The following is a 72,089-nucleotide window of genomic DNA, read 5'->3' as shown; positions in this document are numbered from 1 at the left end:
GCAAAGCCAAAGGCTGCCTTAGTGCCTTGCCTTTCCTATGTAAATAAATGGAGTCTCGGCATTAGGAACTGGAAAAAGAGGAAGCAGTGTTTTCTGGGAATAGCATAGAACTCTGGGAAATGTAGTTTGGGAAGGGAGGAGCCCTATACCAGAGAATTCAAAAGGCCTTGCTCTAAATTACATTTCCCAGAATTCAATGCACTGCTCAACATCAGAGAGATTTGCCCCTCTGTAGACATCCAGAGTTCAAATAGTGTATGTTTTTTGTTCCTAATTGTTTCTATCATAAAAACATGGTGAAAATGTATTAAACTACAAAAAACTTTGCATGAGGGAAGAATGTGTTATAGCACATTTTGCTGTAGTCTCCAGTCCACCAATTTAACATGGTTATCCACCCAGTTAACAAATTTTCTGGGCCCCTCTGGCCCTATCCCCCTTCCATACATTCCAGTATCAGGCTTGAGATCTCAGGTCTTTTCTAAGAGTGCCTCCATACCTCTAAGCTGAAGGGAGATAGTTCTCAAAATAGCTTCCATTTACTCCATCTGGGCTTTGAGAGAGCGGACATGGGGAGGAGTTTCATTATGCCCACAGACAGTAGCTTTTTCTTCCTTCCTCTGGATGGTAACTCTTTCCCCGGAGAGTACTGGGTTCAGCCTAACGCTGCTCCAAGTTCACCTTCCAGCATCAACAGGCCACCTGCAGCTTCCTCTGCTAAGCACACAGCCCCCTGTGGAAAGGTCTCCTCAAAGGTAATATTGCCCAGCTCATGGGGTTCTTCCTCCAACATTATTCCGTCAATTTCTTCCCATTGGGTCCCCAGGAAGAGTTTTTCTTTGAGCAATGGAACTTTATGTCCTGCCCTGCAGTTCTCTAGAAATGATATCGGCTCACAGCAGATCGGAAAGCTAAATTTCCTTTTATTTCTCAATGCATACAGTGCTTTTGCAAAGTTCCATCTGATAGTTTCTCCCCTCACACCTCCTCATATCTCTCATTCTGGCCCTCCATTTCACTGTGCTTGCCCCATTTCCATGGAGACACTCAGTCTGGTCAACTCTCCCTTGTTTCAAGTGCGCTAATGCCCAAGACCTGACCCACTTTCATGGTTCCCCAAAACACCAGGAAAGGAGGTCATGACAGGCATCTAATAGTAAAACTTGGTGACATTCTAGTTCAGACTTCAAAGCTCTGTATTTTCACTCATGTTCATGTGTGTTTTAGGTGAAACTTTTCTACTGAATCCATGAATAAATTCACAGATTTTTCCAATGAAATGAAATTATCACCCATCTGTAATTGCCATATAGCAAATCCTCACTCGCTGCTGCATGGGGGTTCTAACAAGATTTACATGGCACATTGAAATTCTAAACACATTTAGTAACAAAGAAGTCCAATTCTACCCAGATAGCAGTGGCTTCCATACCAGTGGGATGCTAAATCCATTCTTGTTTTAATATTATTTTCAAGGAGCTATTTGAGATTCTGAATCTTATTTTGTGGATAGAGTTGGTCATCTTGAGAGCCACCTACAATGTCATATAATTAAGTTTGAAATTGCATTATATGGTCAGTGTAGACTTGTATAATGTAGTTCAGTGCAGTTAAACAGCATTATATGAGTCTGTATTAACCGTATAATGCAGTTTAAAACTGCATTGCATAACAGTGTTGATAGGGACTTGATTGGCTCATTGAAAATTTGGAGTAAAGCAAAAAATGAATTCATCACCTCACTGACATGTAAAATACCAGCCACCACTGGACAGAGGGATTTTTGAGAGAATATGGATGGAATCATTTTATTGCTTGTTTTTCTTAAATCTATGCAGTGCTCGTGATATTGTGTGTCCTTAGACAAATCTATTATGGGATTATCTTGTTAAGATTTGTTTAGAAAGTGTTTGCCATTGCTGTCCTTGAAGACTAAGAGAGTGTGACTTGCTCAAGGTCATGACTGAGCAGGAATTTGACCCAAAGGTTCCAGAGTTCTAGTCTAACCACTACAGCACTCCGGCTGGCTGTAGATATCTATCTAGTATTTACACATTAGAACTCTGTTTGTGAATTATTTCTTTCCTGTATATGGTATGGGCTACACAAAGACTGTAAGAATTTAACTAGTCATACACAAAGCCCTCTACAAATACAAGTTCATTTCCATTTCCTTTATCTGGCAAGACAGATGCACTGGCAGCACAACTTTTTAGGGAAAAAAACATCTGAAATATGCATTCCACAACATCTGGTTAGATTTCACTTAACTGCATATTTGAACACCCTCTCTAAATAAGGGCAGAGTTGCCCTTGCACTGACCTTTTAAGGAAAGAAACAGAAGAGCCATATGCAGACAAAATACTTTCACAGATCAGTAGCCACATGTTCAAGAGAATTACAGCAATGTGGTTGCATTCTGTGTCCATTGTGAATAATCTGCATGCTTTCCTAGACTGTAAACTGTATAGGAAGAAAAGTCAAAAATCAAAATTAATTTATTTTCTTGATTGTTCAACCTTCATAGTTTCATTGACAATACCATAAACTTTTCAATTCTCATACATTCTCTCAAAATTTCCTTTGCTATTCCTCTCTGTTACATAAACTAAGCTTCAGATGAAGGGAAATATGCTGACCCATTGCTGGTATGGAAGTCATATTCCCAATCCAGTCAGCTTCTGTACTTGGATTGAAGAGAGGTATCATCTTTTCAGTCAGCAAAACACCCAGCCCTGTATTTGCAAAATGGGACAGTATGCTAGAACATATGATATTATGACAAAAAATACAAGGGATTCCAACTCAGCATTATACATACATAACTATTTTGCTGCATTCCGTTTCAATGATATTTATTTATTTCTTCACCAACATGAAGGTTTTCATCTATGATGAGAATGTGTCCACTATGATTGGCTGAGACATCTGGGATGCCAAAAATGTGAAGTTAACAACACCTGCCAAAGTTGGGCATCAATTCCCGTTGGCAACCGACAGGAAGAATTAAATTGACTGCCACACTTTGTCAGCCTCCTCTACAGTTAACATTGACTTCAGTTCTAAAGATATAAAGCCCTTGTGAATAAATGGAAATCCTACGGCTTATCTTTAAATCATTTTGCTATAAACTAACAGGAAAAAAACAGTACCTGTTTTACTGTAATATGAACAGGTGCTCATCAGCTGCTCTTATAAAACCAGATTTTACACAGTACGTATTGGGAATACTTCTGAATAGATCTAGATGCCCAGATTTGCATAACGATGCCCCTGTTGGTACAAAATCCAAGCCAGCAAATGCCAGAGCTTCAGCTTAAACCATTTAGAAAAGCACTCAAGCTTGAGATTTTCTGTATGTTTTCAAGCAATGGCTGATAGAAATACATTTTAAAGTGGATACACTGACTTTGCAGAGCAGGGGAGGAGGGAGCAAGGAAGGCAAGCCAAAGGAACAATTAGGAGATATATATATATATATATATATATATATCTGATTCATTTTTGTTTTTGAGCACCTCTCTCAAAAACGGGTGCTTTTCCGAATGAGCTTTTCATCCAATGTTCAAAAAATTTGAATATTTTAGGCCCATCGGCAGCAAAGTGCTAGGGCCTACTGCTGAGCGCCAAGTGGCAAGTGCCTGCCACACCCAGCTATAGACCCTGGCAGGACCTACAGCTGAGCATGCCGAATGCCAAATAAGAGCACTTGGTGCTCAGCACTTGGCACTCAGATGTAGGCCCTGCCTGGCCTTGCCAGTGCCTACAGCTGAGAACTGAAAATCAGCCAATCCAACAGTTACCTTTCCCACTTACCTTTCATTTCACCAATTTTTCTGAACTGCAGAAGGGTGTACCATTTCCTGTCATTCAAATGAATGGTACAAACTGCAAATATAAAATAAACAAATGAGACAAATACTGGGCCTATAACTAGTAAGTAGTAGATTATTCATTTCTGCATGGCAGGGAGCCAGTCTGGTCTCTTCCAACTCTATTTTAATCTGAAATCTGGGGTACAGGGCAGGAAATCAAACTTTGAATCTTCTGAATGGATAGCATATATTTTACCACTGAGATATCTTTAGAGTCCCCTTAGGAAAATGGGTGGAAGCTCATTCTGGCAGATTCTGTAGGCTTAATGAACCTTAAAATATCTTAACAGTAGTTTTTTTAAAAAAGAAAAACAAATGTGAAGTTTCAGTCTTATGACTCAGGCTTGCCTTCTTTGTTACCCATGCCGCCACCGCCCCCCGCCCCCCAAAAATATTGAATCAATACAGGAAATAATAAACAAAAGTATATATCCTTGGGAAAGGGCATGGACATCCTGAACTATATTAGTACAGAGCAGGTTTGAATATTCTACTACCCTCCAGACCTTGTTGGATTGTAACTTCTACCAGCCTTAGCCAATAGAGGCAATGGACAAGCATAGTCGTTGAAGAGAAGGCTGAGGAGTGATACCAATGTAGCCTGAATCTGATAGCGAAAGTCTTCACAATACATGGAGACTCCTAGTAAGTATCTGGCATTTTTAGTACTTAACCCAATTTTACTGTGCACTAAGGAAAATCAAGAAATACTCCAGAGTTTGCTGGAAACTTCAGAGTATCCTCTGAATTTGTGGTCATCTAGACAGGTGAATCAAGTATTTTTGCCTGATTCTTTATCCGCATATACACACATCACTTTTGCTTCAAGATTTTGCTTCAAGATTTTGATTGAACTTTTAAGGAGATTTGTGAATGTAATAACAGTTCAGCAGTGAAACCAATTTTAAAAACAGGCAGATGCTGATTTGATGGCTTCAATAAGAGACAGGACAAGTACCTGCTAGGGGCAATCTAGCTGAACCTTCTGCATTTACTAGGGAGTCAGACTCAGTGGCCTATGGACTATATCATTCTGTAATCCTGTGCTCTGAGTTGTAATTCAACAACATGACCCAACAAGAGTGAGAGCTCTTGAAAAATAAATTGCAAAAATTACAATCACAAATGATACCATGAAAAAAGGAAACTTCTGGGAGGAAGTAAAACAGAAAAATAGTATGTAAAAAGAAAGGAAGGAAGGATGAATCATCAAGAAAGACAACAGATGTGTAGCCCAAGCTTCCAGGAACAGTATACAGAGAAGCTAAATCCCAGAATGAGCTGAAATAGACAAGCAAGGAGTATTGGAAGTATTTTTTTCTCCAAACACATTTGAGGCAAAAGAATGACCAAGGAGACAGTATAGCTACTGTCCAGTAAGGGTGGTAAAATTGTAATAGACCACAATGAAACATCAGAAGTACTACTCAATACTCATTTTAGTTCAGTTCCCCCCACCCCTTGTCCACAAAAAAAGAAGAAGGGAACTGTGTTCTTTTATGAAGTAGCAGAGGCCTTGGCAAGAGTTTGAGGTTTCAAATCAGGATTTATAGGGAGTTGGTTAGGAATCACCTATCTAACCTAAATGAGTTCAAATCTGCAGATGAACTACATCTTCTGAGTACTGAAGGAACTTGCAGATGTACATACTCTCTGAACTACTTGACATCATTCTTTTTAGAAATCTTGGCAAACAGCTGGTGTCAAAAGGACTGGAGAAGGGCAAATATTCTTCCTCTCTTCAAAAAGAAGATCCAGGAACCTACAGATCAGTCAGTCTGTCCTCAATACCTGGAGAAATATTTGAATGGACTATTCAGGAATATGTCTGCAAGTATCTTGATGACAATGCAGAGATCAGCAGAAGCCAGCATGGATCTATCAAAAACAAATCCAGCCAAGTCAGTTTTATAAATATCAGGTTACTCAGTAGATAGGAATGCTATGGATATCAGTCGTCTGGATTTACGAAAACTATTTCATAAGGTTTCCTGCAATATTTTGGTTACCAAACTGCTTAAATACAAAATAGATTGGAACACTAGTCATAATTAGTTAGACAACTTTGCTCGAAGAAGCATCATCAATTGCTATTCTTCAGACTGAAAAGAAATCTCTATTGGAGTACCTCAGGTTTCTATTCTACAGTCATTGCTCATCAACACAGCAGAGAAATGAGAATCCTCATTGGAATGGGTGGCTCCCACATTGCCATGTTTGTTTTCTTGCCAGGGGATCTGTAAGATTATTCTTGAAGCAAATGTACACTGGTTGCCCTGTTGAAAGGCAAGGTACCACAGTTTGAAGATCATGGATCTACATTTCAATTTTTCAGGGAAGAATAAAAGTTTTTGAAATAGTGGAGCAGACTCTCTTAGAAGAGATTTCTAGGGATGTTTCTAGAGAAGAGACAACTGCCCAAAACAAGTGGCTGACGCTTAGAAGAACATGGCACAGAGAAGCAGGACTATCAAGAATCACATTGAAAGTTTGGAACTGCACAATTGATTCTAAGGTACTTAATCAGTGTTGATAAAAGAACATGGACAACAGCCTTACTCTTCAGAAGGCATGTAGGTTACATTGGAGGGTAATGGACTGAAGTGCTCCTATCAGTTCTGAAACAAAAAGAAATCTGGTCATACTATGTGATTCCTTGTGAAATGAACAGCGAGAGTGGTAATGTACACTGTTGATACTGTGCCTTCAGTATCCCAATTTTAAGAAACCCCCTATGTACCATAAACTCTACCTTGAGCAATTTGACCATATGATGTCACCCTGGATTTCCTTAAGCTTTTCTGAAATCAGCTTTCTTGAAATCCAGAGCGCATGACTATGTTTGCCTTCTCTTTTCCATTGTAGGATTAATGGAAAGGAGCTCCTGTGTATTCGGTTTTATATTTTATTTTTAGTGTGTTTTATTAGGATTTTTGTATTTTATGATGTTTTACTTTATTTTTATTTTCTTATTTTTATTTCTCACTATTTTGATTATTAAGTTATAGTTATGTTATTTTGTATTCTCTAATGTGTCTTGACCTGATGTAAACTATTTGTATGGTTTAACTTTCGGCATTGAATGTTTGCCATATTTGTTGGAAACTGTCCTGAGTCCCTTTGGGGAGATAGGGGGGTTTATAAATAAAGTTTATTATTAATGTAAAAAAAGAAAGGGGAAGGCCAAGGAGACATGAGCACTCCCATCTACGTCTCCTACTATTTTCACCCCACTGGCCACTTCAATTCAGTTAGGATCAAATTCAACATATCTCATTCTCATACTGCTTCTAATAGCTTTAGCACAATGAAAATGCCTACAAGAAATGTAGGACATTTATTGGACTTTACAATCTTGGCAGAATGTGACCTACAACAAATATCATAGTGATTGAAGTCTACCATTAATATGTTTCAAGAAAGGAAAAAAGAGGACCCAAACAATTTCCATCCAGTCATCCTGACATCAATACCCAGAAACATTCCAGACATGATAATTAAGGAGCAGTCTGCAATCACTTAGAAAGAAAGGCTGTGATTTCTAAAAGTCACAATGGATTTCTAAAAAACAAGCCATGCCAGAATAATCTTATCTTTTTTCTCTCGATAGAGTTACAAGCTTGATAGATGCAGGGAATGCTGTGAATGTAGCATATCTTGATTTCAGTAAGGCCTTTGACAAAGTCCCCCATGAACTTCTTGCAAGCAAACTAGTCTAATGTGGGCTGGGCAATACTACCATTACGTGAATCTGTAATTGATTAAGTTACCAAACCCAAAGGGTTTGGTAACTTCATCCTGGAAAGAAGTGACTAGTAGCAGGGTTAAGTCCTGGGCCCTGTACTGTTCAACATCTTTATTAATGACTTGGATGAAGGTTTAGAGGGTGTACTTATCAGATTTGTAGATGACCCCAAATTAGGAGGAATAGCTAATACTCCAGAGGACAGGATCAGAATTCAAAATGACCTTAACGGTTTAGAGAACTGGGCCAAAACTAATGAAATGAATTTCAACAAGGACAAATGTAAGATACTACACTTAGGCAGAAAAAATGAAATGCAAAGATCCAGGATCGGTGATGTCTGGCTCAACAACACTCCATGTGAGAAAGATCTTGGAGTCTTCATGGACTACAAGTTGAACATGAGCCAACAGTGTGATGCAGCAGCTAAAAAAGTCAATGGGATTTTGGGCTCCATCAAAAGGAATATCGTGTCTAGATCAGGCATAATTAAACTGCAGCCCTCCAGCTGTTTGGGTCTCCAACTCCCAGAATTCCTGACCATTGAACAAGTTGGCTAGGGGTCCAAAGAATCAACATCAGAATCAAATATAATTAAACCTCAAATCATTTTAAGGAGCTGCAGTCCTTCCAGATTTTTTAACCTTGCTGTGGCTGTTTTAAACCAGAAATTGACTTCAAACCATTTCTGGTTTTTCTTTTTGTTTTTTAATTTAAGACATTTTGACTGTTCCAAGAACTGTCCACAGAGCCAATTGCAATTGTCCACTACTGGAAGAATCCACCTCCTGGCAAATTGACATATACATACAAGTAGCAGTTTACAATAGAAAGACCCATTGAATCCTTATCAATAGAAACAGCTTCCACAAGATTGTCTACTTGAAACCTTTATACCTAACCTCTCCTCCTCCTTCTATCAAGAATCTCCAAGTGGTGATGGAGGAAACCACAGGGAGTTTAAATCACAATAAGAAAACAAAGTAGAACTAAGTTCCTGTGGGTTTTTTCGGGCTATATAAAGTAGAACTAGTTAAAAGAGCAAGATTTCCTGTTGTGTGTCCATATGCATGTTTAAATCTATCCATCTGTTAGCAATGTGCAAATGATTTCAACTTATTTCTTTCAAATGATTTATACGGTAGCGTTCACTCTTCTTGGTTATTTTGTTTCCTTCCCCTGCCATCTTCAAGCATGATTGGTTGAAGGCCAGACTATTTCCACTCCCGAAAGCTAGATTTCATTCCCGAAGGAGTTAAATAATATATTTCTGAAACATTCCAAGGGCAAAATTGAAGTCTTCAATATGTGTGTCTGATTTTCTGACTGTAATACTTATTTGTTTACTCTGATAGGAATAAGCTTCCATCTATTGCAAAACAAACGGGGAGGCAGGGAAAGAGAGAGAAAGGAGAAGAAAGATTTAGAACCCTCAGAGGGAAGTACACAGCTTTCATTGGCATTTGAGTGAAATATTAAATTTAAAGTAGATTTAACGGAACATGCTGTAAAGATTGTCAGTGCTCAGAGGAGGACCAAAGTGGGGAAAAGGACAATGAAGTAGTGGGGGGGGGGGGAGGAAAGGCAGATCTTTGGGGCCAAATTATATAACTACTTGAGTTACAGATTGGCTGCATATGGAAGATGGCAAGCCAGAAATGTGGAACAAAATTATATTGGCATTGTTGTGTTGTCTAAGGAATGCTACAAGCCCATTCGTATTGTTGTACTGCCAGCAGCGAGGCCCTGTCAGGGTAAGATTTTACTTAATCAACAGGCATTGATTTTTGTTTCCCCTGTCTATAGCCAAAGTGTGTAGAGGAGAAGTTTCCTTTGTCATACTCCCATTCAGGGATATTTAAAATGGTAATGCTAAATGAGAATAGACTGATTTAACCCTTTTGAAAACACGGGAAAGGAGAGTAACAGGGTCTATATTGAGTTTTCATATCTGAACGTCCATTGGGACCTCATCACATTGCAGCATTTTAGCATTTCAAGTTCCTTTCAGGATGCTGGGAGGACGGAGCTGAGAAAGTGTAAAGTCACCCAGTGAGTTCTGAGCATCTTCAAAGATTCTTCAAAGCTCAGAATTTATTTTGTGTGGGAAAATATGTGTGGATTTTTTTATATATAGGAAGAAAAACATTTTCTGAACAGGAAAGTTATTTTCTGCAAAGAAATGTCATCTGTACAATGGAGAAAATAGTTTAATTTTCTTTTCACTGCAAGCCCATCAGATGACATACTTCCAGCATGTTGGCAGCATGCTAGGAAACTGCCCAGAGAACACAGGAGAACTCCTGTGTTCTCATAGGAAATAGCAGGGCATGCACAGGGGGAAGCCAGGCACCAACAAGGGGGAGATGTGGGTGATATGGGGCATGGGGCAACAGTTTTCTCCACTGGCTGTCAGATTTTTCACACTGCCTGGCAACCCCGCTCCCCCCCCCCCCCCCGCTATTGCCCACAAATTGGACTTCAATGTGATGAGGTTCTTGGTCTGAGTGGCATTGATTCTATTTTCTAGTTCGGCTTTCTCCAAACAATCATGCTGCGGATCACTGCTTCTTAAACTGTGAATCCTGATCCCATTTACTCAATCTTGCAGTCTCCAATAATTGACAATAGAAAAGGGTTTTGAATGTTACCTAGTGGGTGTTTTACACTTTTACACCAATCTATTGTGAAGTGTTTACAGTGGAGTCTGCAGAAAATGCTTCAGTTGTACTTCATAAAAAGGAAATAAAAGCCTGTTTAGCAAACTTTGTAAATGCTGGTTTGTTATCAGTAAATGCTTGATTTGTATACCTATCTTATATGCTCAGGGTCACATTTACATTTTTCAGGCTGAAAGGGGTCGCAAGTGGAAAAGTTTAAGAAGCCCTGGTGTAGATAGTGTGCAGAATAACTACCCCCATCACCTGTTGTCTAAGGATGATGGAAAATATAGGTGAACACCTCTGCAGGGTGCGAGTAGGGAATGATTGCTCTATCAGATTTTTTTTGTTTAAAAAAATCCATATATTCCACGATCTAAAGTAGGCCTGCACACATTGGGAGTTTTTTGGGGGGTTTTTTGGTCGTGTCAGGAGCATCCTGTTGTGAGAGAATTGGCAGTCTGCAAGGACATTGCCCAAGGGATGCCCGGATGATTTTTGATGTTTTCTTCATCCTTGTGGAAGGCTTCTCTCATGTCCCTGCACGAGGAGCTGGAGCTGATAGAGGGAGCTCATCCGCCTCTCCCTGGATTCGAACTTGTGAACTGTCGGTATTCAGTCCTGCCAGCACAGGGCTTTAAACCACTGCGCCACCGGGAGCTCCTTTTATTGGGAGTAATAAGGGGCCAAAAATAGATAAGCTAAGCCTTGGAGTCACAAATAGGTTTTTAGCCTCTCACTTTCCAAGTAAGATGTAATTAATGATTAATTAGGATTGTTGTTGCTGTTGTTGTTTGCCTTCAAGTCATTTAAGACTTAGGGCACCCCTAATACAGAGTATTCTTGTCAAAATTTAGTCAAAGGGGATTTGCTTTTGTCTTCCCATGACACTGAGAGAGTGTGACTTGTGACTAATGTCACCCAGTGGGTTCAGAGCATATTCAAAGATGCTTCAAAGCTCACAATTTATTTTGTGTGGGAAAATATGTGTGGATATTTTTTATTTAGGAAGAAAAATATTTTCTGAACAGGAACCTTATTTTCTGCAAAGAAATGTCATCTGTACAATTGAGAAAATAGGTTGATTTTTTTGTTCACAGCTGTATTAGCTAATCTTTAACCTCTTTGGTTTATTACCCTATACTTGGCCAAGTTATTCAGACTCAAACTTTCAAGACAAACTTGTAGTCCTTATTCCCCATCCTAGCATTTTTGCATCTTGAACAGATTCACCGCCCTACTGACATGGGAAACCCCCACCACAATGGTTAAGTACCACATATAATCATGTATAATCATGTATAAATTGACCTCATAGAAAGGTTGAGGGCAGATTTTGGGACATTTTGATATGTCCCATGCATAAATTGAAGGCAATTCAGCTGAGACAGGAATGTGCCACCTCAGGGACTCAACTGCCCTGATCTCTACTGCCATTTTCCTACCCAAGCATTCAGATGTGATGCCACAGCAAAGAAGGTAGAGTGGGTCAGTGCTTCTTTTGCGTTCTCCTGAGACAGTCTAAGCTTTTGCCTTTCACCATTCTACTTACGAACTCTTCACATGGGGCTTTTTTTACATCCTAGGATGCTTCCCTGCCAGTCCAGCAATGGATGAGCATTCTGCCCTTCATACAACATCACTTGACTTCCAACAGTGGCCCTGTCCATAGTGAAAGCGCCATATGACATTTCCTTTGTAACACGGGAGGCTTCTGCACGTCTTCCATGACACTTCCCACATGTGATGGGGGAAGCATCACCACTAAATTGTCTAGACTTATGCACAAATATATAGAGTAGATTATTGCTATAGATTGTAGATGATTACCAAAAGAAACAAATGAAAACAAGTTGGAAACAATTTAAAAGAGTAGATGGGGTAGACAAGTACATAATGTCAACACTTTCACTCCTACACAGTGAATTGTTAAAAGCCTGTCCTGAATAAATTTGCCTAGGCAAGCAAAAAGAAACAAAATTCATAGAGACCACAGGTGCCTCTGTTGTTCTTGGGTGTGTGATGTAGGTTTTTTGAGATCAGCTGTGAAGCTGGGGGGGGGGGGGGTGAAACTTTTATTTGAGATATAGAGTGTGGAGACCAGAGGCCAGAGTATAGTGAGCAAACAGTACAAAACTGTTGGTCACAGGAACATTACTTGCTTAAGCATACATAATATGCCAATTTTATTTTGGTTCTGTTTCTCGTAATACCATTCTTGTCCTGTCTCAGTTAAATATCAGGTTACCGATCATTTATTTTCACACATGGAAATTTGTCTGTATTCTGATACAATGTTTCCTCATGGATTGAAGTGAATTTGTGTCCTTTTATCAAATAGGCATCTTTTAAATCATGGGCATCTTTTTACTATTAGAGAGAGAAAAATTACAACCCACTGCTGACAGAGAGTTTGAAAAAGGGAATTTGTCAGAGCATATCTAAATTGTTCGCTAATACTGAACACTCCAGTGAGTCATCAGGGAAGAAGAGATTGCATTTAAAACAAAATATATCTTCTTTGCTGGGGTCTCATTGGATGTCTCCATCCAATATGACATTCTAGACATGCTCTGATGAACTCTTCTAATAGTTACTTGATTAACTGTGTATTTGTTACCTATATTTTCTGAACTGCACTCTGTGAAATTAACTCTGATTTATTTATCTTTTAAAATTGTAGGTGAATGAGAATGGCAAGAAAAGTAAAGGTAAAAAAATGCTATCTTGTAGGCACCATATCCTAATGAAATAAATGATTCCCCTCTCAAATGGCCTTTATTCCACCAGATGAAACACAGACCTTTTGTAGGAATGTTTGCTCATACTGACACTGAGCATGTACCCTGGCAAACCTTATCTACAGCACTGGGCTAAAATTATAAGGAAAACTGCATTTTAATCAAGCCTACAAATAAACTTATGCTACTACTGGAGCAAAACACTTAACAGACATTCCCCTTAAAAACCAGTTTCCTAAATGACAGTTACAGATAAAGAAAGCAGCTCACTTATTTATTCATTTAAATATTTTGGTTTGACATATCAGGATGCCAAATTGATTTTAAAAAAGCAATGCAAACAATTGGGATTAAAATCAATGCATAATTTAAACAAGATTAAAACATGCCAAACAGCAAATTAAAACAGCTTTAAAAGAATAAAAAGAATTTTAGAACTATGTTTGAAATTCAGCTGGGCAGTTATGAATGCATAACCACCATAATTATGCACCTATGCAGTAACTCCTGGCCTGACCACTCCGCACTTTCCACTTACCAGATGGCAGTCACTGCAATGAAGGGGATCTGTTCCCCAGTTGATCAGGAAAGGTTGATTGAAGATCTCACCCATCTCCTACAAGTGATCTCTTTATGCCAGAGATGGTTCACACAAGTAGAGATGGGAACATAAGTCAGTTACTTTCCAATAAGCTAATGGGGAACAGACCTCTGACTTACATATGATTCATAGTTAGGAACAGGGATGAGAACAGGAAGTGAGAAAAAATCTATTTTGGAGAGGGAAATTCACTCATGGAAGAGAAGGTGTTTCCACTGAAGCTTTCTCACCAATCCTTGCTTCCACAACACACCAATATTTTCAAAATCCAATTGTCACAGGGACAGAAAGTGAGATAAAATCTTCTGAACAGAGGCACAGTCACCAAAATAAATTTTACTGGGTGTTAGCCCTGCCCTGTGCTATCCGAAAAGCTCTCTCTCGCTCTCTCTCTCTCTCTCTCTGTGTGTGTGTGTGTGTGTGTGTGTGTGTATTGCTGTAGTTACACTTAAAAATGTACCTGCTCTGACTTACATACAAATTCAACTTAAGAACAAAACCTTCTCCGTAATCCAGGGATTACATATAAATAAATCTGATAGTAGTAGCTGCTGCTGCATGGTAAAAGGGAACCGGGGGGCTTCCACAATCCCTACAGTCAATGCACATTCTTAAAAGCAAATTGGGTCCACAAGGGCACTGGGGGAAAAAACAATGTTGGTATCAGTCAGACTTCCATTTGGAGAACATTCTATTAATAAGGCACCACAGCTGAGAAGGCTCTGTTCAGTGTTTCCCCAATGATATTGCCCCATAGATGGCCCTTCCAGAAGTCCTGAATCTTTGGGCATGTGTAGGAGAAATGACCCTTCAAATGCCAATATGCCGGAAAGTTTAGGGTCTTTAATGCCCTCACCAGTACCTTGAATTCAAACTAGAAGTGCAAATCTATAAGACTAGTAATACATTTTGTCTTCATGGAACCACAGTCAGTAATATTGGTGGCATTTTACACTTGTCATAGTTCAGTCATCTTCAGTAGAAACCACACATAGATCACATTACATACAGTAATCCACAGAGGTGGGAATTTCTCATTGCATAGACTACTGGTACTAACTAAGGTATCCCTTCCTAGCAGAGACCAAGGCTGATGTGGCAGTTAGGGCTGGCACCAGCATTGTCAGCAACAGTATCCACTTGAGCATCCAGTGAAAAAGATGAATCTATAAAAGAATTTTATCCTCCCAAATCATATATCTGTTCTTTAGACAGGTTGTTTACCAGTTTCCCAAAATTGTGAACCATCAAACCATGGAGCCTCTATCTTACCAGAATTCAGCTTTAGTTTATTGTTCCTCATCAGGCACTAGAATTGTGTATGGAACTCCTGTTTCATCAGCTCTTTTGTTCCTTTCATTACCTTTGGAAGCACGTAATAGGCACACGTACAAAAATCAGCTAGACGAGGAAGCAATTAGGAGCCATTTACCAGCTCCCCTCTGCTTTCGTAATCATGTGGTGCTCCTAGCTCAACTCAGCTCCAGATCATTGGCTCTTTCTTCCCTGGGCCTCCTTGAAATGCCTCTGCATGACTTCTGTTTAGGGTCTTTAATGCCCTCACCAGTACCTTGAATTCAGATGAGAAGTACAGGTCTATAAGACTAGACCTGCATTTGTTGAGAGAAAGCAGGCACACCTGTTTCTCCTCTAGAGTAGGAACAGCTTTAAGAAGAATTAAACTGGGTCTCTTCTACAAACAAAAGGTAAAAGATCTAGAAAGAGGGGTATCTTAACTCTGATGCTTTTAGTCCACTTCTTAATGAAGGATATAAGGACAAAGGATCCCAGAAAGAGGGGTATCCTAACTGATGCTTGTAATGCAACAATCCCAGAAAGAGGAGTATCTTAAATTCTCCCTGGCCTGGCCTCTTCCTCCATCATCAAGCTGCTGCAAAAACTTATGATTGGCTATTGTATATATAGGAAAGTGAAATAGTGGGTCTGGGCAGTGGGCACTGGGCTGTGTGGTGTGGTGCATTCTTGACATTTGGCAGAAAGGAAGGATACCCTGCCCTTTCTGTTGCTGCTCCTGGAGAAGTTAAAGGGAGGAGCTGGGGGGGGGGGGGCGGGCATGGTGGCCAATGGGTTGAAAATTTTCATGTTTTCGTACACAGAATGTAAACGTCCATTCAGAAACATATCAGCTTTCAGGAGTCACACAAAAACAGGAACAGGAGGCTTCCGGTTCAAACAAGCAGAGACGAATAGCAATTCTACACAAATGCACAACTATACTAGACACCATGGCTACATAACCCAAACCAATTGCAAAATGTTCAATTTCGTCAGCAGAACAAAATTCCTCAGTTGCTTCATATAGATGTCTGTTGGCTTGTAAAGAGCTTTAGATATTAAACAACAAGGGAAATTAAATGGAACCCTTTAATACCCTCATATCATAGAATCATAGAATAAGAGTTGGATGAGACCACATGGGCCATCTAGTCCAACCCCCTGCCATGCAGGAAAACCACAAAGTATCACTGACAGATGTCCATCCAGCCCCTGTTTAAAAGTTTCAAAGGAAGGAGTTTCCACTACACTCTGATGCTGAGAGTTCCACTGTTAAACAGTTCATACGGTCAGAAAGTTCTTCCTAATGTTCAGGTGGTATCGCCTTTTCTGTAACTTGAACCCATTGCTCTTAGTCCTAGTTTCAAGGGCAGCAGTAAACAAGCCTGCTCCCTCTTCCTTATAACACCTTTTTCACATTATTTATATATGACTATCATGTCTTCTCTCAACCTTGTCATATTGCAAAACAATTCTTTATGTTATCAAAGTGTAAACCAAAAATCTGATAGAATCTCCTTCTCAGCAAACCTGCCAAAATCTCTGGCTATAAAGATGAAATACGTATGTCTCATTTTTACCATATTCCCATGACCTCCCTATGATTATGGCCATAATTATTTGCTTTACATTTTCATTTGAGATTCCTTGGGGACATAGCTATGGCCTTAGACTTATTGTTATAATATTTTGCTTTACATTTCTATATTCCAAAGTGCCTGTGACTCCTACACAAAATGTGGCTCCTACATAAAAAGTGGGATGTAAATGTTTCTAGTGATTAATTAATTCACAATAATGTAGTAACTTTTTTGTTAATGTTACCAACCAGTAGCTTAATGAAAGCATGTCTTGTGCTAAATCCAATTTTAGACTGAAAAAACATGCATTTACTAGTGAGTCCTGGCTGTACTTCACATGGAAGTGTAGGAGGCTGGAGACCTGGCCCCATATGCCTAGCTGGAAGAAATAGCATGTTCTCCTGGCAAAAGACCAAAACCAGGACAAAGTTGAATTGAATGCCAACAAACCACCAAAACAAAAAAAATGCCCTGATAAAATTCAAGGGAAACAGAAAGCTAAAAGCCCTTGAAAGGGCTTCGGAAAACTCAGGTGGCCTAGGATGTGACTGCCATTTTTGTTTAGCACAAAATTGTTTAAACCAATATTAGAAAGATTCAAATGATTATCCTCCAGTTTCCAGGCTATTCAGACTGCACTAAAGGTACTACTCACAGACATTTCACCACCTATTTTATTTTGCCTTTTTTTGCTAGTGCTATCAGTATTTCAGATCAGATTGGCCTTTGCCGGCAACAGATGGTTTTGATCACTGGCCTGTAAATGGTAGCATTCCTCCCTAAGAGAAATATTTTAAAAATGCAACTTTTACCAAGCGTGGTTTATTTTACAGTGTTGTTATTGTATTTTAACCACACTGTGAGCTCATTTAGTGGAAAACTAGACCATCAATAAACAATTGATACTTCTTTAGGCTCTCATAAATCTTTTCAGCTCTGTTGTGTTTATGTAGGAATGTTTGGTCAGTTCATTGCTTCATATTGAGCATACCAACCTACTACACTGGCAGGGAGCAATTTTCCAGAAGACCTTCTCAGCCCAACTTGGGATCTCTGACAATGTCAGCCATTTAACTCATGAGTGCCATCACTGAACTACATGCATTTTCCAAGTGTTTTACTTTTATGCTTGGAGAAAAGTTTTTAGCATTAACACCAATTAGCTAGAAAAGTGACAGGGTGTCTTTCTCTAATCATCTTCAAAAAAAGAAGCTGCACCTGCTAGGAATGCTGTTACTGGATTTCCTGCACTGAGCAGGATTTCACCTCAATGGGCAGGGAGTAGGGGTGAAAAATCAATCCCACATATCATCTCCAACTCATTATGAATTGGGCTGTTTGGTATGAAACTCTAAGGTAGTGAAACTGGAAGGTAGAAAACACAACTTATAGCCAACAAGACATGATATACAGAATACTTTTGTTCCTATAAAATGGAAATATATGCAGCAAAGAAAGCCATCTTCTTTCAATGTATTGCATTGTACCCTACCTAAGCCATGAGGCTAAAAATAAATTTTATTATTTATTATTATCTGCAGATTTGTATCCAGCTGAAGTATTCAAGGTGGTGACAGGTCTAATTTAGGCATCTTCCCAAATCTAATCCTGGTGTCTTTGACAGTTTGCTGTAATGTTATAATGATCATTTCACAGATAAAATCTCTTGGATATGATCCAATTTAGATGTCATCAGTATAGCAAACGCTGGCAATGAATGTCCAAGGTTACATGCAATCAGTTTCAGTCTGGGAGAACAGCTGATGTGGACATGTTGCTAGAGCGCATGAAGAAAGCAACTTGTAATTTCAATTCCTATGATTCTGAAATGGCCACCCAGGGATTAAATCTGAATTGCAATATATTATTAATCCATTTCTCAGGGAGGGAAAGTCTCCATCCATTTTAAAAGAAGAAGTGGTGTGACTACTTCTTTAACCCCGCCCCCGCCAGGACCTTAACAACCATATACCTGTATTTGTTTATTATTTATTTACTAAATTTATATCCCCTAAGGGAACTCAAGGTAGCTTACAGCAGAGGCAAAATTCAATGCCTTAAACAATTCAACAATTAAATAACATTTAGTTAAAAATCTAAACGAGGTTAAAAGCAATTAAAATATAAACAATACCACTTACAGCTATAAAATCACATTATCCAAATCTTCCCTCCCTGGGCCTGGTGATTGAGATAGCAGGTACCTTCCAACTCAAGTCTTAGATGATATACAATTTTTAGACTCATTACAAACCAGCTTCAGAGCAAAATATAGAATTCAGACCACTATGGTCACATTAGTGGGTGATATTTTATTGATCATTGAGAGGAAAGGTAGGTCCCTGCTGGTGCTTTGGGATCTTTGAACTGAATTTAAAAACATCAACCATGGTATTCTTCTGGAACACCTGAGGGTTTTAGGAACTAGAAGTCCTCATTTATCTCTTAGGTAGGTCCCAGATGTTGGCACTAAAAAATGAGGCAGTTATATGTTACCATACTATCTCTCCAAAGCAACAAGATACCAGTAGGAGCAATTATCCAATAGATTGAACAGGGTATTTCAGTATATTGGTGACACTAAAGTATATTCCTCCAGTAACAGCATCAGCTAAGGATAGTCAGCTTGGGGGTGCTCCTGGATCCATCCCTTCAAATAGCCAAGATAAATGTGACAGTCAGGAGTTCTTATTATTGCTACTCTTAATGGGTTATCATGCCCCTTCCAATTCTATGATTAGACAAGCTCTGCACTCTTCACTTTAAACATAACATTAAGGTCATATTTGCCCATCCAAAGCTGTTTCCTTCTCTTCAGGTGACAGCCCTCAAGTTAGGAAACAGAGTAAGTCAGGCCCGTAGCCAGGATTTTGATTCGGGAGGGGCTGAGTTTGATTCGAGGGGTGGGGGCAAAGTCTGAGTGAAAGAGGGTCTATCCTAGCAAACCTTTTGTATAATTACCCCAATACTCCCATGCATATGGGATATATTGAGCATGGTGATCAGATCATTATATGAATAAACATAACAGTTTAAATAATGTACCAGTAAGGCCTTCTCGCAGACCACCATGAGAATTTGGGCGGGGGGGCTGAAGCCTCTTAAGCCCCCACCCCCCACCCCCGCCCCCTGCTACATGCCTGGAGTAAGTATAGGTGTTGAAGCAAAGCAAAGGGCAGACCCATAGATTACAAAAAGTAATTTTTCAAAAGACTCAAGATAGAGGTCCCACAGATTCGAGCAGACTATTCAGTATACAGGCAGACTCCAGAAGGTTCCCTAAGTAACAACACATGTCTCCAAAGCCTTTTTATGCATAACTTGTCTCCCTGCCTCATCTGGACAACTTTATATCAAAAGTTGAGAAAACCCATATGTGTGTGTGTACCTGAGTGTGTTAGTCTGAAGTTCCTTTAACTGGTCAGGAGCAGGATTTTTATCATCTGTCTTTTTCTGTTGAAAAACAGCTAGTATTGAACATGTGCTTCTCTGTTGTGTTTCTGCAGTTATATATTTTTCCCATTCACTTAATAAAGAATAATCGGCTTGTCCTTAACCTAACGTCTTTTCCTTATTGGAGTAGCTATAAGTTAATTGTCTATTTTAATACTTTTAACCCAAAAGGTCCTGCAGAGAGTTAGCACCTGGGAGAAGGTGATTTCCCCAAACCAGTAGCCCAGCCATTGTTCTTATTGGGAGCGGTTCAGAATTTAGAATTATTACCTAAAGCTCTAAATAGCTTTGATTCAGCATACTGAAAGGGCCACCTCTTCCCATATCAGTTAGTCCTCACCCTAATATTTAAATGTGAGACTCTTTTTTGCATCCCATCATGAATAAATACTAGGGCAATCAGTAGGCATGAGTGGGTTTTTTATGTGCCATGACTTAGTTGAATAAGTCTTTCTCAAGAAATTTAATGTGGCACATTCTCCCTTCTTTTTAGTTTCTGCTGTCAGGTGAAGAATTATTTGTTAACACTGAGTATTTATCAGTCTTGACACTTAAATCTGACTTTGATGTTCTCAGATTGCTAATCAATGTTTGTGGGTTCTTTGAATGTCATGGCTTACTACTACTTTGGGAACTGGAAAGCAGACTATAGATTATTCTAATAAATAAATATTCTTCTAGACATATGCCATGGATTCCTTCCAAAGGCATCTGCTCAGTATCACCAGCTTCCCTCCTCATTGGTTCAGAGATGATTAGTAAAAGAATGGAGATTGGAGAAGTGTCCATTTGCTATTTCATCATTTATCCATAAGCTTTCACTCCCTTTATTTTGCAAAGTGTAGCATCTTGAATTTGATTGTAAATAAGCATGTGTCCATAGCAGATTATTTTCTGAACTTTATGTGTCTGGGGAATAGTGAAATTACTGTGTTCAACTTTTCAATATTTAATGTTCATCTGTGAGATGTGTTATATTAAGTATCTTTGAATGTATATATGATAGATGTCATAGTTCCATAAAACCTGGACATCCTTTATAACTAAAGAAAATTGTAAAGAAAATCCTACAAACAGAATATATGCTCATGATGTCAGATCTTAAAAACCTATCTTCAGTTTGCATGGACATGAAGAAGAATTTAATGCTTTGAGGGTGATACCTTGCAATTAATTGTAGAGAATTAAAGCTGGTATCAATTGGGGAAAAGTTCTCATACTTTCATAGAGAATAACATATGCAGCCATGAAATAAGAAACCCTTTCATACAGTAATACTGAATGCAGGGTCTCAAACACAGCAGCATCAAACACAAAACATGCATCAAACTATTAAATCACATAAAATTTAAAGATTATAGTCTATATGAATAACATACACCCAATACCAAACATGAATGCAAAATAATACAAAAACAAATCTAATGAGAAAAGAAATAGAAAGTCGTATCAAAATATACAAAGGTATGTCAGAATCTAGCTAAAACTAATAGTGTAACAAGGAATATAAATACAAAATAAATAAAACTTTAACACATCCGTGCACATATATACACATAGTTAAAGAGTTTTAAAAATAAACAAATTCAACTGTTAACGTCAATAACTGACAAATGGTTAGTGATGAGCAACCAAGGTAGTGATTCCCAGGACTTCTATAGCCACTGCCATCATCATTACCTTCTCCTCCTCATTATGTTGTTGTTGTTGTTGTTGTGCCATCAACTGTACATGTTTACAATTAAATAGACAAAAAAGAATGGATCCTGACAGAGGTTTCCAATTAAAAATATGGGCATGTACACATACACACAGCACAGAAGGATGAAAGCATTATTAAACAACTACAAAATAAATAATCAAGATAAAAGCATTATTAAAAATATAAGAAGTAAAAGTTTTTTATCATTAAAAAGTGTTATACATTTATACATTTTTTAAAAAAAATGTATTACATTTTTGTTACACTGTTGGATCAGGGAGATTCTGGTATTTTCCTATTTTTGCAATATTACCTTTGGCTGTGTTTCATATATGTTTCTTACCGATTGTAAGCTATTCATATAGACTATAAACATTCTCTTTTATATTTTAATCATTCCAGCTACATTTTTGCGATACTTTAAAAATTCTCTCTCCCATGATGCACTGGGGAAAATCCATCCCAGGAATCTGGAAGAAATGAGATTTCTGAAAAAGGGAAGGAGAAAAGATATTATATTGAATTATAGTGAACAGTGAAGAAAGAGGCTGAAGAAAGAGGGGAGAATCTTTGCAAGTTCAGAGATAATAGAGGGGCTTGTTTTACACTCTAGAGAAGATATATAGCTTTTCCTTGGTAAACCAAAACAATAGATCAAGGCAATGATCACACACACAGAGCATGGAAAAAGAAGATTTAAAAAAAGATGGGAATGATGAAAGGAGGAGAGGTCTATAGAGTCCCATGTTATTTGTTTTGAAAATATCTTCTTTATGGTGGGGTGAGGGGTCAACAGGGTAAAAGAACTATGGGAGGGATGGTTTCAACAATCATGTATCTCATTATGTTTACATAGGCCAGTTCTCCTATAGTTCCTTGGTTCCTCACATTCTAGATTCCAAGCATTCAAGAAACAGGTCTTATAGAGACAACTAAAAAACTGTCAGGCCATCAAATGCTAATCAAGGTGGCCAATTGAAACATTCACACCTACCTCCAAGAGTTCTTTCTCCCACTCTGGACAGATATATAAACCCAATTTTCCTAGTTTCCAACAACCTCACAACCTCTGAGGATGCTTGCTACCAGGCATGTAGTGGGGTGTGTGTGTGCGTGTGTTGAGGGCCTCAGCCCCCCCCCCCCCGAAATTCTCAGGGTGGTCCGCAAGAAGGCCTTACTAGTACATTATTTATAAACTGTTAAGTTTATTCATATCATGATCTGATCACCGTGCTAAATATATCCCACATGCATGGGGAGATTGGGCTGACAATACAAAATGTTTGCTAGGGTAGATCCTCATCCCACCCCCCACCCCCCGAATCAACCCCCCCCCCCCCCCCGAATCAAAATCCTGGCTACCGGCCTGCTGACTACAGATGCAGGTGAAACATCAGGAGAGATGCTTATAGAACATGACCATACAGCCCTAAAACCCAAAACCCATTTTGGGAACAGCACAGAACTTGGAAAATACAGTATGGAAAGGGGAGCAGCCTTATGTCAAAGAATTCAAAATTCTCTGCCTTAAACTACATTTCCCAGTATGGATCAGAATTAGAATGCATCTATCAGGAGAGGAGAGAGTAATAGTCCCTCCCCTAAACAGATTGTTTTTCTCATAATTTTAAAAAAGCTCCCTAAAATCAGTAGATGTATTAGCATTTCTGAAAGTTGGGGAAAATAATCCCCTGTTTTCTTGTGTCATTGGATAGAAAGTTCAAGGAGTTAGCTCTTGTAGTTTGTTTTTTTTTAAAAAAATGTTGTTTCTAAAAGTTTTAAGAAGTCTCCAAAATTTGGTGAATAAGTGAAATGTAGTGAATCTTGATGGGCAAAGAGTGGTAAATGGGTTCTATAATTGTAGCAAGTTTCACCTCAATAGCTTTAAAAATGAGGGAGATAGGAGCCCCTGAATTTTTCTCATTTATAGTAATTTAATGGGAAGTGAGGAGAAGCCATATTCCTGCACTAAACTATTTTCCCAGAATGCATTGGGCTGCAGCAGCCAGCTGTGGCATTTAGTGTCAGTCTAATTATTATAATATACAAAAGCACTGAATCTGCAAAGAGGACTTAATTATGTAAAAGTATAAATCTGTGCTAAGTTGCAGATATGTGATTGTGTGTAAATAGGGGAAGCATACTAATTGGATATCAAGACAGTTTGGATGGTGCCTTTCCCTCCAGAAGAAGGGAATCAGTCTAGATGTCCCTTGATGATGTCTGTACTATGATTTCTGTTCCTGGGTTATAAATGGCGGTTTCTAATTGGTTCTGTCATAAAAACATGGTGAAAGTTTATTATTACACTGCAAAAACTTTGCCTTTGCACAAGCGACATTGTCCTATATTTTGCTTTGTTGAGTCTTCACCAATTTAACACAGTTTCTGCCACAAAACCAGAGTTTCTGGAGTAGAACAATGACTTTCAAAATAACATCCACACAATGAAACAGGAAATAGCACTTTCAAATCAGGAACAGATTTTCTTTATAATTAAAACATGTTTTTTTAAAAAAGGAAAATTTGCTAAAATTCTGTGGATAAGTCAAACATTTTGAAACTTAGTGAGCTAACAGTGGTGAATGTGTTCTACCACTGTAGCAAGTTTAACCTCAATATCTTTAAAAATGAGGGAGATAGGAGGCCCTGGCAGTGATGTCTTCCTTATTGAGCATGTGTAATTGCCATTAACAAAGTACTTATGAAGATTTGCAAGCTTTGTTAAGTTCCGAAATTTTCACCACCAAAAATTCAGAAAGAGTTTAGAAATGAAGCACCAGCATCCCTATTTTTGGAAGGAGTGTAGAACCTTTTTTATGGATCATACATGCCTAGAATGGACCTACCGTGCCCTTATCTGAACATTGTCTGAACAGAGATGCAGGTCCTTCCTCCTCCACAGTTAATGAATTTGAATGATAAATAAATGAATAAATACAAAGGTGTGGTCTGTCCAAATAAAATCAATTTTAATCAGAATTTGAATAATACCTCCTTTCCAAGGTGTTCATTTTTAGTTCTTTGCTACAGCTGCACACGCAATAAATTCTACATTTTAAACTCCATTGAGTTTCAATGTATGAGCACACGAACACCAGTAATGTAAATTTTGAACTGAAGACAGGGATCAAATTGTATTGCTTTTTGTGTTCAGTATTTATAGCTGACAAAAGATTCCCATGTCGTACACTCAACACTTTGGTTCTTGGCTTTGTTTCAATTCTCTGTTTGTTTGTTGCTGTATATTTGGCTGCTGGCCACTACTGATTTAAATTAGCTGTTGCAAGAAGAGAAATAACAAACAATTTCTGATTCTGAATTGCCCTACAGACATTTTTTTTTCACCTCCACTTAGTCTTCCATTAAAAATAACTTCCCTGTCTCTGGTGTAGACCTCAGATGCTTGGTAGTCAAAACAGAAAACAATAAGATAATTCATAAATCAAATAAGCGTGAAACCAAATCTCAACCAAAGTGGTTAAAATAAATAAATTGTATTACTCACTCATCAGTGGAATAGGAAATCAATGCTTAACCTTCAGTTGCTTTCTTATTTTGGAACATGGATTAGGATATGGAAAGCAACATATTCTTCATGGAATTGTATGGATACTTGTTACAATAATGTAGTCAGAAGTGGCACGAGAATTTTTTGTTAGCATTTTACCAAGCCAAAAAATCACATTAGTCCAGTTATGTTGAAAAAGCAATGGGAAAAATAAAGGCTTTCTTTTTTTCAAAGTTGAAGATTCCAAATAGCTAAACGAGAATCATATACAGGGTAAAATTTTCTGTTTGGAATTCTTCCTTTCTCTTTCGAAAAAAATTAAGATAACAATGATTTCAAAAGAGTAAATATTGTTTTTAAGCAGTAAATGATTAAAAATGCAACACCCAATTCAACATTGCTTCATACATAAAATTCAAAGATCTACCCAGATCCGTAGCCAGGATTTTGATTCGGGGGAGCTGTGTTTGATTCGGGGGCGGGGGGGGGGGGCTGAGTGAAAGAGGGTCTACCCTAGCAAACCTTTTGTATCGTTACCCCAATACCCCCATGCTTATGGGATATATTGAGCATGGTGATCAGATCATGATATGAATAAACATAACAGTTTAAATAATGTACCAGTAAGGACTCCTCATGGACCACCCTGAGAATTTCGGGGGGGGGGGGGGCTGAAGCCCCTCAAGCCCCCCCCCCCCCCCCCCCGGCTACATGCCTGGATCTACCTGAATTAAAAAAAGTTTTACTTTCAAAGCCTAAGAACAGCCATGGAGAAGGTTCTCTCCTCAGGCCTCATCAAACGTACCTATGTTGGTAGTCAGACTGAGAAGAAGTCATCCCCTGCAAATCTTAAAACTCAATTTGGCCTGCATAAGGAAATGCAGTAGTTTAGCAGATGAACCCACTATTCCACTACAATTACATTATCATTGATAGAGGATACGCACTATGCTGAGTGAGCACCCTTGAAATAGTACTTCTGTTCATTAACATATTTACACGAATTCACCAATTCATGATTCCGCAATCATGCCTCCACACATCATCGTAATCCTGCTATTACTTCTCCTCAATTATTATTTTTGTTATTTATTAATTTAGTCTAGTTCAATTACACAATTCCAACATTTAAAAACAAAAAAGTACTCATCCATAATCCTTGCTCATAATTCAGACTGTTTGAAACTATAATAGCGTATTCTTCAAATGCTTGAATACAAAGTGAGGAAGAAGAGGAGAATCCCACCCCCTGATATTGCTTTACAACCAGCATGCTAGTACAGAAGTGGAAGTGACCATCACACCAAGGTGGGTGATCAGACAATTATGGGATTGCAAGGAATTGATGGATTTTATTATTTAATAGCTATATCATCACAGAGAGGAAGCAGACTAGAAGCAGTACGGATTTTACATTGTGCAAAGATATCTGTCCAGTAGGAATGGGCGGTTTCATTTCGTTAATTCGTAATTCGTTAATAATTCGTTAATTTTTTCAATTACAAAACGATAACGAACCATTCTGGAGCAATTATTAAAAAAAACAAATTTTCAAAAACGTTTTGTAAATGCTTCGTATTTCGATATTGTATTCGTTTCGTTATTGTTTTGAGGTCGTTTCGTTATTATTTCCGCATGTCTGGGCCAGTTTTATGGTTTAATTAGTGAAAAAAAATTATAATATCACACCAACAGTCAACACAGAGGGAGAGGGAAGCTTCAGAAGTTTTTGGAGGTTTTTTAGCGTATTTCGCGGTCGCGTCCGCCATTAACGAATCGATTCGTTATTGTTTCGGAAATCGATTCGTTAATTTTTTACCATTTACGAAATTTTGTAAATATCGAACTTTTTAAAAGGAAAATTTTGTAATTATTTTAAATATCGAAACAAAAAAACCCCCCAAATACAAATCGATTTTAGAAACAAATTTTTCCGTTGTTACCCAGGCCTACTGTCCAGCTATAAAGCTGGTTTGCCTGCCTCATGTGATAAAGTCTTTTAGATGGTCTGGAAGCAAGTTGTCTTGACCATTCCAAAAAAATTTCATCTTTGTCAAACAGTGGAAAGACCTTTTCCTTTTAAAAAAGTTTTCTACATAAAAATCAACTTTTCCCCACTTAATGGCAAAAAGGGTAGAGTTTTAAAAATATGTAAACATTATACTGTCACCAGAAAGAAGGAGGGGAGAGCCTGTTTTTAATTTCTTTCATGAAAAAAGTAAAATAAAGGAAGTCTTACATTCTTGTTGCATGATGTTAAAGAAAGGTTTCATGAAACTGCAAGTATCAAACAAAGCTTGTATTCCTGGCAAGTTTTTAATAACTTTCATTTGCAACAAATGATTTGCTGTTTCTTTTTGTATACCAAAAAAAAAAAAAAAAAAGAGTGGGGGAAAAATGTCTTGTTTAGAATGAACAAATAGCCGGAATAATAAATACCCATGCACTCTCTTTTCCCCTCCTCAAAGAAGAAGAAAGGGATTAAAAATCAGCAGGGAAAATATTTAAAAGCTATAAGGAAAGCAATTATAAAAAAACATTTAGGGATGGCAAAAAACTATTTCCAGCAGTATCACTTTCATTTTACTTTCTTTTTAATCACAATTCCATCCTACATTAATAGACTTTTCTATCTTTCTAAAAAAAAACCCCTATCAAAATATAATTTAAGTACACATTTATTCAAAATACACATTGGATTGTCAATTGGATACATCATCTAAAATTCCAAGAGCACTCTGGAGAAATTTGTGAAATCTGAGCCAAATTTTGATCTGTATGTTAGTCTGAGTCATGTGGACATACTGAAATTCATAAAGATCAGAATCATCAGCTTTCCCAGATAATAAAAGCACATCAACCAAATGTTAAAGGCATGACGGCTGCAAGCAGTTTAAAAACTGGCATTCCCAATGAAGCCCAATTTATTACTTCTCACTTTGCTTTTTTGATTTTTTAAAAAGGAAAAACAGTTAAGTTGGAGGTTTATTTCTTGCTTGTTTGATCTGGTGGTACAGGAACAACACTTCTCAAAACGATCTGCTTTTGGTGGTAATGTAGATTCCCTCATGCCTGAGCCATCTTTGTTTATAAACATACTCATCCCATAATAATTAGGATCATTTGCACTGAAAGGTTGCACTTGTTCTCCACTAGCCTAACTCCCACCAATCTGTTCACACAGAGAATTAAATGAAGCAAACTCAAAGCAGTTTTCATCTAAATGACTGGAAGCTCCAGTCATGCATCTGCTCAAATCTGCACATTAATGCATGTTGGAGATAAAACTACCTTGTGATGGGTTTCTCTTTATTCATTCGCAAACGGAGCAGACTTGCCATGGCCATTTATGGTAGAGGAACCAGACAGGAAGGAGGACATGGCGTCTGTGCTGATAAGCATTGTGGAGCAGAGGAAAATTTGGCACTTGTCACCTGCCATGGGGAGGGAGACCAAATGTAGAACTTGTTAGAAACTTTCAATCTACAGTATAGCAATGCACTTCAAGAAGTCAATTTCAGTGAGTTCAACGGTGCTTGCTTTGGTGTATAGATAATCTGCCAGGTTCATTTGTAAGGTTTTGTTAAATCAATGGTCTGACTCATTTCTGTATCTGATCAGAAGATTTTTTTTCTATCACAGAAATTTGTAATTATTTCTAGACACATACATATACACACATTTCCCAAAGGAAAGTGTGAGCATATTCTTTGATTGATCAAAGCATGTTCATGTGCATTTTTTGAAATAGACATATTTTTATCCTACTGTGGTGATAGTAGTTAAAGGTTGAAGGAATGAGTAAGCATGAGAGGGGTGGCAGATATGATCGTAACTCCCTGCTAATGTAAAATTCACAACACTCCTGTAATTATAAGATCCTATATAATACTTAGCACCAACCCCCAGAATCGGACACAACTGGACTTAATGTCAGGTGAAAACCTTTACCTTATATAATACTTACACAGGAAAAGGTGGTTGTGAAACCAAAATTCAGTAACCCACCAAAAGGCTGGGATGAAGATGCACTGCCCAGCATGCTTGCTACTCTTAAATCAGATCAACACGCAAATTAGGTTTGAAGGCAACATGAGCAAAATTTTATTACTTTCAGGCCTGAAAGGATGCCTGATATAGAGTGCCAAAAGAAATGGGGCATAGCCATGCAATACAATGCAACACATTTTATCCCCTTTGATAGCCAACAATTTAAAAATCCCACGTTCTCCCCTGATTGGCTAGAAAAAGTTCAGGTTTGGATCCAGGTTTTCAATGGCTGAGGAATCCCTGTGATGTCAGAGGTAGATGGCGTCTTCCTCATGGCAGGAGGAAGAGCTGTCATTTGTCCATATGAAGCTGGAACTATTTGGAGAGTTCTTCCAGGAAAAAGGGGCTGCATTTATGAAATGATTTAAGACAATATTTAAACATAGTCCAAAATAGAATTTTAGGTTAATTCTGGCATATACAAAAGGATGAGCAATTTAGAAAATGAGGAGGTTATGCAAACATAAACAGTTCAATAGAAGGAATACAGATTTCATCAGAATACATTTTTCATCAGGCATGTCCCATCACCTGGTTCCCCTCAAGGGAAATAGCCTTTTGGTTTATCCAGACTGGGTCTTTCCTGCCAGCATTGTCTCCTTGGAGTGAGCTCACCTCATAGTGGGACATTCGAAGAGCTTCAAATGCACATATATAAAATATTACATTTTAAGATTTTCCTAGATGTGCTGGGCCTTATCTACACATCTCCATTTCAGTGCATCTTAGTTACTTTTCATATAAAATATATATGCCTAAGTCCTAAATGGATTATAACCATGAGCATACCCTACAATATATTTCCAAGGAAACCAAAAACATACAGGCCTAAGTGGAGAATGGAACCACTTTGTTAGAGGATTATGGTGAGGCTTAAGCACACACTTCCCTTCAACCTCCCCCAAGGCATCCTGATCTTGGTGTGTGATTAGTTAATCTCCTCCAGAACGTCTTGAGTTTGGCTGGGCTATTGGAGACATTATCTATTTCAGATTTGTATAGAGTAATAAAATATATCAAAATTAATACATTAATCCAGAAGTTTGCTTTAAGTTGCACCACTTTTCTGTGAAATAGAATCATAGAATCATAGATTTGGAGGAGACCACATGGGTTGTCCAGTCCAACCCCCTGCCAAGAAGCAGGAAAATTGCATTCAAAGCAACCCCAGCAGATGGCCATCCAGCCTCTGTTTAAAAAACCTCCAAAGAAGGAGCCTCTACCACACTCCGGGGCAGAGAGTTCCACTGCTGAACAGCTCTCACAGTTAGGAAGTTCTTCCTAATGTTTAGATGGAATCTCCTTTCTTGTAGTTTGAGGCCATTGTTCTGCATCCTAGTCTCCAGGGCCGCAGAAAAAAAGCTTGCTCCCTCCTATTTCCAAATATCAACGTTGTAGAGTTTTAGATGCCAGTTATCTGCCTATTGCTCACTGTGAAATTGGGAATGTAAAGTGACTGCTTCTACAATCCCAAATAGTACATAGAAATATCTCATGAATTCAAGAATGTGGAACCTCATGGCTGGAATCATGTTGGTTAATTTCCCAATTAAAGTAAAGTAAAGGTAAAGGTTTCCCCTTGCCATGAAGTCTAGACAAGTATGAGTCTGGGGGTGGTGCTTATCTCCATTTCTAAGACAAAAAGCTGGCGTTGTCCATAGACACCACCTAGTTCATGTGGCTGGCATGACTGCATGGAGCGCCGTTACCTTCTCGCCGAAGTGGTACCAATTGATCTAATCACATTTGCATGTTTTAGAACTGCTAGGTTGACAGAAGCTGAGGCTAACAATGGGAGCTCACTCCACCCCATGAATTTGAACTGCCGAACTTCTGGTCAACAAATTCAGCAGCTCATTAGTTTAATCTGCTGCACCACTGCGGCCCCAATTAGAGTGCATCAATAGATGAACCCAATTAAAGTGCATCTATTGAATTGTTGAATTATGTGTCAACATGTTATTATGAGTGAACATACAGTTTGGGTTCTGCCTATTTACATGACCACATCTCTCTTTATGAACTTCTATGGGCTCTAAGATCAGCCAGGGAGGCCCTCCTCTCTGTCCCACCTCTCTCACAAGCAAGGTTAGTGGAGATGAGGAAGAGGGCCTCCTTGGTAGTGGTCCCCCAACTTTGGAATGCCCTCCCCAGGTAACTTATAACATTCAGGGGGGAGTTGAAAACTTGGCTGTTTAAACAGACTTTTAATAGAAGCTAAAAGTATCAACCATCCAATGGGACAGAATTTTTAATGGGTATAAGAACATAATTTATAGCCTTTAAACAACATTACATACTGGTTTTTGAAGGCCTCATAGTATTTAAAATTGTCTATTTATTTATGTTTTACAGTATCGTGCTATATTGCTTTATTAATTGATGTGTGATTATTATTCTTGTAGGAGTCCCAATGAATTAAACCCTTGTGCCAGCAGGACTACTGACTGAGAGGTCAGTGGTTCAAATCCAGGGAGAACAGGTTGAGCTCTCTCTGTTAGCTCCAGCTCCCCATGCGGGAACATGAGAGAAGCCTCCCACAAGGATAGTAAAAACATCAAATATTTGGGCATCCTCTGGGAAACATCCCTGCAAACAGCCAATTCTCTCACACTAGAAACGACTTGCAGTTTCTCAAGTCACTCCTGACACACACACAAAAATTTGTTATATTATTTATTGTATTCGTTTGTTTTGCTATAAGCCACCCTGATTCCCTTCGGAGAGAGAAGGAAGGATATAAATAAAGCGATTATTGTTGTTGTTGTTGTTGTTGTTGTTATTGTTAAAGTAAGGACCTCATCAGTTGCAGGGTCCCCTCTGTTTCTATCCATTTTAAATACTGAGTACCATGAAGCCCATCAAATGATGCAAAACGTCATTCTGTGTGTTGCCCATGGTATTCCATCTTAAAGGTGTATGGAAATGGCAGGATTGCAAAGCTGGGAAGGAAGTGATGCCCCTGTTTTTCCTATGCATAGGAATGGCTTAAACCATTTATTTTAAAATAGGATGGGACCTATTGCATTTTAAGGCGGGATGGGAACTGTTGTTAAATTCTCCATTTGCAAACAGAACGCCATGGAATGCCATGCTAAGAAGACATTTGTGCCCACTTTCTCCCTCCCTTCTGGGATGAGGTCCTCAGTCAAATAGGATTTATGTGAAATGATGGTATTTGTAAAACTACATACAACCATATGCTAAGTATGCTCACTGCTCAACAAGCAAAAATGTACAACTGCACATGCAAAGGAACTACATGCTTTTCTCTGAGTAAAGCTTGGGATTGAACTGAACTTCTCCTGTTTGGCATTTTAATACTCTTTGCTCCAGATAAAAACACATAGTTTCATTTGACCTCTGTGTTGCTTTAATTCCACCACCATGTCCCCTACTATAATGTTGCTATATCACAGTTATTCAAAATTAAATGTTTCTGCTGAGAGTTAACTTGATTTTAAAACTGGAATAATGATCTTGAAAAATAGGGATGCCCACCCCTTCCTCCTTTTATTGGTCCTTACGGCTTCAAACTTTTCTTTGTAGTACCAAGAAAACGTATTCCCTGTTTCACAAGCAAAGCCTCAAACTCGTACCATGGCTCATTTTAAGTGCCTTTGTGGTATGACTCAGCCGGAGAGCACAGATGTAGCAATGTCCTCATTATATTCGTTACCTTATGGCTTTAGCAGTACTGGTTCACACTTGAATCCATCTGAAAGTCCTCCAAGTCCTTCCCTATTAGGCTCTTTGTAAAAGGAAGATATCAAACACAAACATGTTATGCTGGCAGAAAATGTCAAACATTAAGTGAAGGCAAGTCAGCAGTAACTTTATTAAACACAGTCATAAGCAGTACAGACTTTTTTGATGTTCTCTTTCAGAGATGTTAGAGAGAAGTGGTTTTAAAGGAGGTGTTTACTCCACGCACCCCACTCCCGGAATGATCATAGAACTGAAAAAGTAAAAACCCAATGACTGCAACAATATACTCCACATCAAGGAATATATATATATATATATGCCAACATAACAGTTCCAGAACTCACAGATTAGCAACACTTTCATCAGTTTTGCTAGGAAAACACAAGTGTGAATGTCAGACAGTTGTAGTATTGGTAGAAGGGCAGAACATAAATTAAAACAAATAAAATAAAATAATATTATAAGTCAAATTACTGAGTGAACAGTCAGGATGCTAATCAAGTCCACCTCACACTTGACACAGAGATTATAATACCTGATTCTATCTATCTGTTTTGCAAACAAGTGTCTAGATTATATTATTTCTTCCATATTTTTTCTCGTGGTATTCCCTGAGCTTTGATCAGCTGGCTTCTGACCAGGAAGGGTGGGGCTTCAGCATCTCAACAGTAAAGGTGTTTCCACACATCCATTTACTCTGATGCAGGATGTGAATCAAAGACATCTGGTTAGCTCCACAGTGCCTACAGCTGCAAGTCTCCATGGAATGCACAAACTGCTATTGATCTGGAGCTATCCAAACCTAGGAGATTTTTTCCCTTGGATCTTCTGCAGAATGCATGGGTCAAAAACAGTGTTTGTCTTCAGGAAAGCCAGGCAATAGAGAGCAATTGGACCTTCCCATGGGATCACTGCCCTTGAGTTTGCTTACCCTCAGTTGAGCTGTTTATCAAGCTTCTGTCTGTGGCTCCTGCAGCTTTAGCCCTATCCTGACAAGTGCTCCAAATGTTTTATCTGCTTTGCAGCACTGCATTGTTTGTACAGTGATCACACGTTTAGTGATCCAGAATTTCCAGTGATATTTTTTACATGGCTGGAGGCAAGTAGGAAGTCACACTGGGAGTGAGCATTTTATAGACATCCCAACCTCACGTTGGCTTTCAGTCATATTATAGTGCCTGAATGGATGGAGCCAGAATCTAGTGAAGGTATTTTTTATCATTGTGCAAGTAAGGACTGGAATACCATTCTCCATAGTAACCAAGAAAAGATATATGCAGAAGTAAACTCAACGCAGGTTTACATCACTAATAGGATTCCAACCAATAAAAACTTTAGCCTAAAATACACTGATCTTTTGAGGTTTCCCTCTTGCCTTTCTTCTCATCTGTCTCTGGAATACAGATTCTAAGGACTCATCAGAAATTAAGTATTTATTTTTCAGGTTAGGAGACCTTTCCAACCATGGCAAAGAGCATGATTAACATTTCCTGGTAGCTAGCATACCCTCAATTCATCAAGTTTTGAGCCATTAAATGATAAGAACTCAAAGATGTGTATGTGTATCAACTGATTATGATCCAGAATTTAATTTTACTCACTGTTTTGCTTCTTAATCTCAGCGTTTTACTTAGCTTGTGTCAACTTGGCCACTGCAACTCTGCCATAATGACTTGGACTTTGAAGTGTATTCACTACCAGACTTGATCTTGCAAAACCCACCCATGATAAATTCCTGATATGTGGGCTTTAACTTAATCAGTCATGTTAGGGAAGGGTATAAAATAAATGATCAAAGGGAAGCCATGAATTGTAAATTGAACAAGACAGATAAAGAAGGCAGCTATCACAATCTTGTAGTTCTCCCGAGTAATTATCAGCTCAATTATCTGATACAAAATGCAGTCTGGCTGAGCTTTTGTTCTTTTCCAGAAAAAAAGTATCCTTTCTCTTCATGGTAAGAGTAGAGATTACAACTTTCCCATTTCAATAACCTCCTATAGTTCTACCTCAGCAACATTTTTATGAATATGCAACCTTTGTTATTCTTATTTCCTTCTTTCAAAGAACCAACTGATTGTGTTAATTTTTGTTCAACAATTTTCTGTTCTAAGCATATACCCAGTTTTTCCATTTCATGAATTGATTGAGGAAGCCATTATTGCTCATGATAGCTTTCCTTTGGTATTACAAAAGCCTCAGGGCATGTAAGGCAAAGAGCCTCAATAAGTCTGCAAGGCAAGACTTTAGTCTCTCAGTTCCAAAACTTCCAGTATACAAAAAACCCAACAATGAACTCAAAGTCTGTATACATTTAACGCAAGGACTAATTGAATGATAGCAAGGGGAAGGGGGTGGATGGGAGCAAATTTGTGTAACTGCCTTTTCTAGCACATTTCCGATAGCCTAGTACTAAGATCTCCCATACATTTTGTTTCAAATGTAGCAAAAATTGCAAGTTGTGGACCCAGTTTTCACTGGTTGTGGTGGATTCTGTATCTACATGATACCATGAGAGCACTATAATATTGCTCTAACTGCCAGGACTCCATTCTCTAGCAGAACAACATTTGTAGTTTGGTATGATGCTTTGAAAAATTACTGCTTGAGAGCTGTAGTCCACTTGCCCCTGAACTATAAGTCAAAGGATTTCTAGCAGAGAATTCTTAGTACATCATAAAACTCCATAACCCAGAATTCCAGAGGATGAGTCCCTGACAGTTAAAATGGTCAAAGTGTTAGAACACTTTGGACGTAGTACAATACTCTAAACTGCAGGAGGATCCAACATGAATAATAGAGGAAGGAAAGTAAAAAGGCTTATACATTCCTGGGAGCTACTGAGTGCCTTGAAGATAATCATGGATTCTTCAGCGAGATCAGTAATGGCAGACAATGCTCTTTGGAATTCATCTTTCCTGGTCTGCCTATCACTGATGTCTACTGTCTACCGCATAATTTTGTAGAGTGTATAGGGTCACCGTTTCATTTCACACTTAATCACAACACTAGTTATTGTACTCTGAAAGTACAATATTTGAAAATGCATTGGTGGAAAGATAATGCCCCCCACATCTCTCAAGTTAACTGTATGTAGCTTATAAACATGAAAGGGTTTGGTTATAAGATTATTCTGCCTAATATTCAATAGCAACAATCAAAAATTGGATTAAAATGTCAAGTGTGGGGCTCTGCCATGTGTTCCTTTTCATCATTCAATATAAAATCATGCAGTATACAGGCAGTTCTTGCTGAATTGCTGTAGGATAAAGAATAACATTTACAGCAAGAGGTAAAACAAGGACTTCTGTTGAATCGAGGACATATAGGCAGAAGAAAAGCTGACTATGACAGGAATATCCAACCAGGATATTTAATTTGCCTCACAATAATCAGAACATGAGCTTTTGTCTCCCTCTAGTACACATTATAGATTCAAAATGATGAGCTATATTCTCTTTCTCTACAGGGCACCTCAAATAGTCTTTCTGGAGGTCAGGAGTCTTGATTTTTTTAAAGTAGCTACTAGTGACTAGATCACATAGCAGAAGGTCAGGTAAAGCATTCATTTTACAATACAGATGCACCCAAAGATTTTTAAAGTATCATTTTAATTGATCCATCTGATGTCCTTTGGACTTTGCTTCAAGAAGCAAAACACCTTGGGCCAGTACTAGTGAATGAGAACACATTAATAAGACAAGTGGGAGCAGGAAGAGCTAGCATATGGTTGCATTCTGCACCAAGCTCTCCATCTGGAGAAAACAGGCTTCCTAACTCCCCCCCCCCCTTTTTTTTCTTTTTTCTTTTTGGTTTCATGGTGATGTAAATCAGAAATAATTGAAGTCTCTAAAGATACATAGTATTAGTCCAGGTGAGAGGAGACACATTATTTATAATTATTTACAGTGTACTTGACACAACTTAGGAATGATCCGATTTTAAACAACCATTATAAATTTGAAAAATAATTTGCAGCAGGCTAATGTAATAACTGGTGCATAGATGGTCTACAAATTTCCCTCTGTAAAAATAATTGGCATCACTGTTTGAAAGTACATGAAATATTCACTATATGTGAAGTCTGGTTTTCAGACTTGCACAGAAGCTTACATATATTTCCTAAAAAAAAACATCTGGTTAGAATTCAGTACTAATTGCTTTAATCAGCAGAACCCGAAATCATATAGTCTTTTTCCATAATTAAGCAATAGAATATGACAGGCAGAGTTTTCAGCGTGACAACAAAACAGCAAAGATCATGCATCTTAATTATAAATATTAGTAGATGGTGCACATATCTAATAATATGCTGCACTTATGTACTTAAGGATTTTCAAAATACTGTACTATGCTCTTGGTAATTTTTAATGCAGAGGTTCATATTAACGTGTTGTATCATAATTAGTGTCATTAAATATTGTGTGCATTAGAAACATTTTACCATTTGTAAGATTAGTAAGCTTTTTATGGGCCTTTAAAATTCAGCATTAAGCTTATTACTGCTAGCACAGTGAGTTAAGCGTGGAAATGAAGAGCTATGAATCCCTTTGCAGCCCTAAACATGTTTACTCATATGGAAGTTCCTTCAGAATCAGCTTCTGAAATCAGATGGAATTATGTATGTTAGGGCAATAGTATCCATCATCATCAGCATCATCTTCATTATAAACAGCTCCCTGAGCAAGGAGTTTTTCCAGAGGGTTTAAAAGAGGCAGTAGTCTCTCCCCTGCTGAAGAAATCAGATTTAGATTGTTCGGTTCCCTCCAGTTACCGCCCAGTTTTGAATCTCTTGTTCCTGGGCAAGGTGATTGAAAGGGCAGCAGTGGAGCAGTTGCAGCAATTATTAGACGACACAGCCGGACTAGATCCCTTCCAGTCCGGCTTCCGTGCAGGGCATGGGACAGAGACTGTGCTGGTCTCCATCACGGATCGCCTTCGATGCCAGCTTGACCAGGGCAGGTCGGCGCTGCTTGTGTTATTGGATCTCACAGCAGCATTTGACACAGTCAACCACAATCTTTTGGCCCATCGCCTTGCTGCTGTTGGAGTCAGGGGGACAGCTTTAAATTGGCTGTCCTCCTTTCTTCACAACCGTGGACAGCGAGTGGAGAGGGGAGGCCTGGTCTCTGAGAGGTCCCCTCTATCTTGTGGGGTTCCTCGGGGGGCCATTCTCTTCCCTCTATTGTTTAACATTTATATGCGACCACTTGCTCAGCTGGTTTGTGGTTTTGGGCTTGAGTGTTACCAGGACTCTGATGACACTCAGCTGGTGCTGAGGATGGAGGGCAGACCAGACTTCATACCTGATTATTTTCATCAGTGCCTCGAGGCCATTGCTGGATGGCTGCGTGCCAGCAGTTTGAGGGTGAATCCAGCAAAGACGGAGATCCTATGGCTGGGTCAACCGGGCAGTGGAGATATCCAGCTGCCTACCCTGGATGGTGAGGCACTACACCCATCATCATTGGTAAAGAGTCTGGGAGTCCTTTTGGACCCTCTGCTGACAATGGAGGCCCAGGTCTCCGCCATTAGCAGAACCACCTTTTTTCATCTGCGGCAGGCTAGACGGCTGGCCCCCTACTTGTCCAGGGACAGCTTAGCTACGGTGATCCAGGCCATGGTCATCTCAAGACTGGACTACTGTAATGCCCCCTACATTGGCCTTCCTCTGTCGGTGATCCGGAAGCTCAAGTTGGTACAGAATGCAGCTGCTTGGCTTCTTGTGGGAACTCCGATGAGATGCCACATAACACCAATCTTACTACAGCTGCATTGGTTACCAATTGAGCACCGGATCACTTTCAAAGTGATGGTACTTGCCTTTAAGGCCTTGTATGGTCTGGGGCCGATGTACCTGAGGGACTGCCTCACCCTCTACCAACCCCAGAGATCCTTCCATTCTGAGGACCAAGATTTATTGGAAATTCCCAGTATCAAGACCTTGCGTCTAACAGCAACCAGACACAGAGCCTTTACAGCAGTGGCACCATCACTCTGGAATACTCTGCCACCTGAAGTCCGTGCCTTGCGGGACCTATCAGCTTTCCGCAGGGCATGAGACATATCTGTTTCGACAGGACTTTGATCTTTAATATTGTTGTTTTGAAATTGTTTTGAAATTGTTTTAAATTGTTTTTAAATTGTGTTTGATTTTAGCCTGTTCTTGTAAGCTGCTCCGAGCCCCAGGGGAGTGGCGGCATATAAGTCTGAATAATAAATAAATAAATAAAACCCTGCCTTCCTCCCAGGTGGATCCTTAAGACAACTTGCAAATTAAAATGATTGGAATATTGCTAAAACACATTATTGTTACTATAAGAGGAACTTCTCATGGAATGTACACATGATTTATAAAAACATTATAGTAATACAAAATGAAGTAATTGCTGTAGAAGAAAATAATACAGAAATTAACAATAACACAAGAGTTACATGGCAGTACTTCAAAAAAAATGCTGGAGTAGACATGCTGAGCATTAAACTCAATCCAAAAGGCACATTGATGATTCTTTTATTTTGCCAATGAAGAGGGACAAAAACTTTCAAATCTCATTGGCTTCCTCATCAAGCAAAAATGATATTCAGAACATTTGTGGAAAATGAAAATGACATTAGAGTATGGATGGAAATTCTTGATTTTTCGACTTCATGACAGGGATCAAGAAAAAAAAAACACCAGTATTTCTTCCCATAGTGTCAAAACATTGGGTGTTTGGGGTGGGGGTGGGGAGTTCTCACAAAAGGATGGCAATGTTATAAACTGCATATTTTCAAGACACTCATGCAGTTCTATGCAAAAATCTAGTAACCATTAGAGAACAATTGCACAGACGTAGGTCTGCTTCTGACCACAATTCCTTCATTTTTCACAACTTTTTGAGAAAGGGATTATTCACACTAACAAAATGAACAACAGATTCACCTCAAAACAACTGCTGTCTGTATTCACAATGTACATGGACTTGTGTGAGTATTGTATGTTTTCTGGCCTTGTTATACTTTGGCCCAATTTAGGCAGAATTAAGGGATACTTTGGGGTTTGTGGGATATTTTGGAGTATCCAGGGCTTTGTGGCCACCTCTACAGCAGGACTGGGTTCTATTAGGTCCAATCCCTTTTTCAGAAGACACCACCACCATCATTCTTTCAGCAGATCAGAGCAGGAGAAGAGGGTGGCTCAGCCCCATAATATTACCACAGCTCCCTGACAGCCATTGACTTGCAGTGAGTGCCTGGTTATCGTGATCACATCTACTGATGACAGAACTGTGTGTCCACATGTCCACCAACAAGAACAGGGTCACTATACTCCCTCCTTGTTGGTTGTATAAATTCCTCCTTCTGACATTTGAGGATGACAGATGAAGTCCAGGTGCTCGACAGGAGGTCCATGGGCATCAATTCCTTCCACCCTTTCACCCTGTTATCCTGACTTCCTGTAAGGTGTGCACAGTATGTAACTGCTCCCATCATGCACCAGCAATCTTTTGGTGTTCCCATTAATTCAATCCATGCTTTCCCACTTTGTATTATGAGCTATTATTCCAAATATCTGTCTTCACACTCATATTTTCTTAACAGCCACTCAAACTCCAGGTTTCTCTCTCTCTGGGATGCCTTTTTTTGACTTAGCTGTACAAAAGAAGTTAGATATGCAACCAGTGCTAATTGTTAAAAGTTTGACTCAGAAACAAAAAAAGCCTGAATTGTTTCTTTCTTTATTCAATCATCCTAAAAGCATCAGATCCTGTCTGATCTCAGAAGCTAAGCAGGATCAGTCTTGGATCCCACTTAGCTTAAATGGGAGACTGCCAATGAATATGAGGTGCTGTAGACCATATTTCAGAGGAGGGCAATGGCAAACCACCTCTCAGTATTCCTTGCCTAAGAAAATCCCATGAACATCATGGAATCACCATGAGTTGACAGGAGACTTGAAGGCGTGCACACCCAGAGACACCAAGATAGTGTGATCTGGAATCATATATAAAACTGTGATTGAATGCTCCTTTCCCTTAAGGTTACATAGACAGAGGCTGTGCTTGGAGAGTCCCTTCAGAGATGGATTGTGACATGCATATCCAGTATCAAAGCTAAAAGTGGCTTTCATGCGGGTGCAGGCATGCCATGAGCTCATTTGCCAGGTTCTCGGTCATGTCTGCTCACTTCTGTGGCTTTGTATTTCAAAGAGCCACTGCTGCGTTGCCCTAGGTCTTACCCACAAAGAGGCTGCATTCTCATCCTGTGCATTATTAATAATTGCATGCTGCCTTCAGCACAGATGCTACACCAAGGTCCTTTTGGCTTGCCTCTAGTGGCTGTTCAGGTGGAAGTTAAAAGATCCCATCACTCTTTTTTCTAAAAGAGCAGGGCTTAACCTTAATGTGAAGCCTGACCTTAATTTCAAGAAAAACATGTAATCTCAAAGGCTGTGTGTCAGTTATTTCTGAGAGCACAACAGCTGCCAAGTTAGATGGGTGAAGTATTGCATTTCTAATCTTGGATCTAGTTTCCTTTCCTATCTTGTTATTTACTCCTATATTTGTTGATCTAAAATCACAATAACAGCAACAACAAGGCTTGTGGGATTTAATGGTGAGAGTGGCAATCAGTTACTCTCACTTTGATCTACCTCACAGGTTGATGATCAAATGGCAAGGAGAGTTTCACACATTACCTCTCATCAAAAGAATGGCAGAATATATGTGTCATAAAATGATGATGATGATGATGATGATGATGATGATAACGGTCCTCTCTTTACTCCTGAATGAGATGCTAAAAGAAATGTATTTTCTGGATCTAAATTCTCCTCCTGCCTGAAACTGGTATTTATGACAGCTATCATCACAGGCAGCATACTTTCATGGTCCACCATCCTCCCTTACTCATATTTTCCTCTTCATCATTCTTCTTGCTATGTTCATCAAAAACTACCTTTCAAGAATAATCGTGTGAAAATTTACCGACAAAGAATCCAACATGCCAATTCAATTTATTTTAAGTGACAGAATCACAGCAAGATACACTCTGCCTCTTACACATGAACTCACACCTACTCCTCCCACGAATCAAGATGCATTCTGATTATTTATGTAAAGGATTGAAACCTTGCTGAAGTGATGTTTCTAAAGCAATTTTCCAATTACCTATCACATATGTCAATATCCAGTTGATTTTTTAAAAATAAGGGGCACTATGGGGTTTGTTGAACCCTTCTAGTAAATTATGATGTTTTTGTCATAAACACAAGTAAAGACCCAGGAATAATCTTAAGATGGGTTATAAAAATTAGGTTTTTTACTAAGAAGAATTTGCTAAGTAAAGAGTAATTAATATCAGACTATTGGTATTATAAGAGAAATAAACTGCATTCATTTATTTAAAACATAGGTGTATAGGAAAATAGGGATTTGAGTTCATGAATAGTTTGGGATCATAAATAGTAGTGTTGGTTCAGATGTTGGAGAAGAAAAGAAGGAACCAGATCCATATCCCCAGACACAAACTCAATAAACACTAACAAACTTTGTGTTGCCTAAGGCTTTCATGGCCGGAATCACAGCAACTCAGTAACAAACCTTCACTCTAAGCTAAATAATGGGTAGTGTCAACATTGAAGGAACCATGTCTGCCACCCTGATTGCATGAAGTGTATTTTTATCAATAATAAAAATATAGCAGCACTGGTGGCAATGGTAGAAGTAGTTGTTCTAACTACCCTTTTCCCACTTCCATATATTTTGAAAATAATCTGAATAGAATATACAATTGTTCAGTACATCTCCCATATCTGTGAGACTTGCCAGGGTCATTTATCCACATCAAACAAAATACATACTCTCTGGACATTTTCTAGGTCATCCAGCATTACTCTATTGCATTCTTTGGCCCCGAGTTATTTATTTCAATAGGGTTGGCTATTCAATAGGGTTGGTTTTACATGTCTACGAAAAGTGCAGAATATACCCCTCCTGGATATGGGAGTTGCACTGTACACATTATTCATATGCAGCTAAAAACACCCAAAATATAGCTTCCAATGATATACTGCGTACAATCTCTTACCACTTCTGCACATGGAGTATTTTTGCCCTGTTTTGCCCCTTTGTTGTGTGACAAGGACGGGGCATGCTGTGCACCATCACACAATGCATGGCAGAGCCTGCCCATGTTTCTCTCACAGTGGGACAGAAGTGCCAAAAGGCACTTCCTCCTCCACTACGGGGAGGAAAGTGTAGTTAGGGCAGCTCCGTCAGTGCTACCTACACTTTCCTCCCCAATTCCCCATATGATGGGGGAAAAGGTGGTGGGGCAACATGAATTGCCATGTGTTGCAACCCTTTCTCCCATCTCATGGGGAAAGAGACCTGTCCTGTCCCCATAATGTGATGGAGGAAGGAGGGAGGGTGCATGGGATGCTACAAGCTGCCCCTCATGCATTCCCTTTCACTGGAAATTGTTGGTGCAACAGTAGGTCAAAAAGGGCTGCTTGAAGAGGTCCTTATAGTATATGTTGGATGAAACTTCTAAAGGATAATGGGAGGAGTCCATTTAGTAATTTGAACTGGTTACTAATTATATGTTACTACCCCCCCCCCCCCACACACACACACACACACACACTATAATAATAAATGTTTACTTCTTGGCTTTTGAATTTCCCATAACTCAGTTAAGAACAAGACAACCAGAACCATTCTATACCGTAAACCCTTTTATGCCTATCATGTAACAATGGCATTTCAGCTGAATAACATACCAAAGCATTCATCCTGCCCCCTCCCTGCTTCTGAGCTGAACACTGAAAAAAGATATCAAAATATGACTTCATTGTTAGAGAAAAGACCATTTCTGGATCATTAGGCTCCATCAAAGCAGCTTTTCTGCTTTTGAGCTTTCCCTGTTCTTGCTGGCACACTCCATCCCACAGAGCTGAACAAAGAAGACACGGCCAACTTTCCTGTATTCTCCCTGCTCGTCCTTTAGTGGATTATTATGACACAAGCCTCAGGCCTCTCCAAGAACCCCTTGATTCCTGTAACTTACTCAAGCCGCACTAATGGCTTTATTACAAACACAGCTACACTGGAAGATTGCAGAAGGAGGGAGCCAGGAGCAAGATAAACAAATAGGTGAAAAGGAAAGAAATACGAAACTGACAATACTGATGTATTGTATTATTTGACCAGAATGTCAACTACTATGTTCCAGCAATTGAGTCATATAAAGATGCTTTAGTCAGATGGTCAGCAATAAGATGGTTGAATATCAGAGAAAGGCACCAAGTTCATTAGAAATGGAAGCAATCACACCCAATGATTCCAAGCGAATGAAGGATCTTAAGGCATGCCTACTCAACCTAGTCAATGTAAAGGGAATAGAAATATGGAGATTAAATTAGTAATCTCAGAAAACCAGAAACAAAATTTGCTTATAAAAATCCAAAGATGCAACACCCACATTTTCCCTTGGCTGTAGTATCTGAAATCCCCTTACATTTGATTCTGAAAAACACTTTGCAGAAGCATTCTTCCTTAATACCAAAATGATGAAAATCCTTCACAGGGTGGTTTTACAGCTATGAAGTATGTTCAAGGGTCAGGTTACCCCTGACCCTTGAACATGCTTCATAAAACAAATGTTCAATGTTCCCTCATCTCAATTTGGCTTTCTCCTTGGTTGTCAGATGTGTTACTTTTCTTCGACCTCCTTTTTTTGGCATCAGTTGTGTATACATCTTAAAAGAACAATTTGGTAATCAGCATGTATGTTGTAATGTGTAAAACATCTAGAAAAAAATAGTTTGATATATTTGTCATTGCTTATAATGGTTGTTTGTAACCATTGCATGTACAAGGCAGCAAGGCAGCTCAATTCAAAGTGCTGTTTTGATGTATAAAGCTGTATACAGTTCTGGTCCAGCTTACTTGTCCGAACGTATCTGCCTCTATGTCCCACTTCGTAATTTAGATCATCCAGGGAGGCCCTTCTCATGCTTCCGCCAACATCGCACATGTGTCGGGGGGGGGGGGGGACGGGGATGACAAGAGACAGGGCATTCTAAGCTGTGGCCCCTCGCCTGTGGAACATGCTTCCAAATGAGATAAGATCGGTTTCATCTCTCCTGGCTTTCAGGAAGAAATGGTAATCATGGTTCTAGGACCAGGCTTTTGGACAGCAGGCGTAATTAGCACTTTGGTTTGAAGTTGATTGGAATGGCGATGATACTGTTTTATTGTTTAATTAATGCTTTTTGTATTTTAATTGTTGTATTATTGTAATTGTTTATTTGTAGCGGCATCGAATCATTGCCAAATGTAAGCTGTCCTGAGTCCCCTTTCGGGGGTAGAGAAGAGATGGGGTAGAAATACTGGAAATAAATAAATAAATAATGGTTTGAGTGTTGGACTCGGGAAGACAAAGTTTTAAATTCCCAATCAGTCATGGAAATCTGTTGTATGACTGTATGAAAAATATGTTCATCCTCAGAGGAAGGCAATGGTATGGTTAAATTTTGTCCAGAAAACTTCATGGGAGGCTTGTCTGAGCGACATGAGCCAGCATTTGAATTGTGTGATATTCTTCCTCCCACTCCCCATAACTTAAAAAGTAGCTAACCTTGCCATTCTGATGGGAATGAAGTGGTGTTAACACCATGAAGCTACAATCATAAAGCAACTTAACTACAGGCGATACGCAAGTTATAAACATCCAACATATGTACAACTCATAGTTAAGAACGGGTGTGAGACCACAGGAAGCAGGCCCGTAGCCAGGATTTTGTTTTGGGAGGGGCTGAGTTTGATTGGGGGGGGGGAGTTGAGTCTGAGTGAAAGAGGGTCTACCCTAGCAAACCTTTTGTATTGTTACCCCAATACCCCCATGCATATGGGATATATTGAGCATGGTGATCAGATCATGAAATCAATAAACATAACAGTTTAAATAATGTACCAGTAAGGCCTTCTCACAGACCACACTGAGAATTTCGGGGGGGGGGGGGGGGGGGGCTGAAGCCCCTCAAGTCCATCCCCCCCCCCCAGCTACATGCCTGCTGACAGGAAGTGAGAGAAATCTACCCCTAGGAAGGGAAATTCACTACTGAAAGTTATCATGGGAAAAGGGGGTCTCTACTGAAGCTTTCTCACCAATCCCTGTTCCCATAACAAGACAATTTTTCCAAAATCCAATCATCACAAGGACAGAAAGTGAAGCAAAATCTTCTCAACAGGCTCACAGACAGCTAAACAAACACTACAAGGGTGTTAACCCCTCTCTATGCTATTCAAAGTGAGTGAGTGAGAGAGAGAGAGAGAGAGAGAGACTGTAGTTACACTTAAAAATGTACCTGTTCCAACTGACATAAACATTCAACTTAAGAATATAAAGAACCTATCTTGTTCATAACTTGGGTACTTTCTATATGTCTCCATTTTTTGAAAAACCTACTGTTACTAAGTACTAGTAACCAATTATTTTGACTGGATGCTTTCATGCTCTATAGAGAGCTATCTGTCTCAAATTTCCTGCTGCCATAATATGATTGAGTCTTATTAATATAGGACATGCTGACAGATTCAAAATTTATCAGCTTCTTTTAGATATATACATGCAGTGCGTGTTTGCGTGCGCTCCTTCCTTGTTTTGTAGTTTCTTGTAACCCTTACTTATTTTAAAAGAGGCCTCTTCATGTAATTAGGGAATAGAAGTAATGCTATGTGTCTTATATAGCTTTTGGCAGCTAACCAAATATCAGGCAATGAAGAGTCAAAACAAATTGTTTGCAATCAAAGCACACCGTTAAAAAAATATTGTGGATTAAATTTAAATAATGAGCTCACTAGAAGGAATTGCAATCTGCTCCCAGTTCTTACACAAGTATACAAGCATGAAGAATCTGGATTGCTTCAGTAAATTATGCACTGCAAATTATTCATTCAACTCTAATTAAAACATTGGAAATCTTAGGAACTTGAAGACACTGTAGCTTTCAACACATCTGCCTGTTTTAGATTTAACTGTTAGACTGTTTTACCTGAAGGGTCAAAATGCTATAAATAAACACTTATTCTAGATACTTATGTATCGGTATCATGCCCCATGACATCCCTCACTGTTTACCCCTAGTTAAGCCCTTTTTAGTTAAATGACTCATAAAAAAAAAAAACAGAAATTGGAAGAAATCATAAGTTTTGTAAGATGGAAGCATTTCTGAATAATTAGTGTGGCCCACTCCAAAAACTTGAAGCTGACCCCCATACTTTTTGTTACTGTTTTGTAAAGCTTAGAAGGCTCCCAGTCAGTTTCATTCAGTGCAAGGCAAGAAAGAAAGCTGCTACTAGTGAATGGAAGCATAAAGCTACCATACTTGTCTCCTTTGCCATTCCTGTTCCAGCAAATGGCTTCTCCGCTTGAAGACTTCATAGCTTACTTCTCAGCGTGAAGACAGGGAGCGTTGCATTTGGGGACAGCACAGAACTTGGGAAATGTAGTTTGGGAAGGGGAGTGGCCCTATGCCAAAGAATTCAAAAGGCTCTAAACTACATTGCCCAGTATGCATCAGAATGAGAATGCACCAATCAGGAGAGGAGAGAAGAAGTTGTAAACAGTCAATTTTTATCAAAATTCTACACAATTCCCTAAAATCAATAGATGCATGTGTATTTCTGAAAGTTGGGAGGAATGATCCCCTGTTGGATTGTGTCATTGGATAGAAAATTCAAAGAGCTAGCGCTTGTAGTTTTTTTTAAAAAAAGTTGTTTTTTAAAACTTTGAAAATTCCCCAAAACTTCATGGAGAAGTGAAACATGATTAAACTTGATGGGCAATGTGATAAATGTGTTACCACTGTAGCAAGTTTAACCCCAAAATGAGGGAGATAGGAGCCCATAAGTATCCAAATTATAGTAATTTAATTATGCACATGTGGTTTGGGAAGCAAGGCCTGCCCTAAACTACATTTTCCAGCATCAGAAGACACCAATCAGATAGAGGAGAAAGGGGTTTCTCTCCCCCCCCCCCCACCAACTACAGAATTTGCAAAGGACTGTGGCTGATCTCTCTCTCTAATAAGTAAGTCAATCTCTGGGGAAAACATTGTCCTAAATGCCTGGATGAGCTATGGGGGTCACCGCCAACTAAATAAGGGAAACATATTTATTGGATGTCAGGAGAATTTGGATGGTACTTTCTGCCCAGAAGAGAGGGGTCACCCTAGATGTCCCTTGATAGTGTTTGTACTATGATTTCTGTTCCTGGGTTATAAATGCCCATTCCTAACTGGTTCTGTCATTTTAAAAAACATGGTGAAAGTTTATTACACTGAAAAATCTTTGTCTTTGCACAAGGGACATTGTCCTATAGTACATTTTGCTTTGTTGAGTCTCCAATTTAACACAGTTTCTGCCACAAAAAAATGTTTTTGGAGTAGAACAACTACTTTCAAAGTAAAGACCACACAATAAAACAGGAAACAACACTTTCAAATCAGGAACGGATTTTCTTTATTATTAAAAATGTCTTTTTATATAAAAAAAGAAAATTCCCAAAATTCCATGGATAAGTGAAACGTTCTGAAATTTTGTAGACTAACAGTAGTAAATGTGTTCTACCTTTGTAGCAAGTTTAATCTCAATACCTTTGAAAATGAGGGAGATAGGGGCCCCTAAATTTTCCCAAATAGTAGCCATTATTGCTGTAATGCACATGCACAATTACTATTAACGAAATACTAACAAAATGTTGTTAGTCTCATTAGAGTTCTGAAATGTTCACCACCAAAACTTAAACACTTTAGAAACAAAGTGCTAGGACCCCCTCATTTTATACGTACCTTTGAAATGTTTTTATGGATTGCACATGCCTATTAACCATAGACTCACACTGACCATTGGCCTCCTTTTATTGTACACCCTCCACTTCCTCCTGCTTTCTTATGTTGCTATATCTGTTTCCCATGTGTAGGTCTGACTTCTTCCCTTGCTCTGCCTCTCCTTCTGCTTCCTTCTTCTGCTATTGCTTGTACATGTAAATGGAAAGTCTGCTGTGCATTCGAGAATCTATACATGGTATAATAGAAAGGAAACATGTGTATTTGGTAAGTGAATTTAAAGTCTTGGAGAAGAAAGAATTTGTCCCATTTGTCTTCCTTCAGATGTTGATCTTGTGCATGCCTTGGAATGTCTGCAAAGGTGAGCATGTCTTCATCTGGTAGCTCAACAGTCCTGCTTTGCTCTAAGCCTGTTGGCATACCGCAGCACTAATAAATAATCAGCATCATTACAAATAATTATAACTAGCCTCCTATCTCTGAATTCTATGTTAGAACTATAGTTCCCAGAGATCCATTTTGGAACTATTTTAAAAACTTATCTCAACACATGTTTCATCTTTAGGAGCAAATGTTAAGTCCTGCTTGTAAAAAAAGAATAACTTTATTTATATTCTCAAATAATATCTTCCAGGGAATTGTGTAACCTGCATTTTTATTTCTATGGGTTTTCAGTTTCTCAGTTAGAGCTTGCAAATAATAATGAGCATGAGTGAGATGAACCTGAGAAAACAGTCATCCGGTAGTGTTGGACTTTACTTTCAATCTTGTGCATATTTGAATGCAAGTTTCCATTCTTAGCTCTCCACTCAGTGTGTCTGCAGCATCCAATTCCACCACTATCCCACCTCTCTTTAGATTTAAAGATTCATCCAGACTGGCCGAATGGGTTGGGACGTGGCAATTTTTGCTGATATAGTTGCTTATTTTATTTTCCAGATCTAAGCAACATTTCTCACACCGCCTGGCATATTTTTGGGCAAGTTCCATAGATTCCAATGGCTTTTCCTCCTTATCTGAATGCAGCATTTTTTTTCTTGTCACAATTTCACATACACGGCTATTACTGCAGTTCCTTTTGCACTGTTTTTAAGGCATAGGGATATGTTTCAAGTTTTCCCACTCCATTTGAAAATTAACAGTTTTCTACCTGCTGAAAACATTTTTCCCCTTTACTCAACCCAGTAGTAAGTTTTCAATTAAATGAAACATACATTTGAATAACATTGTCATCAAAATGTACACATTGAATCGAATAAGATTCAGTATGCATTCTATTAAGAAAATTTTATAAAACAATTTATTATTTTAAAATGTACAGAGAATGTGAAATGTGAACTTTTAAAAAATCAGAGCAAACTTAATTTAATGTTGAGAAATTAAGCAAATCCTAAATTGAATGTTTGATCCATTCCAAATGCAGACAATAGGCTGGTCCAGACAGTTGTTCATTACTGTGGAGCTAAATTTCCTAAATTGGAAATCAACCTGTTGGATGACTAATTCTTGCTCAGCTATCAGAATTATGAAATATAGATCCCAAGTCAATCAGTTTGTTTTTAGTAAAAGCTTTTTACCTATTTGCCCACACTTTCTATTTGTCTGTTTATTTATTTATTGCCTTCATGCATTATTCTATTTAGTCTCTTACATTAAAATCCTCAATAATTTAAATTCCTCAGATGCAAACATTGGAGACATTTTTGAAATGGAGCTTCCAGTATAATTCACCCTTTGGAGAAAAGAAAAGATCTACACAGTAAAAATGAGGTTTCTCAGTTGTTCTTTAATTTAAAAATCGGCATGTTATTTTGAAAATCACAACATGCGCATTTCACATGGGAATAGTGTGAATTGGCTTGTTTTGTTTTAGTATTTGAAACATGTACACTGAAGAAAGCAAAAACATTCTCTTTCTCAGAAATCAGTTACATAATACATAGAATTAACATACATGAGCACTGGAAAAGCAGCACCTGAAGAATATTTGTTTGATTATTCCAGAGGTAAGGGCAACTTACACCTGGATGGTTGCAGGCCTTCAGAGAATGAGTAGGGCCTTTCAAATGGTAATATGATTGAGTAACTGGAAAAAGTTGGAATAGTTTCATCAAAGCCACAGCAAATGTTCTTCTTGTATCACTAGCAAAGAAGGAAATAATTGCCCAACCTTGAAGAGAGTCACAGAAACAACTTGCTCCACTGAGGTTTGAAATAGCTTGAGCTACTTCCTAAATGATGCCCATTAAAATTAAATAGGTTTCACTCAACCATAATTAAATTCATTGATATAAATGGGTCTACTTTAAGTATATGTTAGGGCTTGCCTACACTGGTAAAAAAACCCAAAATAAAACATGGACTCACCCCCAAATAGCTGCCCTCATGGTAAACAGGGCTTCCAGTGAGTATCATGAGATTCCTCCCTCCAGTTTTAGCTTTGCTCCATTTCAGGCAAAGTTGGGGAAAACTGGAGAACCTGTGCAAAACTCTGGAGTATCCTGGAGCTTCAGGACAGATCTGATCCTATTCAGCTTGATGCACTATTCAGACTGGACACTAGTGCCATCACCTTTTCCCTGTGCTTATCAATGCAGGGAAAGCAGATATATCACGTCACCACCATTTTTAGCCTATGTCAGAACAAGGCAACTCACATGACCAGCATGAAATTGCCCTCTTCTTGTTGGTCTCAGGGGCACCCCGTGCTGACATCAGCAAAGGTGCTCATATGACCAGCAAGAAGGGACATCATTGTTTTTTACTGACTGTGCACATTCCTTTCTGATATCAGCAATGGTATCCACAATGGCCAGGATGGAGCTCTGTGGCTAGCCAGAACTGATGGTGGTGCCATGGAGAAGGTGAAATGTGGGCTGCTCCAGCAGACTAGCAGTTTGAAAACACGCAAATGTGAGTAGATCAATACGTACTGCTCCGGCAGGAAGGTAACGGTGCTCCATGCAGTCATGCCAACCACATGACCTTGGAGGTGTCCATGAACACTGCTGGTTCTTTGGCTTAGAAATTGAGATGAGCACCACACCCCAGAGTCGGACATGACTGGACTTAATGTCAGGGGAAAACCTTTACCTTACATAACAGGATGCTGTAGTAAAGAAAGTTTCCTCCACATCCCCATGTGATGTTTTATTCCCATAGCGGAGGGCCTGTGAAATTGGTAAATTCTTTCCTACAATTCTTGGGATGTTTCTCAGTATTCAATCCACCATCAATCCAGCAGCAAAAGAAATCATTTCAGACACCATTCCACAAGGCAATGTCAGCAAGAGAAGGATCATCCACAATGGACATCACAGCCCCCCCCCCCCCCCAAACTCATGGCAAAGGAGGAATTTCTTTTTACTTCATTGTAGAACCCATTTTTTAAGGTTCTTTGAAAGCACATTCAGAAACCAAAACATGACGGGTAAATATTTTCATTTAATAGAACTTTAATACACCTTGAAGATTGGTTGGAGATGGGTTTAGAATGATGGTGTGTGATAATCACTATTTTTATTTTCCTTAAGGAGTACCCATAGTGGTTTACATTGTGTAATAATCTCCTACCTCTCACTCTCTTATATCCACGCATATACTCCCTTACATTCTTTAAAAACAATGTAGGACTATAGCCAAAGCAATTTAAACCAAAAGAGACTTATTTTCATAGCCAAGTTTGAATGGAGTATTTAAAATGCTGCTAATCTACTCAGACTCTTCAGGTGCTTTCTTTCTTCTCAAAGAAAAAGATGAAACAGGTTGACATTAAACGAAATGAAAGGAAAGTCAACTTAGGCTACCATAATCCCTGAGTATGGATAGAATTTCTGTTAAAGATAAATAAACTCAGTGCAAGGGGCAAGGAAATTAAACAAAGTAAGACTGAAGAGGGGAAGGAATTGTTTCAATATTGTCATTTCTCAAAGCCTTCAATACATTTGTAGATTGCTGCTCAATATAATAATAAGTTTGGGATGCAAAACTATATTGACAACATTATATATTATGGATGCCATCATAATTCATGATGACAATGGATTTATTAACCCCATCAAAATGAAAATATATTTTCTAGCTCAAATATATCTCAGCTAGAGGGCAACCTACTCTAGAACCAGTAGTAGCAGGGACTGACCTTATTCTGAATCCTGAGATCCTTCTCTTGGTCCAGCTATCCTTGGATTCATGAGCTAACTTCCTTCAGTGCCCATTACCTGATTTCTCTTCCTATTGTAGATAAGCTTGACTGACCTCATATTACACCTGCTCAGAATTTCCTACAGTTTCCTCACTTTCAACAGCTGTAGACAATTCTGACCAGGTGTAATATGATTATTTATTAGACATTGCCATAGAAACACAAAGAGGAGATGCCAATCAATAGTAGCCTTCTAGTCATAAGTTTTGTAATATTTAATATGTCTTAATCAACCTCATGAGAATGTTGTGAGATGAAGAAATAAAGATATGAGGACTTTGAAGCATAGGTGACATAGAAATGGAATAGAAAGTCACCTGATGTACACACACACACACACACACACACACACACATATATATAGGCTCTGTGTGTAATGAGTATCTTAAAAACAAAAGAACCAATGAATGAAATCACACCAGATTTGCCAACAAAACATCTCACAACACAAGGAGTGACCATCACTCAAAAAATTATGATTTTGTCATTTGGGAGTTGTAGTTGCTGGGATTTATAGTTCACCTATAATCAAAGAGCATTCTGCACTCCACCAACGATGGAATTGAACCAAACTTGGCACACAGGACTCCCATGACCAACAGAAAACACTAGAAGGGTTTGGTGGGCATTGACCTTGAGTTTTGGAGTTGTGGTTCATCTGCCTCCAGAAAGCACTGCAGACTCAAACAATGATGGTTCTGGACCAAACTTGGCATGAATATGCCATATGACCAAATGTGAACACAGATCGAGTTTGGGGAAAATAGACTTTGACATTTTGTTGTTGTCGTTACTGGGATTTATAGTTCACCTACAATCAAGGAGCATTCTGAACCCCACCAACGATACAATTGGGGCAATCTTCCCACACAGAACCCTCATAACCAACAGAAAACACTGTGTTTTCTTATAGTCTTTGGCAACCCTTCTGACACCCCCTCGCAATCCCCCCCCCCCCGGGGTCCCAAACTCCAGGTTGAGAAAGGCTGCCTTAAGGCCATCCAGTCCAACTCCCTTCACAGAGCAAGAAAACAAAATCAAAGCCTTCCTGACAAAGGGCCATCCAGCCATTTATACACACAGATATATGTATATGACAGATGCAATATCAAAGATTTGAAAGGGACCCCTCAGGAAGGACAATGATATGTTGCATGTTCCAGAGTAGGTAAACCATACAATCTCCACAACACTGGCAAAGAAACAGCAAGAAATACTGTTTACCCACAAGCATAAAGACATTACATGTATTAGAAACCAACACTTTCTCATTACTTTATTTTCCAGATCACCAGGCTGGGCCACAGCAACGCGTCACAGGGGACCGCTAGTATCATATAAGAGTATCAAATCGACCCTTATGGAAAAGGAGGAGGGAGAAAAAGGAGGAGTTATAAATATCTCTTTCTCACCTGAGATTCCACCCATTGCTTTCGACAGAGCAGCATTAAACTGTTCATTCAGCAGCTGAGATGGCTCTAATCCCCCAGGACATACTTGCATGCATTTCAGTCATGTGAGTGACAACATTTCACTCCCCGTGCCATATTGAATGTAGCAGACCATTGACTGTCAACTACACATCACAAACCAAGTATTTCATAGTACTGTCATTTCACTAACAGCTATGTGAGATGCCCCAATCATTTACACTACATCCTGGAAAATAATCCTTTATGCAATAAAGAATATTGAGGAAATCATCTCCGATATCCCACAGCGCAATAACCTTTCAGCTTAATTTTTTTAGTGCTTCGATTTTCTAGTATGTACTTAATGCTTCTCTGGTCAAAGAGGAAAGTATGTGGAAGATTCAGAAGAGGGAATGGAGCAGAGTAAAGAATGCCAGAAGAAAAAAAATTAACATATATATACATACAGTGCAGAAAGATTTGACGTATATCTGGATACCTTATTGCTTATTCACCTGGCATTGAATTCTTTCTTTTTTTTTGTATCTTTTTTTTGAAAAACTGTATGTCATATCTAGATATAGAGAAAAATGCAATGTTAGTCTTACAGTAGATCCAGTTAAATCAGTTTGACTTAAATGAGTTCTAATGAGGTCTTTTTGGGGGTGTTCTAGCATTAGATTACACCAAGACGTTAAAAAGAAACAACTTTAAAATTAGTTAATGTTACTGAAAGCTTTTACATTTCTTTCACCATTTCTGAAAATTATTATTACAGATTCATTTCATGTTTATTGAAAGGAAAATTCCAAATATAGCCTACAATATTATTTATAGGAATCATGGATACAAGTTACTTATTCATAAGTGAAGTTATGTATGTATGAATCAGAAATGAGCAGTTTTATAGCATTCCTTACTACCTAACAGACCCAGAAAGTCCCAATGTGCAAAGTCCCAATGTGCAGCAGGAGTGATACAAAAGGAGCTAATGCTCAGCAATACATATCTCCACAATTTAGTAACAAGGTTACTAGTAATACAGCCCTTGCTACTTAGCTAAGTAAACATAAAGTTACATTAAGTAAAAAATGACACAGAATTCTAGCAGTTATTATTCATTTATATGATACCACTTGTGTGCATTATGTTTTAATATGGAAGCGGACTGCTTTTTCCACCTCTTTATTAAAGACCATGGACATAAACTCAACCTTATTTTAATTCTTAAAAACTTCCATTTTTTCTGAATTTAATCCTTTCTCGAGTAGACTTTGCTTCAAAACACAAATTCTCTTCAAAACTCTTCTGAATATACTGAAATTCTCTTAATTTCCTAGATTTCTCTTAAAATTTGCAGTTTTCCTGAGCATGGTGCGTTAAATTTGCTTAAATCTGACTTTTACCAATAATTAGGAATTTAATATTATTTGACAAGACTGTGTGATTTCTGAACCAAATCAAATCTATTTGGATAACAGAATACTATTTCGAATATATATATATATATATATATATATATATATATATATATTCTTCATGTAAGTTATGGGATCTCAGATAGGTCTAATTTGTCAAATTTCTTTCTTATGTAAAATTCACAGGAGTAGTTAGTTCCATCCATAGCTACATTTTTGTACCATTAGGGAACAATTCTGAAATCATTAAAAGTTTGTTTAAAGAAAGTAATTAAATATTCCATGAAAAATTACACAGCCCAACAAATTTTTTCTTGGCTTCTTGTGTTTTAGGCTTGTTTCTGCATTATTTGGGGCACTGATTCAGAAGTTTGCATTGGATAGACCACATCAGCTCTTGTTTCTTAGATATGGTTTATTTCCTATGGGTGAACAGATAAAGTCCTACATATGGCATATATTCCGTATCTCAAAAACTAGAGCTAACAGGGGGAATTAGTGCCATTTTTTTGAATTGGCAGATCGAATACAGAAATGTGGTGCCCCATGAGCCCTCCCTCCTTTCCCCATCACATGGTAGGATGGAACAAGGCACATTGGTGTCCTATCTTCATCAGATGGATGAAAAGGTGGCAACGTGCATTGCCACGTTGCCCTTTCCCCCATCAGATGGAGGCAAGGGTGAAACAATTTGGGCAGCTCCACTGGAGCTACCCAAAACATACTTTGCATTCCATCATGGCAGAGGAAGTGTCTTGCGAAGCTTCCCCTTCATTTCGGGAAGGTTGTGGCCAAGCCAGTATCATTTGGTGGCACTCATCAGGCCCCACCCAGAAGAGGAAAAAGGGGTTATAAAAACTCCAATGTGATGAGGTCACATGATAGTGTAAACAGAGATGTTTGAGTCAGCCTATTTCATTTTTTCTCAGAATGTTCCTAATTCTCAAGTTCTTTCCATCGAGTTTATTATATATATATATATATATATATATATATATATAATAAACTCGATGGAAAGAATATATATATATATATATATGTGCTTCTCAGGCATGACTAGAACAAACCACACTTAGAGAGAAACTTATTGCCAAATGGAAGAATGAAAATAGGGAGATAACACACACACACACAAAAAAAGCTTTGAAAATATTTCTTTTGGCAATGGCTGTATGGCTGAGTGATGCACTTATACTCATTTTCCAAAACTTTGGTTAACATTACGTTTGTGTGTGAAAGATTGTGAGGGGAAGAATTTAGGTTCCTGTGTTTAAATGAAATTTGAATAGAAGTTTTAAGGGATTCCATGGAGGAAATACATGGAAAGCACATTGTCATATCTTATTGGAAGAAGAAAAAGGAGGAAGAGTTTTCTTCACTCACTGAACTTTTGTGTCCCTTTGTATAACCACCAAAGAACCTGGGCTCTAAATTGATAACCCAATGAAAAATCCTTCCCCTTTTCATTACAATATGCATAAGGAACTTCATATTAAAATATTCTTTTCCCTGTGCTTCAAAAGAGAGAATTATTTGCAGTGCCTTAGTGAGATTTCCTATTTTTCTAATGGTGGGGGTCAGTCTCTTCTAAGAAAAATAGATCACCTGGGATTTTATCTCTCCTTCTCTCTCTCTCATTCTCTCCAAAGCAGAGATTATGGGAGCAACACAGGCAATGTTTTTGTGTATTTATTTATGAGGAAAACACAAATGAAAAGATTAACCTGAACATTGGGGACAAGTTTAACATAAGCCTACTACAGGCTCATCATTACCAGCCTGTCATTCCTGACCTTGAAAAGCTTTAATATTAACTGCAAGAGATGGAATAGATCTGGAATAGAAACTCTGTCCTTTGCTACTTGGGGTGTGATTTGGTAGTAATTATCTTTGGTTTCTATCTTGAGAGATGCATCTTGCATCCTAACTCCCCAATTTATCCCTTCCACTTTATCCTGGTTGGTTTACAACTAACAGTCTGTGCCAAAGATTTCTGTTAAGCAAAACAGATGTATTTTCCCAGAATAAAACACCGAAGTGGAAACATCACCATGGAGTGGATAGCTGTGCATGCTCTTAACATATGAACATTCCTTCTATTATTACCTTCAGGTTTACACGATAATTGTAAAAGTGGTCGCAGGTATTTGGCAACTGAGATAACATTTCGAGATGTGCTCTCACACCCACTTCTGTCTCCTTCCTTGCCATTCATTTCCTGATTCTGCAACTCAGTTGTCATTTTGTAATTTTTTTCTGGCATCTCATCTTCCTGCCTCAATTGATTCCCCCACATGAAAAATTCTGCCACCATAATCATGGTAGTTGCTGTTACAACCTGCTGGAGCATGGTGATTGCTTCAGAAAGACTCACCAGTCTTGATCTCCTGTTGTGACTACTGTACTCTAATGGCATTCTCAGATGAAACAATTACGAGCTGCTGTTCTAGAGCCTTACTGTACACTGTTCTACTGTGACATTGGCCAAAGCAGATTGATCAGGGATTTCAGGAGTGCCTTTTGTACCCCACAATTAAAGTGTTAAGGGCGCTGCCATAGAGGTTTTCATGGGATATTTCTCCTGTAATGAAGCCCCTCAGAACCAAACTTTGGGTCTAACTGGCTTTCTAAAAAGCTGAGGTGGTCACTGTTTCCCTAGAGAGAGTCCCTCTACCTGCAAGGAGGCATCTTTATTGAGCCAGAGTAGGTTCACTGTAGCCTATGTGGAAGAGGTACAATTCATCACCCCTTATACTGCATGGGACAAAAATTCAACTATACTACAGTTTTACCAAGTGAGGACACATCCTTCTCCTCATCTTCCTCCTTTTTCTTCTTCTTCCAATAAGATTTGATGGTGTTTTTTTCCATTAATATCCCCTGTGGAATATAGTTCTTCTTATCTTGTCATCCTCATCCATAGATACAATCTTGTTTTGGAATGTTTAAATTATGATATCGAGACAAAAGAAGACAAGAAAATTAGCCTGTATACTATCAGTTGCCTTTATCTTTTCCCCCTCTATTTCCTGGATATTGATACTTCCGTCACTGCTGATATCAGGAATGTGGTTAAGAATTGAATGTCCCTATGAATCATTTTCTATTATGCCTCCAGACTAGAAAAAGAGAGGGAGGTAATCGTGCATTTAAATTTTGAAAGAAGTAAAAGTAACTTTAGCAATTTCCTTCCATCTATAAGTAGACATTTGAAAACTGTGCAAGATTTATTCCACACCAAATCTGCACCTGATTATTTTATGCACAAAATAATAATTTCTTCATAGAAAAGGTTGTTTTTTGCCCAGAAAAATGGTTTGCTGTGCCAAAATTCACATTGAATTTTGTGCATAATAAACCTGGATTATGGAGATTCTTTTCCCAAATTCTCCAAATTTGGTTTTCTGAAATTTTTGAACCATTTTATATATCTTTAGAATATCTTTTTGGGGGGCAAATGGTTCCAAAGCTGATTTTGTGCTTTCAAACACACTAGTCTCTCTTATTTTTTTAAAAAAACAAACAAACAAACAAACAAACAAAAAAACATTGGTTTTGTTTGATTTTGTATTGTTTAGGAAAATGAATTGCCTCCCCTGGAAGTCCCCAGAAGGAAATGTGTAGTAACCTCGAGTTTGCAAAAACAGTCAATCTTCCAAAAGCAGAAGTGGGCTTCCTTCATCTACTTTAATTGTTTTCCTCTTTTTGAACACTCTGTGCCCTGTGTAGGAACATTTGGTGTCTACAACAGAGTAGAGTGCAGCATAGCCAGTATTATATGTGAATTTATGGTGAAGGAAACAGGAGGGAAAATATGCATGATGCTCTGGTTGAGATAAAAAGGTGAAAACACACTTTTTAAACATCTCAGTTTAAAGAGTAGATAGATGAAGAATGTTGCCTGACTTTGGTTGAAGATTCTGTATACAATGAATTTTGAGGCAGAGAATATAACACTGAAGACTTTTGAGAAGAGTTGGGCGACTTCTACATGCAGGCATGAAACAAAACACTTTGGGTTATATAGATCTAAGAAACAGAAGTGAAAAATAGGACAGTAGGCATGCACCACAGGGTTTCCTCTGTCCTTATTGCTGTCCTGTACAAGTGTTGATGTTTCTTTGCTTCCAATACCCTGTTCCATACAAGGGACAGAAAATTGGCAAGCGTGGTTATCCACTCTTTCCCCAAATTTTTTGACTTTCATCCATGCAGATGATAAAACCATCATTCAAATGCTCTGCAAGAAAGCCTTTATCACCAAGCATCTTAAATCATATTTTTCCAGGCAACTTGTCATTGCCCTGAGTTCATGCTGGTCAGGTCTTTGAACCAAAGAGATTCCTCCAATGACCACCTTTCATCCTTTGGTTATGCATCTAGCAATTGTTCATCTTGGGTATGACAGTAAATCCAGATACATTTGATACATAGTGCAGTTGCCTATGGAAACAAAGATATTTTTGAGGGAAGATCACCCAGCAAGCAGCTCTGATGCTGGATAATCCTGTCAAATTGAGACGCTGTTTTACACGCAGGTATTTTGCTGGGATAAACAGACCAAAAACAATCATAATAAAAGTTCATGAGTGTATTCTAACTGCATTTCAAAAAAGAATGTGATGAGAGGAGTTCCTGAGCCCAAGAGCAAAGGGAAAGAAAGCTTTTTGATAATAATCCTCCTCCCCTTTTAAGAAAATTGAGGCTACATATTTAATTACTTATCAGCGCCAGAAACCATCTGCCAAGCTTTCATTTTCCACCCTGCAAAGGGTTTGGGGTCCTGTGTGTACAACTGCAATAAGAATCCATTTCATGCTTACTCACAGAATCCATTCCTGAGGACAAATTTGATCATCATCCTGAAAGCATAAGTTTGTTTAAAACATTATATTTTATTTAATTTTTGACTGAATGATTAATTTCTGGCGTGCTATGCTGCTTCTTCTTTTTTCTTTTCAAGTGCTCTGACAGACTTCAAGCTTCAGCTCACAATAATATCACCTCCCTCTCCTTCTTCCTTCCCATATGAGAGAGGCCTGTTTTACTGTATGATTTGACATACTTCACTCAGGAGGTGATAGCTGGCCTTCTAAAATAGAAACTGAAATTGCTGAAATGTGAGAGATACTAGTGAGGTATAGTGGAAGCAGGGCTGCAAGTAAGACCTTCCTGCTGCTAGTTTGTTATATTTTATACCACACATTGTAGCTCAGTTTCCCCCTCCATATGAGAATAAATGCAATGTTGCCTGCTGTGGTGCCAGTGTGGGGCACTCTGTGGGCAGATATTTAGTTTAGCACCCAGTCAGTCAGGGCAAATGTCTGTATTTAGGAGAGCCCAGTTCTATATTTTATCTAAAGATAAAAGGGAGAGTTGAGGCCTTGAAGTTGTCCTTCAAGAACTAGATGAATTCTGACACACAGCTTACTGGAGTGGATCAAGACTTGTTGACCTTCCCCTCAAGAATGCAGCGCAGTTGGCAACAAAAGTGGAATATCCTACAAAGATGTCTCTTCACCTTTACAAAAGTAATAAAATTGATAACTAACAATTTAATACTCAACTCTTCCACCTATGATTCAGCTTTTATAACGCTAAGGATAGTGCTGTCCTTATCCCTTTCATATCTTTCAATATGCATCTTTTTCTGTTCATTTATCTCCTTTATAGTTTTTACTTGTTTTTATTTTGCTCGTTCTTTCCTCCGCATTTCTCAGTCTCCCTCTCTCTCTACTCTCTTTCCTTCCTTGTCTCAATAGGAACTCGATAACATTCCAGGAGAAGCACTCAACAATATGCACCTTCCATTTCAATTGATGAGCAGTTAGTCTTTTCAATCCTAAGCATTGTTATTCTATCCATGTGGTTTTCGAAATTGCAACCTGTCTTCATTATGTCTGAAATCATAGGGAAATAATATATCTGACCCTATACCAGTAGGAATCTAACTGTTGTCGTTATCATCAATACGAGGGTGAAAGTTAAGGTCAAAATACCCCATTGGGGGAAAAATGTTACAACAAATTTTCAACTTGTGAAGGAATAAAAGGATGCTTTGTCAGTCGCTTTGTTATATTTTTATTTACACATATGTGCCCATGCACACATACACACAGAGATGATTCATTTTTATTGAAAACACTGTGTTTTGTGATAAAAGCCATGAATTTTTCACAAATATCCAAAAATGTGAAAAATTGAAAAATATACCTTCCTGTCTCATAACCTTATGTAGAAAAAAGGGAGGAAACATTATTATTTTTTTCATTGTCATATTTAGGAACAAAATAAGTGTGATAATACTGTGGATATTCATATTTCAGGGTACTTTTTCCACTCTAACAAGAAAGCTGCCACCTGAAAGGTAGCCAGAAATTTAATATGTTGGCTTACTGGCATTGCCTTTCTGCTTCTCCATCAAATATGTAGCTTTTAAAAAAATCATGATTATTAGTTATTTAATTTGTATCCAGGACTTTATCTAGAGATTTGCATGTGGTTATCCCATTATTTTTTAACTAACTTGAGAAAAAAATAAGTTGGGGTTACCCATTGATTTCCTTGATTAAGCAGAGATTTCAACACTGATTTCACTAGTACACATCTGACATTCTTTGTTATACTGCAAAAGCAATGCACTCAGAGTTGAAGGCAATTACCGCATATGTGTACAAAGCCAGACAATGTCTGATTCAACACAAAGCTTCAAGACAGAATTCCTGTGCTAGATGATATTTGTAGAGATGTTTTTGCAGAATGTAATCATATGAAAGACGTGCATCCCAGGAAAAATGTGACCTAGATTTCAATCCCATACACATTCAATGGGGAATAATTTGACATGAACTTAACAGGCTATGTATCTTAATAAATATACACATGATTGTATATTGCAGTTAGACTTTGCCATCTCAATATATGCACATTTTTAAAATTTGTTTTATTCATATACAATCTATCTTCTAATATGAGATCAAAGAAGCTCACAATAGTCATTAAAATCAAATCAGATAAGTTAAAAAAATGGGGAGACGCATATATTATTAAATAGCAATAATGTAGTCTAAGCATTTAACACAAAGCAAAGAGTGGTCACCAAGAAAATATTTTCAGATATCCTCAACAAATGTGCCTGTAAAGATGGTAGAACTGAAAATCAGTCCCGCTCCATGGATCAAGTTCATACTGGCAGATAAAAGCTTAAACCCTATTGGTCATCCCAACTACATTAAACCTATTCATTTAGTGTCAGAGGGTACTTCTACACTGACACTATAATCCAGCTTGGAAATGGCTCAAAGAGAATCAGTTTTGCAGCAGGTTGATCAGGATTGCCATGCCTGGAACTAGTTTGAGACCAAGGTACTAACAGTGAACACATAACCTGGTCTCAAACTGCTTTTGCAGAGGTTTTGCTTTCCATTTCCAATGTGATGTTCATCAGTGCATCAGAGACATGCGAGATTGGGGAGTGGGGGGGGGGGATGACAGCAGCAGAGGTAATCATTTTACCATGCTAGGTGGTTAATTACCCCTGCTACTCAGCCAAACTCTTTTGGATCCTTTACTGGATTCTTTATGTCTAGATCCTTTACTGCACTACAAATGGCTGTCAATGCATTCCACATCACATAGAGTCAATTTCACTGGTGGTCCAAAATACACTGCAATCTGCCACAGCACTTGTTTTTTGTTTTTTGGGTTTTTTTACAAATTCAGGCTTTCTTTACATTTTTAAAATTCAAAGCACTGTTTCACTCTGGATGAGCATTGCAGGGGACATTGGTGGTGCACATTTTGTGGCCACTGTATCTGTGAGCTGGTTTTGAACTGCATTATAGTGTAGAAACATCCTAAACATGTAGCCAACACATAAGTAAACTTCATTGATTCAATAGATCTATTTTAGTTGGGACTTACTTTATTTATTTATTTATTTATTTATTTATATACCGCTGTTCTCAGCCCGAAGGTGACTCACAGCGGTTCACAACAAATAAGAACAGCAAAAATTCAATGCTACAGTGTAAAAACAGTTAACAACCTAACATATTACATAATTAATAAACAATTACTACAATAACCATTCACTATTCACTATAGGATTTAAGCCACAGAATTTTAAGTAAATTGACTTCAGTTATATAGATCTTTAGATATCGCAACAACTTACTTAGTTAATTGGTTTAAACATATCTTAATCAGAGCTTAGAAAAGCTATTTTTAATGCTTAACATGACAGGACCCCCTAGCCAGAACCTTAGTCCATTGTTTTGAGTTTTCAAAGCTCTTCTGTTACTCCTAAAAATCTCATGAACTTTTAGGACATAAGTTAATTCTAGATATGTGAGTATTATTAATTTTTCATGTTACTATATTCACTAATCTATGTTTCATTTGATAGTTATGATGGCCAGATTAGATTTCCACACACCAACAACTTTATATTATGCCAATTTCCTGCAGACCAATGGCAAACCTCTATTTTTAAGCAAATTTGTCAAAAGGGCACATTGATCAGCATAGTTGTACATATTTTGGATATAGATACTAGGCATGGGTGATAAAAAATGGTTCTAAACTCTGTTGAAAAGTAGGGGGTGCTGGTGATTTGATTCTAAAGTCACTTCTGAATTTTTCCAAAAGAAAATTAGAAGTCGAAGGCTTTCATGGCTGGAATCACTAGGTTCTTGTAGGTTTTTTCGGGCTATAGGGCCATGTTCTAGAGGCATTTCTCCTGACGTTCACCTGCATCTATGGCAAGCATCCTCAGAGGTAATGAGGTCATTACCTCTGGGGATGCTTGCCATAGATGCAGGCGAAACGTCAGGAGAAATGCCTCTAGAACATGGCCCTATAGCCCGAAAAAACCTACAAGAACCTAGAAAATTAGAAGCTTTCCAGAACTTCCAAACCAATCCATAAATGGCGGATGTGCATGCACAATAGGGGAAAACAGTACTGACACTGGGGAAACTTCAGAGGCTTCTCTCTCCCTACAGACAGAAGGGAGGTAGTTGAACCCCCCCCCCCCTAAAAAAACAACAACTTTGGAGCATTTCCCCTGACTTAGGGAAGACATCTGGATGGTGGGGTCCAGGAGATTTAGGAAATATTATAGAGCAATAATGTTATAATGTTGAAAATACAACTCAAAACAGAAGGGAGGCAGTTGAACCCCAAGAAAAAAAAATAACTCTGATAACTTTCCCCTGACCTAGAGAAGGCACCTGTGGTTTGAGGGTCAGGACAGGAGTTTTTGGAAATAATAGATAAAAGTGACCAAAAGACCCTCAGCACTGAAAGGCTTTCTCTCAGGTCTCACCTAATCATTTCATAATTTTCTCTCTCCCTCCCTCCCAAACTTTTCCTTCTTTCTTCTTTCTCTCTCTTTCTCTTCTATCTCTCTCCCTCCCTCTCCCAAAATCTTTTTTTCCCTTCTCCCTTCCTCCCTTCTCCAAACCTCCTTTGGCACCATGCCTTTGCCTGCCTACTCTTCCACCCACGCAGCAGCAGCAACAAAAAAGATCCCAACCACCCTCACCTCTTCCCTGGCTGGGATGAGCCTTCCAGCCATGTGCTTGGGTTTATAAGCAGCAATGGCTGCCGGATGCTGGATAACCCCTCCCCTTTATAAAACGTAAGCCCTTGTTGGCTGGCAGGCAAGTACTTTAGGCTGTTCCTCCCAGCAGGCTTACTTTGATCAAAAAGGCTTTCTCATACTTCCGAATTGACTTCCGAGCCATTGAAATCAATGGCCCGGGTCACTTCAAAACTACAGGTGCTTCTGACTCACAAGTACACTTCGGAACCCAATTCGGAAGTGTGAAACTTCCAACTTTAGTTCCGACATCCACAACTTCCGAATGAACTCATCCATTCCTAATCGATATGCACACATATATAATGGGGTTTGTGTACTTCTCAAATGTGTTACTTTATCAAATATATTCTGGAATCTATCACAAATATGGAAATATATGGATCTGTGTCTACAATCCAAATATGCCCCTGGGCTTGGTCTAGTGGGTACAAAATTGGATAAATCCACTTTCAAAACTTCAGTGGAGTATACTTTTCCTGCATAGGCTGTTCTGTTAGTGTTGAAGATATAAGAAGATGGCAAGATGAGGGCGGGAGCTTTACCTTTCATATGACAATAAAATAGTTTGAACCAGTGTTAAAAATGAAAACTTCATTTTCAGAAAAGATTTATCTATCTTTTCTGAAAATGCTCACCATGTACCAAATATAAATTGCTGTATCAACTTCTAGTTCACCAAGATGAGACTATGCCTTCTTTGAACTTGGAATATTTGTTCAGTAAGCTTTTTAAACTAAGGAAAGATTTTTTTTAATGTCACTATGTTTAGAAACAGTCTTATTGGAGGTTTTATATCTCTCGATTCTTTTCTATTTGCTTTTAAATTTTGTCTTGTAACTAGATGTGGAGCACTAAGGGGTATAACAATAAATGAATATTTAATTTTCTCTTTCACAATGTTCCAAAAATAAAATCAGTACAGAGCAATTATACCTCTGCTTTAAGGAGTTGATACCAGACAGCCTCTGAAAAATTTCCTGTGTATAAATATTCATATAGCCATGAATAGGTAACTTTTAGAAAGAGTTTTGTCCATGAAGACAAAGTTGAGCCTCTCAGCTTCACAGTGGATGACTAAGATCATTTGAATGATTTATTGATAAGCCAATGCACAGATGTAGTTCAAAGAGGACAAGCTGGTCTTTTTATTATTAAAAAATAAGTTGATTCCAAGGGTGTCTGACATTGTTATGAATTCATAAATAAAGAAGTAGAAGCAGTGAGGGGTTTCTGGCATAAGGAAAAAAATCCAGCTACTTGCAGAACATATTTTATGAATAGATTTGAGCTGAACCTTCCATATGTTTATTCCCTTGTCCTTTCCCTTATTATTTCATTAAGGACCAGTTCATACAAGCATATCTGTCATGTAGGTTTTCTACAGCAAATTGCTCTATTTGATTACTAGCAATGCGAAGGCATGAAATAGATGTACTGAAAAACACTGTGGTAGGCCATTCACCCATGATGACTCAGTTAGATAGGCAACCCATCACTTGATGCTACATCCATCAAGTAAAGAACATGTAAATGCAAGCCAGATGCTATATTTATGGTATTCATTATATCAGGGGTAGATATGACATTTGTGACTTCTGACCAATGTTGGTACACTCAGAAAACCACCAAAAGCATATTACTTAGTTTCAAGTAGCTCATGTAGATGTTTGCACACATACACACACCCACATATATGAAAACATTCCATATATATGCAAACATTCTATATGAATAACTTGAAATTAAATAACATCCCCTGCCCTGTCCTGCGCCATATCACCTAGTCAACCTTAAGTCCCAAAGCTGACTGAATTGAAAGATGGTAAGAAGACTCCATTTTCACAAGTTAGGTGTTCTCCAACTCCTGATTGAAGAAAGTGGCAGGAAGCAGAGGAAAGTGGGAAGAAAATGGGAAAATGTTATGGGATGGCTGGCCATCCCTGAAGACAGACCCCCAGTGTTCACTTTCCCCCCTCTTTTGTTTGCTTCTCCCCCTTCTGTGGGAGAATATCCTTCATCTGCATTGTGCCCTGGTTGGAAGCTGAATGGATCTCCTTTTCCTGATCCTGTAGCTGGCTCTTAGGGTGGTATGGCCTTTATATAGCTTTATGACCTTATCACATGCAGGGAGAGAAGTATTGTCTCCCAGCTTCTCTCCCCTGCCAGCACAGACTCCTCAGGAGCCCATTACATGGCACAAGGATACTTCTGGCAGAACTCCATGGGACTCCATGCTGACAGTGTTGTGGCAATGGACCCCAAAGAATTCAGGTGTATACTCAAGTCCTCATAGAAAAAAAGGTAGAACAACTGAAGAAGTAGCAGGAAACAGTGGAGAAATACCATGGGAAGGGATACCACAAACCATGACAGTAGGGAACACAGCAAGACAGTTCCCTACACTGCTCCATGATTTTCTCTGCTGTCCCCCACTTTACAAAGGGCCATCTGATGAGGTCCTTACAGTAAGACTACATGGTCTTGTTGAATACAGAGCAGTTACAAATCTGAAACTTTGAATACCAGCCATTAATTTTAGATTCAAAGATTTTGATCATCTTGAGAGAGTGTGAATGGCCCAAGATCACTTGAAGAGATCTTGTAGACTTCAATGGCCCCAGTAATACTCCAACCTGTAACCACTCCACCCTTCTGGGTGTTAAAGTACATTCATTTCCCAATTCAGAAACATTCAAAATGTAACTACTAGAGACATGCAAAAAAATAATAATCAGAAAATGCCGTAGATTGGATCAGTTTTGTATGATTCGTACTTACATTGTGATATCTGATGTGCATGCACAAGCCATGCCAAGAATTAAGAAATTGAAACTTACCTCATACTTTTTCATTTTAGTTTTGTAAATCTTGGCTCCCAAAGTCAGTATCATATTCAGTGGAAGGAAGCAAATCTCAAAAAGCAAAGTCAAAAAGGCTGCCTTAGTGTCTGCCTTGCATTTCCTCTGTATATTAAAAGCCTTTATTTTGCCATTGTGAGAGAGGAACAGAGGGAGCAGTGTTTTCTGGGAACAGCACAGAACTCTGGGAAATGTAGTTTGGGAAGGGAGGAGCCCTATGCCAGAGAATTTAAAAGGCCCTGCCCTAAACTACATTAACCAGAGTGCATCAGCATCAGAAAGCACCAATAAGGATAGCAGAGAGAGAGATTTATCCCTCCCTAACAGCAGGGAGTTCCAATGAATTGTTGAATCTGCAAAGAGGAGGATTGACAGATGCTTCTAGTAAGTAAATCTCTGTGTTGGGCTGAGAAGAAACCCCTAAATTGATGTTCCCCATGCCATAGAGGAAGCATATTAATTAGTTTAGAGGTTGAATGGCCATCTGTCAGCAGAGTATTGATGGTGCCCTTCCTCCTGAAAGAAGGGGGTTGGACTAGATGGTTCTTGGAGGTCCCCTCCAACTCTAGGATTCTATAAAAATGTATAATGGGTTAATATTGGTTTCTATTGGTTAATATGATAGACATTCAATAAGATAGCTGTTGTGACTTAAATGTTTTTGTCAAAAAAAATTAAATCCCTAAAATCAGTAGATGTATAATTATTTCTGAAAATTGGGGGGAATGATCCCCTGTTATTTCCTGTCATTGTATAGACAATTCAAGGAGATTGCGCTTGTTGGGTTTTTTTAAGAAAATGTTTTTAATAAAAACTTTGAAATTCCCCAAAAATCCATGGATAAGTGAAATTTTCTGAAATTTGGCAGGCTAACAATTGTAAATGTGTTCTTTTATTGTATTTTCCTGTAATTACTGTAATGAAATAGTAACAAAAGTTGGTTACTTTGTTATAGTAATGAATTTTTCAGTACGTATACCCCCAGGTTTGTAATGATGTTTGAACCATTTTTATGAATTGCACATAACTAGTAAGTACCAAGTCAAATCATATGCATTTTACACCCACCCCCCCCCCTCCCCACAGTCTTTGATAACATTGTATCTCGTTGTGCAAAAAATGGAGTCAAGGGACTAAAATACTCTGCTGAATGTAGACAAAATATTAAGACAAAGAAAATGTTACATGTAATATTGCATGAAATGAGGCACCTATATTAATGTTATGCCAGCTGTGTTCGAGATGCTTGACATTGATTGACATAGTAATAATCAAATAATATACCTTCCATCTCAAACAGCTAAAGAATCAGAGACAGTGACAATAAATGAGGGTCAAAAGACAATGTGAAGTACAGTCATTGGAAAATTGAAATATTAAACCTCATACTTAATACAGATAAACATTTTACAAATGCAAGGTGAATTTTAAAAGCTATAAAAATAACACTGGAGAGTATTTTGTGGGTTTTCCAAATCTCTTGGCAATGAGGACATGTAGAAAAATATATATAGAAAACCCTCCAGAATAGATGGCATGAATGAACCGAGTCGAGCAATGAACAATCTTTCACTAAATAGGAGCATTTTCTCTGTAGTGTTTTATCTATAATGGTTCATTCAGACATGCAAGGGGCAAACCGAAGATTGAGGAAATTCTCTAAATTCAGGATTAAGAATGGGTGAGGGCAAGAAAGTGACAGAAACTAGAATTGACAGATTCATCCTTCTTGTCTCTAGGTAAAGTATCTAGCTAAGCTCATGAGAATCCAAACTCAAGTCTCGGCAACATAACTAGGCCAAATGATTTCATGCAAGCTGAGGTCATCCGGAGCCTTGAGAGATGAGTCTGCAAAGTCTCTGTATGGCGTCCCTAGTATTTGCCAGCCTTACCTGTATTGTCGGTCCCCAATGTCAGAACTGCTGTGGTTTACAGCTCACTTCCTCTTCACATTTGAACATCCAGGAACTCAAACAGACTCATGCTAGTTTTCCTGCTCTGACTGCTGAGTTAAAAGGACAGAAAATCATTACAGTCAAAACAATTCTAGCACAGGTAACTTTAATAGAAAATTGCACCAATCACCTTGAAAGAATGAAAGAAAAAAGCATACTTCAATGGATGCTGCTGTTTCTGGCCTAATATCAGTTTGTTTTCTTCTGTTTTGATTTTTAGAGTTAGTCTACTTCTTGAGAAAACAAATCATGAAAAATTAACATGCCTTCAACAGAAATCTGGCTCTAGTGTAAATAGGTAACATTTGCCTCAGCTGTTTCTCCTCTGACAGTCAAAAAGCACAGGGTGACAACTATGGTTGAAGCTTACATAGAAATAGCAGAGGTCACTGAATTTCTCATGCTTCATTTTAGAATGTTTATATGTGGTCTTCAGAAATCCAGCACAGTGCAGAAAGTTGGACTACGACACTAAAAAACTAGATTAGAATTTCCTTCCAGTCATGGAAACCACTAGATGACTTTGACAAGTCATGCTCAGAACAAATCCTGTGATAGGGTTGTGATAAATCAGAGATTATTTGAAGGCACACATCATCATCGACAACAGCAACACCACCTCCTATGGTATTAATCAAAGAGAGGATTAAACTAAAATTTTAAGAATATGTTCTTTGACATAGGTTTAGACAAGGTAAATCCTATCTAAACCAGAGAACATTTCCGGAGCATGGCCATACAGCCTGAAAAACTTACAGCAACCCAATCCTATCATTGGTTAGAATGAAGCCGCTGACTCAGATGATATGTTTTAAGATACGTAGCATTGGCAGTTCTTTCATCCTTCCTCCTGAGCGCCTATGCCTTGCCCTTTACCAATAGATAAATTTGCCTGTGTCACACAACCTCCATCTACTGTTTTCTGCTTTCCGGTGTGACATGCAGAAGTCACACCGGAAAGCAGAAATTTTAGTAAAATTTGTAAAAATTGAAAGCCCCTTAGATTTTGCCCATGTGATACAGGAAGAAGAGCTCGGTATCTGTCATGTCAATGGGATTGTGTTTTCTAAGTTTTGGTTTGAATTTAAAAGGAATCATCTACATTGTTGGACTAACTTTGGGGATAGGATTCACTATACCATGGATGGTTCCTTTGAACTAAGGGCACATCTACACTGTTGAATTAATGCAGTTTGACAATACTTGAAAAATCATGGCTCAATGCTATGGAATCCTGCAAATTATAGTTTAGGAAGGTATTTTGCTTTCTCTTCCAAAGAAGCACAGTTTCCTTACCAAACCACAAATGCCAGGATTCCATAGCAATAAACAACGGCAGTTGAAGTGGTGTAATACTACATGGATCTAGGCCTGGGTAACAACGCAAAAATTTGTTTCTAAAATCGATTTGTATTTGGGGTTTTTTTTTTGTTTCGATATGTAAAATAATTACAAAATTTTCCTTTTAAAAAGTTCGATATTTACGAAATTTCGTAAATGGTAAAAAATTAACGAATCGATTTCTGAAACAGTAACGAATCGATTCGTTAATGGCGGACGCGACCGCGAAATACGCTAAAAAACCTCCAAAAACTTCTGAAGGTTCCCTCTCCCTCTGTTCTTGACTGTTGGTGTGATATTATAATTTTTTTTCACTAATTAAACCATAAAACTGGCCCAGACATGCGGAAATAATAACGAAACAACCTCAGAACAATAACGAAACGAATACAATAACAAAATACGAAGCATTTACAAAACGTGTTTAAAAATTCATTTTTTAATGATTGCTCCAGAATGGTTCGTTATCGTTTTGTAATTAGAAAAATTAACGAAGTATTAACGAATTACGAATTAACGAAACGAAACCGCCCAGG

General features: G+C 38.4%; 1 long non-coding RNA gene across 1 annotated transcript; it reads right to left on the bottom strand.

Annotated features, from left to right (window-relative positions):
* Positions 1-29,240: 29,240 nt before the first annotated feature.
* Positions 29,241-68,501, bottom strand: LOC137096822 (uncharacterized). Its single transcript, XR_010909749.1, has 3 exons — positions 68,237-68,501; positions 32,895-32,966; positions 29,241-29,561 (listed from the first exon to the last, which is right to left on the bottom strand). It is a non-coding gene; the product is annotated as an uncharacterized lncRNA (long non-coding RNA).
* Between the last annotated feature and the right edge of the window lie 3,588 nt (positions 68,502-72,089).

The sequence above is a fragment of the Anolis sagrei genome, chromosome 4 (genome assembly GCF_037176765.1).
Source record: "Anolis sagrei isolate rAnoSag1 chromosome 4, rAnoSag1.mat, whole genome shotgun sequence".
NCBI classification, from domain to species: Eukaryota; Metazoa; Chordata; class Lepidosauria; order Squamata; family Dactyloidae; genus Anolis; species Anolis sagrei.
This window is presented reverse-complemented; position numbering and strand designations above follow the sequence as displayed.